Raw genomic sequence first — 72089 nt, 5'->3', positions numbered from 1 at the left:
GGAGGCTCGCCCAGTCAAGCAGAAGTTAAGAAGGATGCGGCCGGAATGGAGTGAGAAGATCAGGGAAGAAGTAATCAAACAATGGAATGCAGGGTTTCTTCAAGTAACCCAGTACCCTCAATGGTTGTCCAATATTGTCCCAGTCCCTAAGAAAGATGGGAAGGTCAGAATGTGTGTGGATTTTCGTGATCTAAACAGGGTCAGCCGGAAGGATGATTTTTCGTTACCCCACATTGACATTTTGGTAGACAACACTGCAGGCCATGCTCTACTATCCTTCATGGATGGTTTCTCAGGATATAACCAAATTAGTATGTGCCCGGAGGACAGGGAGAAAATCGTCTTCACCATACCCTGGGGCACGTTTTGTTACAAAGTAATGCCTTTTGGGTTGAAAAATGCTGGGGCAACATATCAAAGAGCGGCCACGGCTATCCTACACGACATGATACACAAAGAAGTAGAGGTATATGTCGATGATATGATAGTTAAATCTATTGATCGACAAGGCCATTTTGCAGCTCTCAGGAAGTTTTTTGAAAGAATCAAAGAATACAAGCTAAGGCTGAACCCTCAGAAATGTGTGTTTGGGGCCAAAGCAGGAAAATTACTGGGTTTTCTTGTCAGCGAAAGAGGGATAGAAGTGGACCCTGACAAGATAAAAGCCATCACGGAAATGCCACCACCCCGGACAAAAAAAGAGGTACGAGGGTTTTTGGGCTGCATCCAGTACATCAGCAGATTCATATCTCGATTGACATCCACTTGTGAACCTATCTTCAAACTCCTAAGGAAGAAAAAGCCAAAATAATGGAACGAGAAATGTCAAGATGCCTTTATGAAAATCAAAGAGTATCTACTTTCTCCTCCTATACTTGTCCCTCCAGTGTTCGGTGAACCTTTGCTCCTATATTTGTCAGTAGGAGAAACAACGGTCGGATCAATGATGGCCCAAGTTGGCAAGGCGGATAGAGAAGAGCATGCAATCTACTATGTGAGCAGGAAATTCATCGAGTATGAAACTCGATATGCCCCAGTAGAAAAGACATGTACATCTCTGGTTTGGGTAACTAAGCGCCTGAGGCACTACATGGTGTCACATCCCGTCAGGTTGATCTCTCGTATGGATCCAATTAAGTACCTCTTTAAAAAACCAGCATTGACAGGGAGGATGGCTAGGTGGTTGTTGCTATTATCAGAATTCGACATAACTTATGTCAGTCAAAAGTCTGTGAAAGGGCGAGCAATCTCTGACATCTAGCAGCATTTCCCTCAGAGGATGACTCCCGAGTAACAGAGGACCTCTTCCCAGATGAAGATTTACACTCCATAGAAGCCAGACCAACTAGGGGGTGGCAACTGTACTTTGATGGAGCCGCCAATGAAAAAGGATTTGGCGCAGGGGTGTTATTGCTAACCCCAGAGGACTTTTACTTGCCAATGGCCTTTAGATTGGAATTTAATTGTACCAATAACATAGCAGAGTATGAAGCTTGTGCTATTGGGTTAGAAATGGCTCTGTCTGTAGGAGTTGACAAAATTAAAGTTTACGGAGATTCCTCTGTGGTGATCTGTCAAACACAAGGAAAGTGGAAGACTAAGGATGAGAAGTTGAAGCCCTACCAAGTCTATCTGGAACAACTGACGCAATGCTTCAAGGAAGTTTCTTTTGAGTATCTGCCCAGGGATAGCAATCGATTCGTCGATGCTCTAGCCACTTTGGCATCCATGGTAGAATGTGACACTCGAGACAAGATCCAGCCCTTCCTAATAGAAAGAAGGACCTGCCCAGCATATGGAGAACTAGTCAATATGCTCACCGAGGATGGAAGACCTTGGTATGCTCCAGTGGTCGACTACATCAAGGAAAGGAGATATCCTGAAGAGTTTTCAGAAAGAGAGAAGAGGCATTTACGAAAATACGCCACTCAATTCATCCTCCAATAAAACTTGTTGTATGAGAGGTCTTATGATGGTATCCAACTATTATGTGTAGATGAGGATCACGCTCAAATCATTATGGAAGAAATCCATCAAGGAATATGTAGACCACACATGAATGCAAGGATGCTGGCCAAGAAAATTCTCAGGATGGGATACTATTGGGTCACTATGGAAGCTGAGTGTGCTGCCTTCATAAGGCGATGTCATAAATGCCAGATATTTGCCAACATCATTCATATTCCTCCGACAGAGTTGCACTCATTAAATGCCCCTTGGCCATTTTCTACCTGGGGAATTGATGTAGTTGGAAAAATAACTCCAAAGGCTTCAAATGGACATCAATTCGTATTAGTCACCATCGACTATTTCACAAAATGGGTAGAGGCTCAATCTTATGCAGTTCTAACTTCTGCCAAGGCGGCAAAGTTCATAAAAGAGAATCTCATCTGCAGATACGTGGTATCGCAACAGTTGATTTCAGATCAAGGCCTGCATTTCAGGGAAAAAGTGGAAGAACTCTGTAACCAATTTGGCATTAAGAGGCATAAGTCTACTACTTACCAGCCACAGACTAATGGAGCAGTAGAAGCAGCCAACAAGAATATGAAGGTCATATTGCAAAAGATGGCAGATACATACAACGACTGGGCGGAGAAACTTCCACTAGCCTTATGGGCGTATCGGACATCCATCCGAACCTCTACCGGAGCTACCCCGTATTCCCTGGTATATGGGATGGAAGCCGTATTGCCGGTAGAAATTCAGGTCCCTTCTCTTCGAGTCTTACGCGATAGTCAATTGCCAGAAGGGGAATGGGTAAGGGCCAGGTACGAAGAGCTCAATCTCCTGGATGAGAACAGGATGAAGGCCATGGACAATCTCAAGAAATATCAGCAAAGAATGGCTAGGGCATTCAATAAGGGTGTCCGCACTCGGAGCATTGAAGAAGGAGATTTGATCCTTAGAGAGCAACGAGCTCCAATCCATGACCCAAGAGGAAAATTCTGACCCAATTGGAGTGGACCCTACAAAGTCAAGACCATATTGCCAGGACAGGCGGTCCAACTCTTTGATCTTGACGGAGAAGATCTTCGGGGTCTGGTCAATATGGACCAACTAAAGAAGTATTTTGTCTGAGATATGTGAAGCAATTTGAACTATGTTCGACCTGATTCCTCCGAAGGGATACGTAGGCAACTCGATGTATTCAGGTACGGTCTCAAAAAAAAAAAAAAAAAAAAAAGAGAAAAAGAAAGAAAAGATAGAAGAAAAAAAAGAAGGCATTGTATTGGTTTCCTCCCATAAATTCCACCAGCCGGCGTCCCTTGCACATATGGGTAAATCTCGCCATTTGGCCTCCCATTCCTTGACCTAGCTTAGGAGTAAAGTCATCTAGAGCTGGTTATTAACAAAAGATTTATTCATTCTGTGTCGCAAAATGCTAACCCAATCCTTGATACAGGTAGCATGAGAGGACCAAAAAAAGAAGGACTCGACGAACAGTTGCGTCAGTGGACTCTCCGGATGAATGTGGACGAACCTACACTCCTAGAGGATCACCATCTGATAGTATTGGGAAGGATCAGTTGCTTCAAGCCCCATCATGATTTACTAAGGGAAGTGTCGAAGTGCTGGAACCCCCAATTGCACGCGTTTCGCTTCGAAAAAGTCTGGCTGGCTCCGACCATTGAAGAATTCCGAGCTTGCATGATGTCACCCCCTCGAGGAAAGCTGTTCCTCCCAACTATGAAGAAAGAACAGCTCTTCAAAACTTTGGGAGATTTCTTTGCCATGAATAAGAAGGAGTTAAAGCAAGTTCTCAATTATGACAAGGTGGATGCGTTGAAAGTTGTGAAGATCTTCAACAACAATGGGTTTGAAGAAGAAAGACAGATCCGACGCGGAAAGTGGGCGTACTTATTCTGTATGATTGGGAGGTACTTGTTAGCATCTCCAGGAAAAGGCATGTCGCCAATAATTGCAGAAGTGGTGAGGCAAATTGAAGAAGGATGCGACATCACTCCTACCATTTTAGCAGAAACATTCAAAGGGTTTGATACCATGAGTCAGTCTCAGAAATACGGTACAGACTTCTTTCATGGATCTCCGGCGGTATTCCAAATGTGGTTGATGGAAAAACTAAAATTGGTCACACCAATTTCGTGTCCTCACCTCCGGCCTATGCATTATCAAATACAAAGGGAAAAGTCAGAATTCCACAAGGTCCAAGACTGGAAGAAATATTTGGAGGAGAGAGATGTCCAAGAAATCCAATGGAGCTGCCCTTGGATGAAGGCCGAGAGAGAAAAATCAGAAACATCAGGGAACAATTATGTGAGATTCATGGGTTTAACTCACATCAATTTTTATATCACTTCCTTAGTATCTCCGAGGCAGGAACAACCTAAGATGGAAAATTTCAGAACCCCAGAGATGTGATACAAGAAGTGGTGATGCTGTTATCCGAAAAATGTGACAAATAAGTGATATCAATTGGATGTTCCTATCTTTACTTGTTTGTCTGTCTTTTCTCAATTTCTCTGTCCTTGCTCATGTAATGGAACCATTTACCAATGGAATTTGTGCTTCTAAGGAAAGGGATGGAGTCTCATGTGCATTTCAAAGAAAGAAATATCCAATGAATTCATAGACAATTCGTTTATGTGTACAAAAAAAAAGAAGAAGAAAAGTGTACATAAAAATTGCACCAGTATCCATACCAAAATGTATAACCAAAAAAAGAGAAGGGAGGGAAAATAAATGTACATAGTTGTAACAATATTTCCAAATAATAAAAAAAAAAAAAAAAAAGAGGAGCGGTCATGACTCAGGGGAGTAATTGTCAATATCCAAGCCTCCCCCCTCTCCGCTTTGGGACGCTATCAGGGCATCCCTCTCGACCTCAACCCGCGTAAGGTTGAACTGCAGCTGATCATTTGCAAGCCTGAGTCTCTCAATCTCTCTCCGATAATGGTCCAGCTCAACCCTCTAAAAAAGGAGAGAGAAAGAGAGAGAGAGAGGAAAATCAAAAGATAAGCAAGAAAAAAAAATAATAAATAATAATAATAATAAAAAATTGAAATAAAAAAAGAAAAAAAAAAGAAAGAAGAGAAGGGGGGGAAAGAGACGAAGCATTACCATACTATGGCCCGCGTCCACACGCGAGATGATCATCTCATCCATGCTCGCCATCATGCGCCTCATATCGGCGTATCGGCTCGCATCCACCTAAACATGGTGATCACCCAAAATGTCAAGAATTTGAAAAATAATGGATGAAGTTAGGAAAGTCGGATGTGCTTACCCCATCATAAGGAAGAGGGAGGCCTAGGTCCGTATCTGTAGCCCGAGGGGGTGGTAAGATGACCTCAACCATCCCAGGCTCGTGGTGGTGAATGAACCATGAACGATACCTTGGAATGTGGTCATCTGGACCAGCAATCCGCAGGGCTAGAACCTCTCCAGAAGGCCCAACACCTGACTCCACCTCCCCTACTCGGGAGGCGAGAGAAGAACTCCCACCACCATAGACCCCTGGAATCATGGGGAGACCTGGAAACTGTCAAGAAGAGAAACACATCAGAATAAAAGCTAGATTAACAATTTAAGGAGAAGAGGGGAAAATAGAGAAGATCTTACCTGAGGTCCCTCACAAGTGAGGGGGACACAGACTGTCTCTCGGAGAAGGAAGTCGGTATAGTCCGTCTCGGCTAGCACCAACCCAATCGCAGGCTTACCAACCCTCCAGTGCCTGATCTCATCCCGATCCATCAAGGCTGGCTGATGAACCCGAGCAGGAGGAGGGCAGGGCACCAAGCGAGCCTCAGACCACTGTAGGGACACTCGCTCTCCCAAGTAAAAAGCAAACCCCCATGGGCCCTAAAAAAGGACCCTGCTAGTGGAGAGAGCTGATGCCCTGTTAAACATGTCCGGCTCTAAAATCACCTCCCCCAAATTAGGACGGAGAGAAGCCTGTCAAGTAAGAGTCAAGATCAATGCAAAAAAAAAAAAAAAAAAGAAAAGAAGAAAAGAAAAAATAAGATAAACAACCACTTTAAATTTACCTCGGTAGGCTGCAGCTCGTTCAAGAGGCCGCGAATGGACCCAAGGTCCTTATGGCGACCGCTCCTGAGCAAGTGGGACTTACGCCATCGCATAGTCCGAGGAAAGGTGGTTCTGGGGTCATCCTCAGGTCTAAAAGTAGGGACCCAGAACCGAAGGATCTCATAGCTCCACGTCTGCAATAGGCAATCATAAATGAGCTCAAAAAAGTAAGAATAAAATAAAAATAAAAAAGGAAAGAGAAAAAGGCAAAGTTGAGAGAACTAACCCATAAGACATAGCAGCATCCGATCAGGTTCGGCGACCCCACAACCAGATAGTCTAACATATCCAGGAAGTAGGCGTACGCCGAGCCCCCCCAATCGTAGCTCGTGGCCACGTCAAAATGCTCAAAGAAGCGAACATATGCGGCATCGGCTGTCATCGTACCCCTCATATCGCTGAAGATCACCTCCGCCAGCAAGAATAGGAGGAAGCATCTAGCCTGCTGATCCTGAAGGACGGACGGCGACTGGTCTGTAATGACCCTCTCATCCCAGCTACCCCTCAGGACCGACGCCGGGATATCTCTCCCTGTAACGGCAATCCCCAACTACTGCCTGTAGTACTCCAGGCGCTCTGATGGCTCCGCTGAGGCTATAATCCTCTCCTCCGGAGTCAGTGTCATGGGTAACCCACAAAAGGGTAGTCCCGTGATCATGTAGAAATCTAGGGGGTGACCGTCGCCTCACCAAAGGGAAGGTGAAATGTATGGGTGCTCGGCCACCACCTCTCTATCAGAGCCCTCGTAGTCGGACTATCCAACTCGCGAGCTAGGGACGAGGCGATGTGCCCCAGCCCGGTCCAAACTACCCACGATCGTACCGCTGAGCAAAGTGTGCGGTACCACTCTGAAACAACCTCCAGCCCACAATACTTCTTGGGCGAAGGAAGGGAGCTACCCTGCAAAGAAAAATAAGGCAAATGGTTAGCCGAAATAATGAGGACAACAATTAAATAATTAAAAAAAAAAAGAGAAAGAGGGAGAGGCTGTAAAAGGGGGCGTTACCTAGATTTGCATGCCAAAAGACACTTAGGATAGTGTTGATGGCATCGCTTTGATTTGCGTGCCACTAGGTGCCTAGGATGGTATCTAGAGGCGTTACCTAGACTTACCTGCCAAAGGACACTTAGGGAGTGCCTGATGGCCTCGCTTTGAGTTGCATGCCACTAGGTGCCTAGGAGGGTATCTAGAGGCGTTACCTAGATTTGTGTGCCAAAGGACACTTAAGGTGGTGTCTGATGGCCTCGCTTTGATTTGCGTGCCATTGGGTGCCTAGGAGGGTATCTAGAGGCATTACCTAGATTTACGTGCCAAAAGATACTTAAGGTGGTGTCTGATGGCCTCGCTTTGATTTACGTGCCACTAGGTGCCTAGGAGGGTATCTAGAGGTGTTACCTTGATTTGCATGCCAAAAGACACTTAGGGAAGTATCTGATGGCCTCGCTTTGATTTACGTGCCACTAGGTGCCTAGGAGGGTATCTAGAGGCGTTACCTAGATTTGCATGCCAAAAGACACTTAAGGTGGTGTCTGATGGCCTCGCTTTGATTTACGTGCCACCAGGTGCCTAGGAGGGTATCTAGAGGTATTACCTAGACTTGCGTGCCAAAGGACACTTAGGGTAGTGTCTGATGGTCTCGCTTTGATTTACATGCCACTAGGTGCCTAGGAGGATATCTAGAGGCGTTACCTTGATTTACGTGCCAAAAGACTCTTAAGGTGGTGTCTGATGGCCTCGCTTTGATTTACGTGCCACTAGGTACCTAGGATGGTATCTAGAGGCGTTACCTAGATTTGCATGCCAAATGACACTTAGGGTAGTGTCTGATGGCCTCGCTTTGATTTGCATGCCACTAGGTGCCTAGGAGGGTATCTAGAGGCGTTACCTAAATTTACGTGCCAAAAGATACTTAGGGAAGTGTCTGATGGCCTCGCTTTGTGTCACGCCCCTATTCCAGACAAGGAATATAATATCATATAAAGGGTGACTAGGACGACGCGTGTCATCCTACTAAACCGCCTGGATCACCGACACGTTGTCCCAACGCACGACCATAACCAATATTAACACAATATAATATTAGAATGCAGAAAAGAGGAATATTACATTCCAAGGATCAGTAGTATTGCGGAAGCGTATAAATCGAATAGTTACAAGATGTTCAAAGGCTTGATGTTAAATACAGTAATTAGTTACATTTCCAATGACCATCTAATAACTATCAAAAATGGTATAACAGTAAGTATTTCAACATAGGCCTTAGCCTCAAAAGTAAATCAAAAGGGATCGAGTCCCGAATATCCTCACGGCCCGTAGGCACAATCATCGCAAGGACACCGTCGCCATGTTCCTCAAACACGGCCTCTGGTTCCTCCTCACCGATCGCATCGTATCCCGAGGGCTGAACTCCAAGTCCCGCGAGATATCCGTCACCGCATCATAATCTAAAAAGTGTGCGCACGAGGGGTTAGCTCCACGAGCCAGTGAGGGGATGGGGATGCACAAACACGCAATTCACATAGTCCAATGATGCATGCACATGTTAAGTCCATTTTTCCACCTAACAAACAACTAAGTCAATGGCATATGCTATCGTGACAACTCGGGAGACACGTGGGTCACTTAACTTATCGCCACAATGAAACCTCAATTGTCACGTGGGACCTACGCCGATCGAAGCCTCCAAGACCACTCAGCACCCACTGATAACCAATACTACCATGATCGGCCTCTCCCACCTCCACGTAATCCGTGTGCGATTACCCAACACCTAAACCCCTGTTGGTAAGGGTCGTAGCATAAGGGTGTGAAATCCTAGCCACAATATACTACATGCAAGTACTATCGTCCCGAGAGGTAATCCGGCGCATCAACTTTTCATCCGGTTTAGTGCCCGGTTACCACGCGACGCACGGCGCTGATTCGACATGACATTCAACAAAATTTCTTCATAAATGTATATAGTGTTCGGGTTCCGCACCGGTACCCACCGGCACCGAGACCCATCAAGGTACCACATTACCAATCAACATTATAACAATTGTATATAAGAGTATGCAATATGCGCAAACATGCTTATTAATTATAATGATTACATAATATATAATGCAATAATAATAACAAGCCCAAACGACCAAACCCACTCACTACGTATACGCCAAGCACCAAGATTATCAGTTGTCGCCTCGATCAAGCAATAAGCCACAAAATGAATATATTAACCTATACAAAGAGTGAAACAAGGTTAAACGAGCGAAAGGAAAGGATCCCCAAAAGGTCTCCCATAAACACTTAAGTATAAGGTTTCAGAAACAAAGTGGTTGCAGGAGTGGTTTCATGCCAAAATCCTGCAACCACATGTAAATCCTAGGAAACCGGGGGTTCGGGACAGTTTTAGTCAAGGTCGAATGCAGATGTGGTTTCAGAAAACTGAAACCGAGTGTAAATCCGACCTTCACAGGGGCTCAGGACAATTTTGGTCAAGGTCGGATATAGATGTGGTTTCTAAAATCGAAACCGAGTGTAAATCCGACCTTCACAGGGGCTCAGGACAATTTTGGTCAAGGTCGGATGCGATGTGGTTTCTAAAACTCAAATCGAGTGTAAATCCGACCTTCACAGGGGCCTTCACGGGAAGGTAATTTCAGGGTGGTTTCTTGCAGTCTGAACCCACAAGTAAACCCTCACACCTTCGGTCCAAAATCCGAAGGATTCCCTCCAAGGACCCCATTTCAAGTGGTTTTAAAGCACAAGGACTTCTAGGAAACTCCATCCTAAGCTCATTAGGGTCCAACCTTAAATCTCTCAAATGGCAATGAGAACCCTTACATTAGAGCTCATAATGGAGTGAAATAACTCCACCATAGCTTGGCTTTAATGCTCCATCGACTCCCTAGGTTCCAAGAGAGATCTAGGTCAATCTCTCCCATTACCCAACCCCCTTTTAAAATCCAAAATAGAAGAAGGAAGAAGGTTCAATAGCTTACCTACCCCCAAGATGAGAGAGCTCCACGATTTATGGCCCAAGAGATGGGGTCTCCACCTTCCTCCAAGCCTCTCTCTCCTTCCTCTTTCTCTTTCTCTCCTCTTTCTCTCCTCCACGATTTAGGGTAGAAGAGAATGATGAAGGAGAAGTAATGTTCTCTCTCTCCCTCTTGGACTCATTTATAATAAATGGGTATTTGGGGTACCTCTAGTCAAATGGGTCATGAGGCCTAATGGGTCAACCCATTAGTCCTATGTGGGTAAGTGGATGGAATAACCCATCATTGGGTCAATAGGTTAAATGGGCCTGCCCACAACCTCAATTAGGGAAAAGCCCATTCTTAGATGGGTTCATAAGAGATGGGTATAAGTCCCCAATGTACTCCCTAAAGGTACGTGGGACCCGAACTTAAATTATTCCCTTCTCTCATGAAATAGCTCGAGAGGTTCAAGCCCGGACCCACACTTCGAGGTTACCAAGGGAAGAATAATTAATAAGACTTGAGGCTAGAACTTACCTTTCCCGGCCATGGTTTATCACCCGTGACCCGAATAGCTTCGCCACGGCAATGCTAAGCTCATCACCGAACGAATTATCCAACCGAGGTGACGGTCTAGGATGCTCTCTCCTGAACTCCTCGCTTCCCGGGCTGGTACTTGGAGGGTAGTCGGCCTAAGTCGCTGCAACGAACTTTCCCCACTCGGCGGTTGAGGAATCTTTCCTCCACAGGCAAACCCGTCTTGTGGTCAACGATTTTGTAGCTAGGTTTGACCATCATGGAGAACAGGTCACCAAGATACATGGCAGCGTATCTACACGTCACGAGAAGAAATAATATTTAATTATATCCCGTGCAGGTATAACATCCCCTCCACCTTATAAGAAATTTCGTCCTCGAAATTTGACGTACCTTGTAGATAGGCAACAAAAGGGTATTTCGCCCGCATCTCTACCTCTCGCCTCCCAAGAAGCTTCCTCTTCCTGGATGATTGCACCATTTTATCTTCACATAATGAATGGGCCGGTTGCGAAGATGAACAACCTTGTCTGTCCAAAATCTTTTTCAGCAGCTCTTTTATAGGACATGTCGGCCGCAAGTTCTCGTGGTTCATGCGTCAATACATGGCTTGGATCATGGACATACTTCCTCAACATGGACACGTGGAAGACGTCGTGCACACCTTCTAAAGATGGAGGGAGTGCTAACCGATATGCCACCGGTCCAATCCGTGCAAGGATCTCAAAAGGTCCTATAAATCTCGGACTCGGCTTGCCCTTCTTGTGAAACGCATCACCCCTTTGGAGGGTGATACCTTAAGGAACGCTTTATCGCCGATAGTGAACTCAAGGTCTTTCCGCCTCAAGTCCGTATAACCCTTCTCTGCTCGGGTCGAGCCGCCTTGATCCGCTCACGAATCAAGTCCACCTTCTCGCATGTTGCCGAATCAACTCGGGTCCAAGAATACGCCGTTCACCTACTTCGTCCCAATATAGCGGTGTCCGACACTTCTTCCCATACCGAGCCTCAAACGGTGCCATGCCTATAGTAGCCTGGTAATCGTTATTATAAGCAAACTCAATAAGTGAGAGATGCTCGTCCCAGCTGCCCCTGCATATCAATGGCACAAGCTCAAGCATATCTTCCAATGTCGAATAGTCCTCTCCGATGTCCGTCGGTTTGAGGGTGGAAGGCTGTCTTGAAACTCAACAAAGTACCCATTGCCTTCAAAACCACCCTAACTTAGATGTAAATCGGGATCCCGATCGGAGATGATGCTCACAGAACTCCATGCGGATTTAACTACATTATCAATGTACAAGCGAGCCAGCTTGTCCATCGAATAGGTAATCTTAGTGGGGATGAAGTGAGCCGTCTTTGTCAATCTGTCGACGACAACCCATATGGTATCGACACCTCTAGGCGTGCAAGGGCAACCCGATGACAAAATCCATGGTAACATGCTCCCACTTCCACTCGGAACAGGCAATGACGTAAGAGGCCATGAGGTCGCTGTCTGTCCGCCTTCACTGCGACAAGTAAGACATTTTGCCACATACTCAGCCACATCCTCTTCATTCCACTCCACCAGTAATATTCCTTCGAGATCTCTATACATCTTCGTACTACCTGGATGAATAGAATAGGGAGAGTCATGGGCCTCGCTAACACTTCCTTCCTCAACTCGAGGTTACTAGGAACACATAGCCGTTGTCCGAACATGAGAACACCACTCTCGTTAAAGAAAAATCCGGTTCCTGCGTGTCCCCCTTGATAGCCTCAATAACCTTTTGAATCTCCTCATCGAAGCCTGGGCTGATTGAATTCGCCCTACCAGGTGTGGATTGTATTGATAAAGCTGATAGAGATAAGGTAACACCATCAACCAAGAATTCCGTGTCCATCCTTCTAGCTTCCTCAATGAGTTTCTCACTCGATCGCTAGTGATGCCGAGTGACAAGGACTGAGATTTTCGGCTCAGCGCATCCGCTACTACATTTGCCTTGCCTGGGTGGTAATGGATAGTACAATCATAATCTTTCAACAACTCCAACCACCGGCCATGCCTCATATTGAGCTCCTTTTGTGTAAAGAAGTATTTGAGGCTCTTGTGATCATCGTATATTTCGCTCTTCTCACCATATAAATAATGTCTCCGGATCTTCGGAGCGAAAACCACAATGCAAGCTCCAAATCATGGGTCGGGTAATTCTTCTCATAGTCCTTCAATTGCCGAGAAGCATAGGCCACTACCTTCCCATCTTGCATTAGAACACAACCCAAGCCCAATTTAGATGCATCATTTGAGACTACCATCCCTCCAGTACCATTAGGAATGGTAAATCATTGGAGCGGAAACTAGCCTCTGCTTGAGCTCTTGGAAGCTCTTTTCACATCTATCAAACCACTCGAACTTCACCCCCTTTCGGGTCGGTCGTGTCATAGGAGCAGAGAGCCTTGAGAAGTTCTCAATAAATCTCCTGTAATAGCCACTAGTCCCAGGAAACTACGAATGTCCGCCACATTCTTGGGTATCGCCCGATCAACTATCGACTTCACCTTGCCGTGGTCAACCTCTATACCCTTACCGAAACAAGGTGTCCCAAATGCCACTGTTGTAGCCAAAACTCACACTTACTTGAATTTGGCGTCAAATGCTTTCTCCCTTAGGCGTTGCAATACTAGGCGGAGATGGTGCGCATGCTCCTCGTCGCTCTTGGAATAGACCAAGATGTCATCAATGAAGACAATGACATACTTGTCTAGAACATCGTGGAACACCCGGTTCATCAACTCCATAAAGGCGGCCGGGGCATTGGTCAGCCCAGGACATGACCAAGAACTCATAATGACCATAGCGAGATCTGAATGTTGTCTTGCTGATATCACTATTTCGATCTTCAACTCGATGGTACCACTGACCAGGAGATCAATTTTCGAGAACACCTTCGCACCCGTAGTTGATCGAATAGGTCATCGATCCTAGGCAAAGGATACCGGTTCTTGATTGTCAATTTGTTGAGCTCACGGTAGTCAATGCACGACGCATACTACCGTCCTTCTTTTTCACAAACAACACAGTGCTCCCCAAGGAGATACACTGGGTCTAATGAAACCCTTCTTCAACGGTCCTTCAACTGCTCTTGTAGCTCCTTTAACTCGTTGGGGCCACATCCTGTAAGGTGCCTTGAATCTTGGGGCTGCACCAGGAATCGATCTATCATGAACTCGTCTCGCGATCGTGGCAACGCGTTAGATCCTCGGGAAAGACATCCGGAAAGTCTTTCACCACGTACAACTCTTCCAAAGGCACTGCTTTGGCTTCATGTCTATCACGGATGCTAGATAACACCGACATCCCTCGCCAACAACTTCGTACTTGGAGGCGGAGATGATAACTTTCTTGGGTCTCTCCCGCTTAGTACCCATAAACACAAACTCTTCACCTTCAATTGGTTTGAATAGAACCTTCCTCTCTGAAACAGTTAGACGGCTTTGTGAGTTGATAGCCAATCCATTCCCAAAATCACATCAAAGTCTTTCATATCCAGCGAACTAAGCTTGCATCGAGTCCGTGACCACCCACACATACCGGGCAAGGATCATAAACCGAGTCAAGTTCAACCTTGCTACCCGTTGGTGTCTTGACTATCAATTTCTGGGCCATTAGCTTTGGTTCAATGGACATCTTCTTAGCAAAACTAGGGGACACAAAAGAGTGTGATGCCCCGAATCAAATAAAGCATAAGCGGTGAGAGCAAACAAGAACGACACACGACAAGCAAGACAACCAATCATAGAAACAAAAGCTATAATATGCACATCTTAAGAGTAGAGTGCATTACCGTAATAACACCGGGATCGGCCTGGCCTCTTCATTTGTCACGAATACACCGACCTTGAGATCTATGGGCCGGAGCGAGGAAGAAGAGAACGCACAATTGCCTTGGCTTGGGGTGCCTTCGTGTAGCTGCACTGGAGGACCTATCATCCGCGGATGAGGACAGCTCGAACCATATGCCCGGACTCCTTGCAATTGTAACATATAAGAGTCCGGGAACCATAGTGAGGAGTTGATGTAGGCTGGTGCTTGCACCGCATCGACCTCCGGGATCTGGACCGGAAAAGTAGTAGTGTAAGATCCTCTCCTTTGGAATTTTGTGGATCCCCTAGGTTCGTGAGAGGTCATGGGCCTTTTACCCTGAATGGCCCTGTAATTCTCTCTCTGTTGGTCCTCAATCACCTTAGCGGCCTGGACCGTCTCGGCGTAAGTAGGGTACTTGTGTAGCACCACGAAGTACTAATGCTAGGTCTAAGCCCCTTCTCAAACTTCCTAGCCTTCACATTCTCGGCCTTCATGTGTACCGGCGAAGTAAAACAGCTCCTCAAAAGCTTGTGGTACTCAAGGACCGATTTGGATCCTTGAAAGAAGCTCATAAACTCGGACTCCTTCCTATCACTAAGTTTTGAGGGAAGAAATTTTTGAAGAAGACTTCCTTGAATTGAGCCCAAGTTGCCTCTGGGTGAGTTGCCCAAAAATGGTCTTTAGAGGAGAGCCACCACGCATCGAATCACCCTGGAGCGGTAGGTAGCACACCGGATCTTGTCCGTGTCATTGCAGCTCGTATCACTTCAAAGATTCTCTCAAGATCCCTTATAAATGTTGCCGGGAAAAAAAGAATCATGGGCCATCTTGTAGAAGGTTGGAGGACGATGTTTCGAAATCTTTCCGATAGCCTAGCAAAGATCCACCCAAGCCGGAGCCACCGCTTGGACTAGAGGAGTCACCAAGTGGGAGGTAGAGTAGGTGCTGGCACCTCTTGTGTCAAAGGAATTCCGGCGGTGGCTTGAGCCAGGAACACTAGGTACAGCGGAACCCACGAGGGCAGGTGGGGGAGGATTGACTTGCACGGGAGGAGGCACTTGCCTTTCCCTAACAAAGGCTTGGAACATAGCCATCATGTTTTGCATAAATTGGCGCTCTTGTTGCGCCTCCCTATGCTCTCGTTCCATGGATTGCAACCTATTGCTCAACAACGCGGCGACATCCGCATTATTACTAATTGGCGGTGCTACCGGTAGAACCGTATTCAAGCCTCACCGGCCTCTTCCCTAGCGGAGAACGGTTGGCATTTGACCGTGTATTAACCATGGTTCACACCGTTACGATCAACACCTGATTATAGGCACAATTGCAATATTAAGCAAACCAATCAAAAAATCGATTTGCAAAGGTAAACATAGGTTACACGAGGGGTAAGGGAAGCAATTATGAGGGTAATAAACATTAGAAACAAGTTGGTTAAGCAAAACAGGGCCAAAAACCTTTTCGGTGGTCGGATTTACATGCGGTTTCACTAGGCTGCATCCGAGTGTAAATCCGACCTTCACAGACCAAAGGATGGTCTCGGGAATCCGCGGATTCACAATCGGATTCAAAATCTTGCATCCGAGTGTAAAACCGCATGGCCTAAAAACAGAATTTCTAACTCGAAACTCTTTTTCAAAATCCAAATTCCTATTTCTAAACACACCCTACGCTCTGGAGAAACCAAAACCGCACTCGTTCTTGCTCCATTTCCCTTCTAGGTGGATTTTTGGCACTCCAACCCACTCTTCAACAGATCCGATCGAGTTCAGGTATGACCTCTTCCTCTCTATCGATCTATCTCTTTCTCCCTTCGACTTCTCTTATGGAGAAACCCCAAAATCCATTTCGGGTTTACTAGGTTTGAGTTTTTTTTTGTTTTCTCCTAGCTATATAGATGGATTTTTGTCCATCCTACCTTCGTTTCCCATCATATGCAACCTAGTTGAGGCATTTCCCCCAATTTTGCACCATCACCATGGGTTTGGGTTGGATTTTGGAGAAATCCCAAAACCCCAACCGAAAATTCTATTTCCATTTTTTTTTTTTTTTTTTTTTTTTTTTGCCCAAATTAAGTTCGGTTTTGGTAGGTAGGCTTGGTGTATGTAATTTGGGGTTGTCTCAAGCCATTACCTATTTACTTCTTGCAATTTGAACTCCAAGAACCACATCTGAATTTTTTTTTCTTTTAGAGTTTCAAACATGCCTCATGATCGAATGCACCCCTTGTTTGCTTGCATTTATCATTTCATAAGAGGGCTTAATCCCAAGCATAACATGGCTATGAATAATTGTCCCTATGATGTAAAATCCTTGCACCATATCTGAATTTTCCTTTCTTATGATGTTCTAAGCATGATTTACCACAAGTTAGCTCCATATATATTGCTTGAACTAAGTATTTGGTAAAAACTTCATGTTCTAGGTATACTATGGCCATGTATGTATATTGTTTACTATGTCATTCAACTTCCAACCAAATTCTGAAAATTTCCTCTTTGGATTTCTTAGTATATTTCTTATCAATTCAGTCCAATTTTGTTTGAACTAATTGCTTGTATAATATAATGCTCTCCAAGCATAATGTGGCCATGTACATTTATCCTCTATGATTGCATCTACATGTTGGCCATGCATTCCCCTTTTCCTTAACTCCTTAGACCATTCACAACAAAATTTTCCTAGTACATTCCCTGCTGTAATTTGGTTAATCTGTTGTAGGAATCAAGGTCTAGGTTCTAATTCCTTGTCTCTTTTCATTGTATATCTTCTTAGGCCTTAATATCCAAGCATTGACTTAATATGTTTCTATATTCTCGGCCTTCTTTGGTTGCAGGTTAGGGAATCTAAATGGCTCCTAGAACAAGGCGTGCACGGGCCGAACAAGCTGCCCACTGCTTTAGATGCACTATGGTTCCAAGACCTAGAGAAACAGGAGATGTACCAAGACCACTTTCGCTTTAAGAGTATCTTGGAGGGGAGAGATGTGGTCTGGAAGACCTCAAGGCCTACAAAGTAGGGCCGAGATTTGAAGCACTGGGGTGGTCCAACCTCCTCAACCTTCCGAGCCATTCTATCCCAAGCTCATTCGTCACTTCTATGCCAACCTCGCGCACCGAGAACCTAGGCACGCGAGATTACCGGATCATCTCTTATGTCAAGGAGTCACCATTTCCTTCACGGGGCACAGTTGGCGGGCATCCTCAATGTAGCTATTTGGGGAGAGAAGACCTCTGCGCACCATGGAAGAATCCCTACTCCTTTCTCGGGAGAGAGGCATACGGGAATTATACAGGAGCTTACACGTGGGGCATTCGAGAAGAAAGTGCCTGAGACTTCTTTTGCTAATTCTCCCGGGATATTGAGCCGGATTGTGCGGCACAACATCGTGCCTATAGCAGGTCACCGCACCATGCCTTCCATCTTCGTAGGCTATGTGGCCTATCACCTCTACAAAGGCATTCCCATTTGCTTGCCCTACATTATCATGCGGACCATGGATCATGCGGGGCGAAATCCCAGGAAGAACTTAGATTTACCCTATGGGAGGTTGCTCACCACTATTTTCCAGCATTTTGGAGTTGACTTGAGTGAGGAGGATCAAGACTTAACCGAAGATCCACCTCTAGATCGTAATGCGATGGCGAGGATGCGAGTGCGATGGATGCATATAGTGATGGGGAGCCATTGGTCCCGGCAGAGGGTCACGGGCCTCGAGCCTCGTGCAGGAGCCTCCTCCTCAGGCCGTTGTGCATGCGGCCTCTTCATCCCAGCCTTGCTCCTAGTGGGTCGACATCGATAGGATTCTTGCGGCTTTGGGCCGGATGAGCACCAGGCGTGGCTCGGGGTTTGAAGGAGTGAACACTAGGCTCGATGCATCGAGACGCAGACGCATGGAGAGCTTCGGCGGCGAGATGGAGGACTGCACTCCTACCTCCATGATGAGGGCAAAGAGGATGAGCCTAGCGTGATGATGAGATGGAGCAAGAGACCTCCTATCCATTCCCACCATGCTCTCTATGGACTCCTAGCTATTTGTCTTACCATGCGGCAAATTTTTTTCTTTTTTCCTGGTTGTAAGAATTTGAAGTTTGATTCAGCTGAATTTTTGTAATCACTCATTTGGCTTATGGAAAAATGTATTCACACAATGAAACGAAGGAATATATCTATAAATATATACACATGTCTTTCCTTCCATGTTGCCTATTATTTGCTATTGTCTTCGGCTTTCTCCCTAAACTAGTCTTCTCCCTAGCATTCGCACACATTCCAATTATGCATTGTTAGAAGCTTTTAATTTAGCAACCTATTGTGTAGAGTAAATCACAATTCCGCTAGATGTGGTGCAGTGCGAGCATCTCGCTCGATACCACGTGTCACGCCCTATTCCAGACAAGGAATATAATATCATATAAAGGGTGACTAGGACGACGCGTGTCATCCTACTAAACCGCCGGATCACGACACGGTGTCCCAACGCCATCATAACCAATATTAACACAATATAATATTAGAATGCGAAAAGAGGAATATTACATTCCAAGGATCGGTAGTATTGCGGAGCGTATAAATCGAATAGTTACAAGATGTTCAAAGGCTTGATGTTAAATACATAATTAGTTACATTTCCAATGACCATCTAATAACTATCAAAAATGGTATAACAGTAAGTATTTCAACATAGGCCTTAGCCTCAAAAGTAAATCAAAAAGGGATCGAGTCCCGAATATCCTCACGGCCCGTAGGCACAATCATCGCAAGGACACCCGTCGCCATGTTCCTCAAACACGGCCTCTGGTTCCTCCTCACCGATCGCATCGTATCCCGAGGGCTGAACTCCAAGTCCCGCGAGATATCCGTCACCTGCATCATAATCTAAAAAGTGTGCGCACGAGGGGTTAGCTCCACTGAGCCGGTGAGGGGATGGGGATGCACAAACACGCAATTCACATAGTCCATGATGCATGCACATGTTAAGTCCATTTTCCACCTAACAAACAACTAAGTCAATGGCATATGCTCTTGTGACAACTCGGGAGACACGTGGGTCACTTAACTTATCGCCACAATGAAACCTCAATTGTCACGTGGGACCTACGCCAATCGAAGCCTCCAAGACCACTCGGTGGCGGACCCGATAACCAATACTACCATGATGGCCTCTCCCACCTCCACAGAATCCGGTGTGCTGATTACCCAACACCTAAACCCCTGTTGGTAAGGGTCGTAGCATAAGGGTGTGAAATCCTAGCCACAATATACTACATGCAAGTACTATCGTCCCGAGAGGTAATCCGGGCGCATCAACTTTTCATCCGGTTTAGTGCCCGGTTACCGACGCAGACACGGCGCATCTGATTCGACATGACATTCAACAAAATTTCTTCATAAATGTATATAGTGTTCGGGGTTAAACCATAGTACCCACCGCACGAGACCCATCAAGGTACCACATTACCAATCAACATTATAACAATTGTATATAAGAGTATGCAATATGCGCAAACATGCTTATTAATTATAATGATTACATAATATATAATGCAATAATAATAACAAGCCCAAACGACCAAACCCACTCACTACGTATACGCCAAGCACCAAGATTATCGATTGTCGCCTCGATCAAGCAATAAGCCACAAAATGAATATATTAACCTATACAAAGAGTGAAACAAGGTTAAACGAGCGAAAGGAAAGGATCCCCAAAGGTCTCCCATAAACACTTAAGTATAAGGTTTCGAAACAAAGTGGTTGCGGAGTGGTTTCATGCCAAAATCTGCAACCACATGTAAATCCTAGGAAACCGGGGTTCGGGACAGTTTTAGTCAAGGTCGAATGCGGATGTGGTTTGAAAAACTGAAACCGTGTAAATCCGACCTTCACGGGGGCTCGGGACAATTTTGGTCAAGGTCGGATATAGATGTGGTTTCGAATGAAACCGAGTGTAAATCCGACCTTCACGGGGGCTCAGGACAATTTTGGTCAAGGTCGGATGCGGATGTGGTTTGAAAACTGGCGAGTGTAAATCCGACCTTCACGGGGGCCTTCACGGGAAGGTAATTTCAGGGTGGTTTCTTGCGGTCCGAACCCACAAGTAAACCCTCACACCTTCGGTCCAAAATCCAAGGATTCCCCTCCAGGACCCCATTTCAAGTGGTTTTAAAGCACAAGGACTTCTAGGAAACTCCATCCTAAGCTCATTAGGGTCCAACCTTAAATCTCTCAAATGGCAATGAGAACCCTTACATTAGAGCTCATAATGGAGTGAAATAACTCCACCATAGCTTGGCTTTAATGCTCCATCGACTCCTAGGTTCCAAGAGAGATCTAGGTCAATCTCTCCCATTACCCAACCCCCTTTTAAAATCCAAAATAGAAGAAGGAAGAAGGTTCAATAGCTTACCTACCCCCAAGATGAGAGAGCTCCACGATTTATGGCCCAAGAGATGGGGTCTCCACCTTCCTCCAAGCCTCTCTCTCCTTCCTCTTTCTCTTTCTCTCCTCTTTCTCTCCTCCACGATTTAGGGTAGAAGAGAATGATGAAGGAGAAGTAATGTTCTCTCTCTCCCTCTTGGACTCATTTATAATAAATGGGTATTTGGGGTACCTCTAGTCAAATGGGTCATGAGGCCTAATGGGTCAACCCATTAGTCCTATGTGGGTAAGTGGATGGAATAACCCATCATTGGGTCAATAGGTTAAATGGGCCTGCCCACAACCTCAATTAGGGAAAAGCCCATTCTTAGATGGGTTCATAAGAGATGGGTATAAGTCCCCAATGTACTCCCTAAAGGTACGTGGGACCCGAACTTAAATTATTCCCTTCTCTCATGAAATAGCTCGAGAGGTTCAAGCCCGGACCCACACTTCGAGGTTACCAAGGGAAGAATAATTAATAAGACTTGAGGCTAGAACTTACCTTTCCCCGGTCATGGTTTATCACCCGTGACCCCGAATAGCTTCGCCACGGCAATGCTAAGCTCATCACTGAACGAATTATCCAACTGAGGTGACGGTCTAGGATGCTCTCTCCTGAACTCCTCGCTTCCCGGGCTGGTACTTGGAGGGTAGTCGACGAAGTCGCTGTCAACGAACTTTCCCCACTGGCGGTTGAGGAATCTTTCCTCCACAGGCAAACCCGTGCTGTGGTCAACGATTTTGTAGCTAGGTTTGACCATCATGGAGAACAGGTCACCAGCATACATGGCAGCGGTATCTACACGTCACGAGAAGAAATAATATTTAATTATATCCCGGGGTACGGGTATAACACTTTGATTTACGTGCCACTAGGTACCTAGGAGGGTATCTAGAGGCATTACCTTGATTTACGTGCCAAAAGACTCTTAAGGTGGTGTATGATGGCCTCGCTTTGATTTACGTGCCACTGGGTACCAAGGAGGGTATCTAGAGGCGTTACCTAGATTTGCATGCCAAAGGACACTTAGGGTAGTGTCTGATGGCCTCGCTTGAATTTGTGTGCCACTAGGTGCCTAGGATGGTATCTAGGGGCATTACCTGGATTTGCGTGCCATTAGGAGCTTGGGGGCAGAATCTAGGGACGTTACCTCTAATCTATGTGGTGAGGTATGAAGCTAATATAAATAAATGCATAAATTGAAAGGGAAAGAGTAAGAATACTGACCTGTCCCCTTATGAAGCGGCAACCATGGCGGGCAGTGTCGGCCAGGGTGACCCCTGAAAGATACCATGCAGCCCGTGCATCGCGAGCAGTAGTACCAAGTAGTGGCTCCCTGTGAGACTGGCGTCCTCGTCGGTGGAAAGACATGGTGTGAGCAGATAAAAAGGGGTTGAAGTCAAAAATCAAAAACAGCAGAGCTTCGCAGCAGAAATGAGAGTGAAGAAATGAGGGAGGGAGCCCTCTATTTATAAATTCTCTATCGCGCCCACGGCGCCGTGGAATTCTCCACGGTCCCGTGGAACAGCAGCCCACGGCGCCGTGGAGGTTTGCCCACGGAGCCGTGAAGTCTGGCACGAAGTCTTGCACACTGGGCCGTGCAAGCACGGTGCCGCCCATACACGGGGCCGTGCAGACCCCCACACGGCCCCGTGGACCAAAAAAAAAAAAAAAACCCAGTGAAGTCCCTCAATACTAACTTTTGGTTGAGTGGTGCCTTATCACCCTCCAAACTTGATGGTTTCGGTCGAGTGGCACCTTATAACCATCCAAGTTTGGCTTTTGGTTGAGTGGTGCCTTATCACCCTCAAATTGGATCTTCGGGCCGAGTGGTGCCTTATCACCCTCTAAACTTGATGGTTTCGGTCGAGTGGAACCTTATAACCATCCAAGTTTGACTTTTGGTCGAGTGGTGCCTTATCACCCTCAAATTTGATCTTCGGGCCGAGTGGTACCTTATTTAGATCTTCGATTGAGTGGTGCCTTATCACCCTCAAAATTCTATCCCAGTGGAGTCTCTCATATTGGATCTTGTGGGCCGAGTGGTGCCTTATCTAGGTCTTTGGTCGAGCGATGCCTTATCACCCTCAAAAATTGTTTGAGTAATGGAAGATAAAGATTTGGTTCTTTCGAGTTTTTCTTTTGAGGATTATCGAAAGATTTCAACCCGATTAACCGCCTATTTTTAGCAACTCTACCGCCTTTGAGCAAAGCGTCAGCAGTACGTGCTCTTGGTGACAAAATTAGTTGGTCTTTTATCTTTACCCTTCGGCTGTTGGCACAGGCCTCGGCCAAAGAGGGGCAAACTGTAGACGCTGATTTTTTGTCACCCCCTAATTGGCGATGATGACAACGGGACATGGACGATAGACGACGCACTCTCCCTCTTTTCAAACCCAAAGATACCTGACCCATAAAACCAAGAACCATACTGAGCACAAAATGGCCCATTTTAGGCCCAAAAACAAGGAAAAATGGCACTGCGCTCCCACGGCGCCGTGGACTCTTCCCACGGCGTCGTGGACTCTTCCCACGGCGCCGTGGATGCCTTCCCACGGCACCGTGGGGATGTGTACCGGATTTCCACGGTGCCATGAGGGGGTGTGACATCAGCCTGCTGACGTCACCCACGGCGCCGTGGAAAAGTCCCCCACGGCACCGTAGACATCTCCACGGCGCCGTGGAGGACTTATCCGGCCAGGAGAGAGAAAGGGTCCCTCCCTATAAATAGGAGGGTCTCCTCCCACATTTCCCAAGGAATTTTGGGTGGAGAGACCCTCCCCAAGTGATTCCTAGCCTCTTTCCCCTCCCCCTTTTCACCCTCATTTCCCTTCCTTCTCTCATGAGTGTGTGAGTGCTTGAAGTTTTCTTGTGGTGGTCAGATCCTTCGATTATCCCTCTGAGTATAGAGCGCTTTAGCTCCTTGGCTTTGGTATCCCGTCTGTGCACGGATAACCATCGAAACTCCTTTGTTACAGACGTTATTCTGTCTGTTTACTCTTTTCCAAATCACTCGAAAGAGCCGTTACTCTGCCGAGAAAGAAGCAGCGTCGATCCATTCGTCCATCTCCCCTGAGCCAGGGGCATACAACCATACAGGTATAATTATTGCATTTTTGTTGATCCAATGTAGTCCTTTCATATTTTACAGTTTTAGTCCGCATTTTCACATATATAATGTAGTTTATTATGCTTTAGTTCAATTCATAGCATCTGAATGTAGTTCATAATATCCCCCATCCCCGTAATAAGAGAGAGACAACATTCGTCCTTATGTAGCATCTAACACAGAGAGACCGGCTTCGGCCGGGCGAGGTGGGTGCCTAACACCTTCCCACACTCGTAACTTGACCCTTTACCCGAACCTTTGGTCGGACCATATGGAGTCACGTAGCCCGATTCCGCTCACCACGGGTAGGGCTACACTTAATGGGTCCTAGGCCCTAACCCTAGGTGGCGACTTCTCATTATATTAGCATATTTTAATGCATGATCCCAATCCCCCATTTATCGATATCATATATTGACAATGTTATCCACATCCATACATACACGCATGTATCTCCCAAAACCCTATGTTGCCATATACCACAAAGGGCAAGGGCTGAGGAAACCTTCGTCCCGAAGGACCACGGTACTTACAATAGGAAAAGAAGAAAACCCTAGCGAGGTTGATTAGACCATGAAACGATAGAAAAGCCTTAATTACATAACCTAACACAAATAAAATATGCATACAAATTCGAACATGATAAACAATAAAATTACCAAAATACCCATAAAGGGTCCTTCCATGAAACGATCACTCATTTTCTCTCAAATAAATTTCCTATTCCTTTTTTTTTTGTTCAAACTAAATTTCCTATTCAATAAATCTTAATAGGAGAAGGAAAGAAAACAAGCAATAGAGAATAGAGAATTGAAGAAGAAAAAGCAATGGCAGCCTTAAACTGCCCAATGAATTTCTTAGTCCTCCCTGCTTTATTTCTTGTCCTTCTCCTGTGCTTCTCTACCTTGATCAACAATTCTTTTGAGTATTCTTCTCTTCTTCTTCTTCTTTCAGTTTCACAAAAACAAACAAGTAAGCCCCAGAAATCTCTTTCTATTCAACGCCAGCTCCCTCACCTTCTACCTTACTTGGTTGAAACCAGAAAAACAATAGGAGAGATTTTCTCTCCATGATTGTTAACCGATTTACTTTTTATAAATCTAAATGGGTAACCTATCCAACCAGCATTTCAATAAGATTAAAATATTATTAAATTAAATCAAGTATTTTGTAATACTTAAAATGCATCAATGGTCATTAATGCATGATTCTAATCCGATGAACATGAGGTTAGCTGTGTGGAATATACACTACCTACAAGACCGAGATTAGTTACGTTCTTTCTTCCTTAATATATTTTTGCACAGTTCCCCGTGTATGTATGTGTATTTAGGATCCATTTTGCATAAATAGTGATTTTGCCTTAAAAGGGCATTTTGATCTTTTTATCATGTTTAGGGTAAATTTTATTTTTAACTTTAAAATTTTGCATGTTTTAGTACTTTAGGATGTTTAAAACCATATGTGACTGTTTTCAAGTCTCCTTTGATAAAAGAAAACGCATGTTTAGCCAATTTTACCATTTTACTCCTTAAGAGTAATTTGGTCTTTTCCACCATGTTAGGTCTTTAGGGCACTAAACAGGCGTATAAATTTGCTGTCCTTTCTACATTGATAGGCTAGTATTATTATACACTTAAGTACATTTGCATTCATTCTTGAAAAATTAACTTATTTTCATGCATTTTTACATTTTTGGGCATGAAGGGCATTTTGATAATAGGGAAAAGGCTCTCTATGCCTAAGATGTACATTACGTCTCCTCACATCTTATTTCTTCTCTCTCTCATCCAATAAATAAATAAACAATAATTATGTGAGAGGGTGGAGAGTACCCTGCTTGCTCAGAGAACCCTCTCACTTGATAATATTACCATTATTTCATATTTCAAATTTTGTGAACACTTTTCTCAGGTTATTTTCATGATTTTAATATTAGTAAAGCATGTCTTGGCAAGTTTTGCATTTAAATGTGGTTCCATGCGCTTGTGTTTGACACTTTGGCCCATAGGGGAAATTTCATTATTTTGAGTATTTTAATGCTTAATTTTGCCATAAGCTAGATGTTACTATATTTTTCAGTATATTAAACCCAGCTTAGGTGTTTTGATTAATTAGATTTATAAATCTTAACAAAATAAGTTAAGCCTCTCAAATTAAATTTTTTTTTTTTTTTTTTTTTTGTCCAAAAGGAAATTACCTCTCAAATTAGATTAATTAGGTGTGTAATGTGTATAAACAACAATATACAACAAGAGTCTGGTTTAAGAAGACCGGTTCCGATTGGGTGTTCTGGGGGGTGCCTAACACCTTCCCTAAGCGTATCCTGACACTTAACCAATAATCTGGGCAGACCCACCATCAAGTTGGAGTTAATTTAGTCTCTCTCCTACAAAGAAGGAATATCATTTGTGAGTCCTAGACCCTAATCTAAGTGGCGACTCCCTTACACCCATGCTTTCCTGTAAGATGAAGGGGTATCATAGTCCAGTGCGAATCCTGAGAGTCTCACTTCGCGTCTGCCCCCTGGTTGTATTGAATATACCTACAATTCTAGAAATGGTATTTTCATAATTTTGGATTTTAAAAGTAAGAAGTCATATAATTGGATCTTAGTAATTATTGAATGTAGTTTCTACCCAAAAAAATTTATTTTGTAGTGACAATAATGAATTTGTAAAAGGCCTTTCAATTCATGTTCCTGATCATTTTCTGTTTTGGATTCGTTCCCAGAGCAGATATATACCAAATTAATGTCATTTTACTCCCGTATCTCATCCTAGCAGAACGGAATCATGGGAATTCAATTCCACCTAAATGGACTCTTGCAAAGCAGGATTGCAACTAAGCGTAACCTAGGGTTTTTGGAGCTGATTTTGTTTGATTCCAACCCTAATCGGAATCAGCTGGGAGCGTTTCAATCTCCAATTCCAAGTTTAAAATTCTTGGTCGAATCGATTGATTTGGATTGGATCGATCGTGACTAATTCCAAGTCCGACCATTCTGGAATGGCCAATTCTAGGGTTTTTCTTGGGGAGTTGGATCACTTGATTTTCAAATTTGAGGGTCGATTCTAGAGTTTCTGGGGTCAATTTCGGAATCGACTGAGAGTCTGGGACCGATTCGATCTCCAATTCTGAGTTTAAAATCTGTAACTGAATTGGTTGATTTGAATTGAAATCGGATGGATGTGTCTGATCCAGATTCCATCCGTTCCAAGACGACCTATTCTACGATTTTTGGGACTGTATCACTTGGTTTTCAGATTTGAGGGCCGATTCTTAGTTGTTTGGGATCGATTTTGGCATGTGGATCTGATTCGGCAGGGACCAATTCAATTTTTGATTCCAACTGTCACAGATAAGATGGAAAAGCACACAGTCTAGTGAACTATTGTTCTAAACACTTACGGTGTAACCAGATTTATGAATGAATGTTGGTTGAGGACCGGATCCATACCACACCCTAACTGGTTTGGTCCATAGTTTGTAAGTTCGAGTACGACAATAATATGAGAACGGATACTTATAGCAATTAATCAGCACTTACGATAATAGTAAGTTTTCAAAAATCCGACGCAATAAAATGCCTACGACAATGATACAGTACATTTTTAATACATGTTTTAATACTATTGTTCTGTCAATGTACATGAGCAAAAATACGGGTTTATCTTCGTAAAAGTCAAGGAGCAAACTTATTTTTTTGCAACTAAATTCTAATCTCTCATACCTTCTTAAACACTTAAAAGTACAATGAGCAGAATGAGTAGATAGGTGAGCATAGTGCCCTGGGCAAGAGATCTCTACTTGGTCGCATGGTCTCTACACAAGCGTCTAGGCCAATAGGTGAGCATGCCTTGGTATCTACCTAGGGGGCAGAGGCGTCATCTCATGGTGCCTTGTGAGAGGGCATAGGAAACACCACCAAGTAGATATATTTTTCCCATATTTTATAGTATAACTTAAAACAGGGTTGGGCTGGGCCAGGTTGGGCTCAGGCCGAAACCTAAACCTTGGCCCGACCCGACCCTGACTCAAGGTCAGAAATTTCCATCCCTGACCCACCCTCAAGGCCAGGTATCTAAGCCTAGGCCCTGTTCGAACTTAGGGTGGGTTCGGGTTGACAGGGCCAAATCTACACCCCTAGGTTTTGGGTGTGAATCTTATTGGATCGATTGGAATCAGGATCAATTATGACTGATTTGGCCGATTCACTGATCCAATTCTTAATTCTTAAAACCTTGATAGTAAATCTTAAGGGTGTTAAATGATTCGATTAGGTTTGGTTTAACATGCTTAGGGGTAGAAATCGAAACCAAACCGTTCAACTAAACGGTTTTAAGAAAAGAAACCTTAATCATTTACTAAAATGGCTTCGGTTTAAATAGTTTTATTAGGCTTTTATAATTTATTCAAACGGTTTTTCAAACGGTTTTAAAAAACGAAACCTGACAAGAGCCTTCGGGTTTTAGGTTTGGGGGTTTTCTCACTGGCTTTTAGGTTTTAGGTTTTAGTTTTTTATTTTGCTTAATTAAAACTCATAAATATGTATTAATCACGATTACTACGACAATTAAAACAGTGTTTCTTTAGAGTCACGTATAAAATTATACTATCTAATAGAATATGGTAAGAATCGGATTATTGGTTCATACAATCGAATATGACAATTAATACACGAACTTACTAACTATGGTTTGGTCCGATATAGAATTGTTCAACACAATAGAAATTTATTTATTCACTGAACCGAACATCTAGACTATTGTTGTAAACACTTACGGTCTAATCAAACAATTCCCAAGTTAAAGAACTTGAAAATCCCAACACAATTTCAAAATGAAAATAAATTTTCTTATATTTTTTTAGCTAAACAAATACATAAATTATAGATTTTATTTTTCAAATTCGTTTTTTCTTTCTTCTATGTAGGAACCATGAGAAAGGAAATTCTTAATTCTCGATAAACAAACATAGGCAAAATCGTTATCCCCTCCAATTCGATGCGTGTTCCAATTCCTTCAATTCCTCATATAGGAGTGGAAATGACCTCCCTACCCCCTGCCTGAACACACTGCCCAAGATGGGGTAGGATGGTCATTTCCACTCCCATGTGAGGAATTGAAAGAAATTGAAGCAGACAACGGATTGAAGGTGGTAATTATTCACATAGGCACCTTAGACAAATATGGTAATGTAGAGGGGAGAGACGTTTTAAAAGGAGGTTCATCCCACAAGAGAAAGAGAAATCACGATATATGAAAAGTCACTTTTGAAAATAGATTCCATGAGTAGGTCCCACCTTATCTACATTGCGTTTCTTCTTTATCCATTTTTTCAAGGATTTGGATCCCCTGCGTCCAAGTTTGAAGCGGCCATCGTGCTGCCAGCCCTTCTTAGCATTCCACGTGTTATTTTGAGGATCTGATGGTTAAGTTGAGTTTAATTCAAATTTGAATTAGGACCGTGAAGTAAAGGCGATAAACTGGGAAACGAACCCACCCAACCCGGTTTTGGTAAACCCAACCCCAACCCAACCCTCGATTTGTAACCTAAATCCCCAAAGACAACCCCACAGACAAAAGCCCTCGATTCTAACCCTAAAGCTTCTTCACCAACTCGCTTCATTGCAAATCGAGGGCTTTAAGCTTCTTCTTCTTCAACTCTTTTAATTCTGTTGGTCTGCCAGTGAAGGTCCAACTTGGAAAGGCAACAGCAAAATCTGTTGGCAAAGCAGAGAGGATGATGGAGAAGGCCATGGAGACGGCAAAGCAGGCAAAGGATGCGGTTTATGAGAAGGCAGAGAAGGCTTTGAGCGGTGGTGGAGCAGCTTAAATGGGCTAAAGAGAAAACAAAGAAGACAATAGAGAGCGCCAACGAAACCATCTCCCCAAAATATGACGCCGCAAAGCAGAAATCACAGCAGGTTAAGGATCCAAATGAGGAACTTTGAAGGAGGAGACTGTTCCTATCTAACTATCACCGTCTCAATGTTGCTGTAAACAAGAATTTCTTTTGTATTCGGATATAAAAGAGTTTCAGATTGTGATTATGGGGGGATTGCAGATCCATGGAGAGGAGAGGAAGAAGACGAAGAGATTCAGTTTCAAAATGCCATATTTTTCAATTAGCCCCCGTTTGTTTGCCGGATTAAAAGGGATGGGAAACTTGTGATGGTGGATTCTACATGTTATGGGTTGGGTTGATAAGAAAAGAAAACGAAATAATGGAATATGTATTTTGTGATGAGATGGGATTTAGTGGGAGAGAGAGAAATAGACATGAGGTGGGATTTTATGAAAAAGAAAGGAAATATGAAGATGAGAGAGATAGATTCAAAAGTAATTTTTTCATGAATAGACTTTGAAAGTGAATGAAATGAAAAAAAAGAGTAGTATTACCTCAGAGAAGAATAAATGTATTTAATGAACTTGTCTGAAAGTTCGTTTTGTTTTGATTCAAGTTGGTTCGGTCTGTTTTGATCTGTTCGGTCCAATCAATATTGGTTGAAGAGGATAACCCAAAAACAAAACTCACATTTGAATTATTTTAACTGTTAGATCGTCATAAAGCCACGTGTCATTCCCAAAGAACATGACAGCGCGATGGTCGCCACAACCTTGGCCGCAGACCATCTGAATCCTTTTTTCCAGTATTGTGGATTTGAGTGTGACAATGAATACAGATCTTCTACAGCCTCCAGAATAGCAGTCATTTTCCGGCCCTGCATTCTGGATATGCCACGTGTAAACTAGAAAATCCAACGATACTGTTTTGAATATTTGAAATGCATTTATTAAAAGCGGATGAAGAGGGGCAACCCAAGCTGGACCGCTCAGAAACCAAACCCGACCAGGTCCAGCTCGGCTTGCACACTAACAAAACCCTTTCCATTTTCAAAGCCCAGCTCTCTTCTTCCTCGAACGAGAAACCTCTCTTCTTCCTCTGCAGAACCTGAAACCCATATCTCTTCTTCCTCTTGTTTTGTGCGTAGCAAAAATCAGGTCTCTTCTTCCACTCATCCAAACCGAGCTTTTTCCTCTGGCGAACCTCGAACCTCTCTTCTTCCTCTCGTTTTCAAAGGTGGGAAAGAAAAACCCAGATCTGGATTTGGGAAAGATTTGAAACAGGGAGCTCCAAATTGTTCTTGGTTCAAGGATCTGGGCAACTGAGCTTCTTCCACTAATGAACAATAAATTAATTAAAATTACTGTAAATGATAACTGTAATGTTACGGAAGGATCCCAACTCCAGTCCAGGACACTCACCCTTTCACGGCTTTGCTCAATGTTCATCAGTCACCACCACCACTTTGTCATAAGTCAATCAAATCAATGCTTCCTTCCTTCATCTTAATTTATATTCAACAACTCTTCTTTCCCTCTCTCTCCCTCCTTTGCATAAAATGGTGGTATAAACCCTAGTTCAAGGTTTCCAAACTATATATAACTTTTCAGCTTCATTTCTTCATCACCTCCCAAGCCTCTCCAATCCTTATTTGTTGCTTTAATTTTAATCTAATATTTTCTAGCAAGGGGATTAACAGCTAATTAAGGGAGTAGTGGGTGATAGAGGATGGCCGGAGGTAGTAGCAGTGGTCGCACTCTCGAAGAAACACCAACATGGGCTGTCGCTGTGGTCTGGTTTCAAAAACCGCATGTTATATAAACCATATTAAAAACATGTTTTTGATTAATGAATGAAAGTTGCAGAAGCAGAGAATAAGATCCAATTAACATGAGTCCCTAATTGCTTGAACGACAAAGGCAAGATGATTTGCAGAGAAGGATGCTTGAAATTCACGGTTCGGAGGCGAGAGGAAGCAGACCCTTTTCACGATTTGCAGAGAACGAAGCCTGAATGTGAGATGAAGAAGACGAGAAGAAGAAGAAGAAAAAGATGGGAGTCGATTGCAGATCCCTTTTCTCCATCGTTAATCTCCACATTTTGAACCTATGGGTTTTGTTTTGTTTTGAATTCTGGTTTGGTCAGTTCGGTCCAACTGAGCGATCGGTCTTGGTTTATCTCTTCAAATCGTATTTTAAAAACATGTTTGTAATATTTTAAGAGCATCCATTAGATCTGTTAAGCCCTCATGAGAGGGCAAGACGATGGCTGCTACCCCTTAGGCCGTAGAAGATCTGAATCAGTGTGACAATAATGTTTTACCAAAAATAAAAGTGTGACAGTAATGGATCCCACATGAATCTAATTTGCCTTTTATAAATAAGTACTTACACAAGTGGTCGACCACTTTGAGAAAGATACAATTATTTTTCTTTTTTTGTCATCTTCTCACTCAATCATTGATTTTCTTTAGTATTCTTGGCTATGTTTCGAAGCCAAGAAAAGAAGAAATTTTTTTTCAAATAAACTCTTAATGTAGTTTACAACACATAAACCCAAAACCATAACTCTATGATGCCTCGTATAATATATATAACTTTACCGAGTTTTACACCAACAACAAGGACCGAGACAACATTGTTACTATCATCTTTTTGCTAAAAACTTTTAAATTTAGAAGAATTGGTAACGGTCAAGACATTGTTTTTTGGATTGATCCTTGGATTCTTTCTATTTCTGATTTTTCCATTCTCTCCTCTGGTTCTCCTAGAGTTTTTTCGAAGAAGGTTTGTTCTTTTTCCAATTCCTCCTGAAATTTTAGATTAATTAATATTAATAAATCCAAATTCACATCAACTAATCAGAGGCCACCAAGTGTCCTGGTCCAAGGAGGTGGGCCATGACAGGACCAGTGAAGGACCAACCACGGGCATGGACCGCATGGCCATCCACGGGCACGGACCGCAAGACCATCCATGGGCGCGGACCACATGACCACCCTCGGGCGCAGATCCGCATGACCACCCTCGGGCGTTGATCCGCATGACCACCCTCGGGCGCCGATCCTCATGACCACCGTTGGGCGCAGACCGACTTGGAGTATAGATCAAACCCCGGGCATAGATCCTAACTTAAGATCAAGCCACCATCGCCGCCATCAACAAGACATGCACCATCTCTAGGACTCTAGACCACCGCCTATCAACTGAACAGTCCCAGACAGACACAGGTACCAGGCACCTTATCTAACAACGTATCAGCGTCTATCCGCTAAATACATCAGCCCTTATAGGGACACTATCTCCCACAGAGGACAACCAATCAAGAAAGAACCCTGCTACCCAGGGACTCTATAAAGTACGAGAACTACTCGCCATCGACTGGGACTCTCCACACTGCCACATTCCACTATAAAAGCAGAGGTATTCCACCCCATCAACCCATCTTGGATTCTAACTATTCGTCTGTTTGCTTAGAGAGATCTAACTTAGGCATTGGAGAATCTTAAGCCGGAACCACACCGGTTCTCCTTTGTCACCCTAGTCCTTTTGCAGGTTACGGCACTCGAGGGACCACCGATCAATTTTCTGACTCAACAAATATAATCGGCTCCTTTATTTTTATCTAACATTGTGAATATTCTTCTTTCTGATTCTAATGATTCTTGGTGGTGTATTTTAACCAAGGATGATAAATTTAGTATTAAGCTGGCAGCTAGTTTTTGTCAATCTTTACCCTTTGATCATGATTTATCTTTCTTCTTGGGGGAAGTTTTTTTGGAATCTTAATTTACATCTTAAATTTAAATTATTTTTTTTGGCGTGTGTTACACATGCAGGACTTTCGGTTAAGGATACAATTTTGAAATAGGCTCAGATCGATTCCACTTGTGCTCTCTGTGACACTTGTGTCGAGACCCACTAACATATCTTTCTCTCCTGTGATTAGGTCAAACATATTTGGGCAACTGGTTCTTTGGGTATGAGAACCGAGTTTATTTCCCACCCTCTCTCTAGCACATTACTGCATTTCCACCTTGATGAGCCACTAGCTTGACAAGTCTTCTCTGATCTGATTTTTTTCTGTTTTTATTTGAACTTGTTATTTTATCTGGGACATCAGGAACTGTATTTCTTTTAATTCCGCTAAGCCTATCTCGTCACTTCGTTTACTCAACTGCTTGTTTTACCTATTTTGGATTTTCCTATGTTGATATGTGCAGGGATTGAACCTAGAGACATAGGACTAGCAGGGTGGGCCTCATGCATTTTGTTAAAGGGCAAATTTGTTTTGATCGTTACAGGAATAATTTCTCCTAAACATGAATTGGAACCAGAATTTTTTGGCCTTCTCACAGATTTAGAGCAAGCCGAAAAACTGGGTTTGAAGATGCAAGAAGTTTGGTGCTCTCATAAGTTGCTGGCCGGTCTTCTTCCATCTCCATCCCAATCTCCTTGGCTTTTGGCAATTCTAACCCTCTTTTTGCAAATTCTGGATATTTCCAGAGAAGCTTTGTTTCGTTGTTATCAGGATGATAATTTATTATCTCTCCTTTGTTTCTGGGTCCTTAAAGCTTGTGTTTTTTACTCTCCTTTTGTTCATATTTTCTATGTAAATTTGCCCTCGGTTCAATTAATATATTTTCATTTCTTATCAAAAAAAAAAACAAAAAGGACCGAGATTTCCCGCACTTACGATCAAGAGGAGAATCCCTTAATCAATGGTAGTGGATAAGGGTGTCAAAACCTAGCCCGAACCATTAAGATCGACTGAAAAAACCCAAGACCGAACCGAACTGATCCTTATTGGATTGGTTTTGGACTGGGGTATGACGGGACTGGTTAAAAACCGAACCGCCCCGAACCAATCGAAAACCGAACCAAATGAAACCGATAAGAAAATAATGAGTATAAGTAAGGGTGTCAATTGGGGCGGTTTTTAACCGGTTCTTAAACGGTTCTAGGCACTATAGAAAAAGGGAGAAAAAGTTTAATTGTTTCTAACAAGGCGGGTTTATTAGCGTTGTGGAATTTTTTCACTATCATGAAATCTAAGTTGTATACTGCTTTTTATAAGGCAACTTAAATCATGAAATCATAGTTTTACTTCTTCAAACTCCCTAAGATCACATGTAATAAGCTTCTCATTTCTTTAAATCTAGAGAAGTCCTACAAAATGGAAGAATCCCGTTGTGTATCCTCTGATTTTTTCAATCAAAACTCTATTTATCACACATGTCACATGGTAGTATGGTACGAAGTACGAAGTGCAAAAAGGAAGAACTTGGTAAATGTAGTTGGTCGAGGGAGGGAAGAGGGAGTAGCACTGTAGCAGGTTCTATGAGGAGAGACTTCAAGCTACGGCTGTTGACATGTTGTTCCTCTTTGTATTCAAAAGGCAATTAGTGAAACCCTAATGAGTCGTAATTCTTATACACTTCCTTTTTTTTTTTATCGTATATACTCTTTCTTTTTAAACTGTACTAGTAGTTTCGGTACCATCCGGTACCTAATTGGTATTTCAATACTGGTACCGTTGGGGATCCCGTCCCAGAACTGTCCCGTCCCATTTATCATTCGGTACCAAAATCAAATACTAGTACCGTCCCATTTACTAATGGATGGTCCGGTACTGGGTTTTAGCGGGACGGTATTGGGACAGTTCCCGGTTTCGGTCTCAAATTGACACCCTTAAGTATAAGGTTATGAATCATTGAATTGATTTCAATATTAGTGAGCAAATTTATGATTGTTAGATAAATTGTTACAAATCAATGAGTATGAGGTTATGAAAATAGGAAAATTGATACGTAACAATGCTTGTTCCATTGATCTCCTTGTTAAGTGTGGGGCTAATGAAATATTTTATGTAGTTGAAAAGAGAAAGAGAACAAAATAGACACAAACCGAACCCAACTTGTTTAAAAAAACCCAGTGCCAAATCGAATCTAAACCGATATCAATCCGTTATCATAAATCGAAACTGGCACGAAACCAAACCGCACTGAAATCAAAACCAAAAAGTTCTTATTGGATTGGTCTCGATTTCTCTAAAACCCACACCGAAATCGAAAAACCCGAATCGAAACCTGACCGAACCGACCCATTGACACCCCTAGTAGTGGATGATGTGGAGAGGGTACACGCAAGGTGTAGGGACATTAGCCACTTCGTCCTAGAAGTTAGACGTTTGTTACCCTAGGATAGTGGCTCTCTTCAGCGTATGATGAAGAAAACTTATTGCGGGCTTTTATTTGTTATGTCTTACATGAGATTAAACGAGTTGGGGTCTTGTTTAAGGGTGTCAATGGGCCGGGCTGGTCGGGTTTGTTAAAATTCAAGCCCGGCCTTGTCAGGGCCTAACAAACCCTTGACCTAGGCCCGGCCCAACCCTGCGAGGGTTTACCCTATCCTAGCTTGGCCTTGCCTTGCCCTGATTGACCTTGATTGGGCCGGGCCTGACCGGTGGGTTGGGCTCAGCCCAAGGCCTTAACCTAGGCCCCGCTAGGCAGGGCAAAAAAAAATTAAATCCAATCTTGCTTTGTGGGTTGCAAAATCGGACCGAGGCCCCAACGGACTCGGGGCAGGTTAGGGGGGGGGGAGGCTCGGGTTTGCCTGGCCAAATTGACACCCCTTAGGCCTGACTTGTTACGACTTCTATTTCAATTTCTTGGGGTAATTTCTATTCCAGAAATTGTTTGATTTGATTTTTGCACCTTATTTCAATGAAATAAAAATCAAATGAAATAGAAATTCTGAAACAACAAATTTCTATTTCTTTTGATTTCACTTTCGATCTTTAACGAACACATGATTAATTTATGGGCAAAGTAGTAATTTCATGTAAAAAATAAAACACCACCATTCTTCTTCTCCTAATGCTCTTACACCACCATCACACCACCACCACTAGCCCGCTGCCACCATTGCCAGCACCACCTTGCCACTGCCACCGCTACCACACATCGCCATCGCCATCGCCATCGCCACCGCCACCGCCACCACCACCACTACCGCCGCTACCAACCTTCCCAAAGAAATATATAGAATCTATTATTAGAAATTGAACTATCAAATGAGATTTTTTTTTTATTCTTAAAATATTTCATATTATACAATCAAAACAATTTTAATTTCTTGATAAAAAATCTAATTTCTTGACCAAAAATTTATTTATTGATTTTTCAAAATAATCAATCTAAAACTAAAACAGAAATCATACCAAATCTGGCTTTTTAGTCATTGTCACTTGTTCCTACGATGCTGTCCCTGCCGTTTTGTTGAAATTTTCTTATGGGATGCAGTTTTCTGTACGAGAGTGTGACCTATGCCATCACTCCCATTTGTCTATCTCTCTCCTCCTTAAAATAAGAGGGCAGAAGTATTTTTCACATGGAGAAAAAAGAGACAGACTCATGGGAGATCTTTTTCCCTTTTCTTACACTAACAACCTCGTAAATTACCAGTAAAAAAAACACAAACACAAATTCCACGAAACCGGATATATGCTGGAAAGCAGGAAAGGAAAGAAAAGTTAAAAAAAAAAAAAAAAGGTTGAAAGAGAAAGGTCGTCGGTGACTACGCGTCTGCTCCTGCATAGAACGCGGGGCTCTCGCTTTAGTGACTAATGAGTTTTGCCTTCACCTTTTGTGCCAACAAGCACACAAGGGCATCACATGGAAGTTTTAAAGAGAGATTACGACTCATTCATCTTCCACCTCATTATTTGCTTCAGTTTCATCTCTCCAACCACCACCACCGCTGTCTCACGTGTCTTATGCTCGCTTCGTATTAAAACACAAGGCTCTCCTTCCCAACTTCCATCTCTCCCATTCCCATTTCCCTCTTTCTCTCTTAGCTTCATATGCAAGGAATCATGACCGGAAAAGATATCCTCCACAAGATGAAGGTAAATTGTTGCTCCTCCTCTTTCTCTCTTCGTTTTCGTTTCCGATTTCTTCCATGTGTTCTCAAATTTACAAATTTTTTAACCAGTTTTAGTTGTCCCTTCTTTCTGATTTAAAGACTAGTCTGGGTTTTGCTCCCAAATGCTGTTTGAACGTAAATTAGCCTTAATTGGGAGACGTATATGCTAGATCTGCTTCCTTTAAGCTCATTTAAGCTGGACCTTAACTTCTAATGCTTTTAGATTTTTTTGATTTACCAGTAGAAATGAGTTGGGCAGAGAGATCCTCTTATAGTTGGAGAATTCGTCATCCATTTTCCTGTCCCTGATATCTAGGTTGAGATAACAACCGGTTTATGGGAAAATTGGATCTCATTCATACTTAAAAGAAGACTGTTTGAGCGTCTGGGGTTTATTTCAATTGGGGTAATTAGTTGATGAATTGGGTCCTATTTTGAAGTCCTTTCTCCTAAGTGACGAACCAAAAGCAGAGATAGGAACAAAGCGTCGCACTTGGTCTTTTCTGTGTCTCTTCATACTTAGTTATGCCATGGTAACTCAGATTAGTGACGGTTTACTCATGTTTAAATGTGTTTCCTCTCGTATGAATTAATGGTAATAGTTGAGCAGGTTTTCATTCGTAATTCCAGGTTGACATCTCAATGCTTTTGTTGGATTACATTGCATGGTTTAATTTTACTCTTTTCTTGAGTTTCTAGATTATTGGTTGTATTCTTGTAATTTTGAAATACTAAACTTCAAAGCCCGTGCATTCATTCAAAGTTTCATACAGTCCCACGAATGTCTATGTACTGAAGATCTTATGTCACTAAGCTTTCTGTCAGTTGCTGGTTTAGTAGCAATGTTGTCATGTTGCTATGGCTTGCTTTCCAATGGGTTTTCTGATACTGGCCTACTTCAGCCCATGAGGTTCACTTGTAAATAGCTATTGGTGACCCGAGTTTATTTGATGCTTAACTTTATTGATTTCATAACATGAATTTACATCTGATAATGAATTGAATATATGCATGAGATGAGCAACCCTAAGAAGAATTCTCAACAACCACTCCTACCATACATAGAATTGTAAACTAAGAAAAATTGGATCTCAAGTTGAGTCCTAAGGTAATACAAATACTTATGGAAGGTTGAGAAAAGGAAACCGGATAGTATATTCGGCTAATACACCCCCTCAAGCTGAGGATTCGACAGATCGGATCTTTACCTTGTCCCAAAAAAACTGACACTGTTGAGATGACAAGCCCTTGGTACAGATATCAGCCAGCTGATCTTCAGTGGAGATGAATTGAATGGACGGTTCCCATTTAGCCATGTTATCCCGAACAAAATGAAAATCAATCTCTACATTTTTTGTATGGGCATGAAACGTTGGAGGACAGGTAAGTGGCCCCAATGTTGTCACACCATAGAGTTGGTGGCCACAGTAGAGGAACACCAAGCTCCCAAAATAGAGAATCGATCCAGGTTAACTCGGCTCCTGCATCAGCCAATGCCTTATACTCTAATTCAATAGAAGATTGGGCAACAATTCTTTATTTGTGCGACGACCAGGAAATTAGATTAGTGCCCAAGAAAATTGTATATCCCCCAATAGACTTGCTTGCAATCGTTGGAGTCTCAGTGTCAGAGAATGCTTGAAGATGAAGTCCAAATGTGTGGTCAATGAGAAAACCATGGGTCGTGTGTGATTAAGATAGCGCAGGATGCGCTCAATTAAGGCCCAATGGTCGTCGGTAGGGGCATGCATGAACTGATAGGCCTGGTTAACAACGAAAGCAACATCTGGACGGGTAAGTGTTATGAATTGGAGGGCGCCCACAATGGACCAATAGAAAGTTACATTATGAAATGGGGTACCCCGCAGAAGCCTTCGATGTGGTAGAAATTGGGGGGAGGACAGTTTTACACTCCGTCATACTTGCCCATTGCAATAGATCTGTAATATAGCGTTGTTAGGATAACAGAAGACCCTTAGAGTGTTTAGTGGCTTCAACACCCAGAAAGAAGTGGAGAGGTCCAAGCTCCTTGATGGAGAACTCACTGGATACCTGCATAAGCAGAGTTGTCACATGTGAAGTGGTGCTTCTAGTGACCAGTATGTTGTCCCTATAGACCAAAACATATGTTGTAGTTGAGCCTTGAATAAAAATGAAGAGTGAAGGGTCTGTTTGGGAGGCACGAAAAAGCGGACTGAATCAGGAATTGCAACAAGCGATGGAAATAGTATATTCGGTCTCGGTTGGCACTAGTATATTTGGCTGATAGCTATGCTCAGAAGGTTTAATATTGTCGAGCTATACATATCTTCTCAATATGACACTTCTTAACTGCCTAACATTCTACCCCATACATCATAGCCGGTTGAACAACCATCCTATAGAACTTTCCTTCAAGCTTTAAAGGAATGCGACGGTCACACAACACTCCGAGTGCACCTCTCCACTTCATCCATCCCACTATAATTTTATGTGATACATCATCGTCTATATCACCGTCTTTATTTATGATTGACCCCAGATATCTAAAATAGTCGCTTTGCGGTATCTCCCTTTCCTCAATTCGCACTATGTCAGTGTCCATCGTAGTATGACTAAAATTACACATCATAAACTCCGTCTTCTTCCCCTCCCACCTAACGTTATCAAAAATTCAAAATAATGCATTAAAAAACAAAAGAAAAGAAGAAGTAAATGAGAAGTAGACAAAAAGGGGGCTTTTGCATATCAAATGATAATAATAACAGCACTTAATTATAAACTACAGTTAAATTAATTTAATTTTATTGGGTTTGATGGACATACAACAAATGTCAAAATGTCCCAACAGTTCAGGTTTAAAGTCCCACCCCCACCCCCCCACCCCCCTCTTTTTTTTTCTTCTTTCCAGTGGTGGGTGCAATACGTTCTAATCTCCACCACAAGAAAGGCAAACAGAATATGCTAGACATTTATACTTGAACGGCAGTAACTCAAAAGAAGTAATGTTGCCGTTGTGGAACTAAACTATAGTATGCTCATGACCCCTTAATTGTGAGGGTTGGTCCTTGCCAACTGACTACTCCCTTGGGGTAAATGCAAGGGGGTTACTGTGAACCTAATTTTGGTACCACTAACAGATATACTGAGATAGTTTGCTATGGACCTCGTAATGAGAACTTGTATCTGAGTTCTTAGGAATAATGGTTGTTACTAATTTATCAAGGTAAGCTAAATTACAACCATGTAGAGATGATTAAGAACAAGAATGTTGTCAGATAGTTTGACAGCAACAGAATATAAGCAATTAATAACATAAGAATTGATATGAGGATGTTTTCAGAATTGTTGACCAAGAGGTGCCTTAAGTTAATAATCATTTTCAATCAAGTCAATCTATGAGGAGGGGAAGATTGTTTTCTTTTTTTGGTGAGGAGGGGGGGGGGGGGGAAGATTGAAGAGGATGAATTGTAAGGCAAGGTGGAGGTGGGTAAATGGTAATAGAATGTGGTGTGATCAGTGCCACTAGGAAACAAAATGAGAGAACGTTGACTGAGAAGGGTATGCCAATCACAAGGAAGACCTGTGAGTGCACTAGTGAGAAAGAGTGAGTGAGTGATTGGGTGAAAATTAGAGGAGGAAACAAGACGACAAGAGGAAGGCTGGAAATAAAATGGTAGAGATGGTAGAAAAATGCATGACAACTTTTGATTTAGCAGAAGTTATGGGCCATATGACCCTAGATAATAGCGGAATTTTGAACATGGTTCATGTAGCTTATACCTTAGCCTCATTTGTTTGTCAGAGAATCTGGGTGAGAAAGTTTGAGGGTGGGTCCCATATGTAGTGAGGTGAGATAACAAGAAAGTACTGTGGAGGGAGAGTTGTTGCTTTCCCACCCCCCATGCGTTTGGTTGTCTGGGAATGGTCAGAGAGAGGGAGAGTGATGGGGGGTAGGTAGGATGAACCCTAGGTACACTTCTGACAAGATCCCATGTCACCCAAAACAGAAAAGTCAACAAAACTCAACCTTCTCAGATGAAAATCAAACTTTAACAATCACTCACAAACATTTAGAACAGATGATCACCAGAATACAACAATGATTTAAGGGTTGTATTAATCACAATCAAAGAATGATTAAATCTGAAACACAAAGCTCAAGAACAGGAGAAAATTTAATTACTGAAATCAGAGAATCAGATCAACCACTAATGCTGATCGAGTGTCAACCTTGGATGGCCAATTCAATTCCCAAAATCTGAATCAAATCTAATAATTTGATGTAAAGTAATCAGATAAACTTCAGATCTGAATTTAAAACAGGACAGAATCAGGAAAAATCTTATAAAATCGGATCAGAAGCTCTGATTAACAAAGTATCCTGGTCGAAGGCCCCTTTTGGAAAGGCCTTAAATGCCCCGAAAGCTGGTCTAGATCTGATGGTCAGATCTATCTCAGATGGGATATCAAATCAGGCAGAAAACAGGCTCTAAAAGTATCCGCAAGTTGGATCAGTTCCTTCTTAGATATAGATCAGTTCAATCAGAATACTAACGATAACCGTAGGCTAATGAAGAGTAATTTAACTCAAATCAGAGACCCAAACATAGAACAGCAAGGTCGATTGATGGAGGATGTAAAACAATAATGTAATTGCAGGAAAACAGAGTATAAGAAGGATAGGTAACTAATGGCTACCCACCAAACCTGGACCAGAATCTCACTGTCCCCTAGGGTTTTCACCCTCTACTGAATCACAGCACTATTGAAGCCAAAGCTCAATTCCTTTAATCATCAAAATTGTATGGAGCCAAAGGCTCTTACAAGTTATTTATAGAGAAACTGAATGACAATCCTAATCTGACTAGGAATGTAAAATCCTATTGCTAATTGCAAACATAACTAAAATAGGAAACATAATCCTTAAACACCCCACACATAGGTGAGATAGTAATTATACAACTTCAAATAAATAAAAACAACTAAGCCCATGACTGAGCTGGACTAAGCCCACGAGCTGCCTGGACTTAGCCAAGCTAGTTCTTCGTCTTCTTCTTAGGGGGGTATGTAATATACTCCTTGCCTGCATTAGAGAGTGAGGGGGGGGGGGGGAGGGGAGAGGGTGGATTGGATTGATGGAAGTGCTCTTCTAGTATTCTTTCTCACTCAGTTTCTCTCGTTCTCTTTCCTCTGTTCCCTCCTGGTTGGCACAAAGACGGATTCCTCCACCGAATTACACCTGCATGGATGGAGCTTGAATGATCTAAGCAACGGTGATGCTTCTTCCTCGGCTTTCAATGATTTCAACAGCAACAGATTGGGTGAATTCTTGGCCTCTTGACAGAGCTTATGCCTGTTGGTGGTTTGCGCTTCTGAAATTACGGCCATCTGATCCACTAGCTCACTTTGAGTCATGCTCAATCAACTGGAAGAGGCGAGCCACCATGGAGATCAAACTTCTCGCGAAAAACAAACAAGAAAATCACCTTGGGATCACTTTGCGGCACCATTAGTGCACTCATCTCTTTCATATCCTCTCAGGACTCCTAGCTTCAAGATTAAGATTATTGCTTGTCCACTCATCTCTTTTGCATCCTCAGGATTCCTACGTTTGCAAGCAAGTTTTCTTTTTCTCACTAGATGCTGAGTCCCTAGAAATTCTAGCAGCAGCTTCTTCCCTACCCTTCCCATCTTCTAAATTCCCATCCCACCCAACCGAAGGAAGCAAGTAGAGGTTTATGTGGGTCGCTGGTTTGGGGGGGGGGGAGGGGAGTACAATGGAGACTATTCAAACATGGGGTCAAGGGTCAAGGATGGATGCTCTGCCAGTTCTCGGTGATGGAGCTTTGCCGGTGACCTTCTTCTCTTCCTCTTTAAGTCTTCGGCAGATAGTAGCAAAGACTGTAAACAGAATAGGATTAGAGAATGAATGCTTGGATAATTTAGTCATCCCAAACACATCTTTATTTATAATCATAATGAAGAATGAAACAATTGTACATTAGCAATGTGGGACTAAACCACATGTATGAAATAAATAAAATAACAAAAAAAAGAGAACCAGAATACCCCCACGGTATTTTGGCCATATAGCTAACACTCCCCCTCAAGTTGGTGCATATATATCATGCATGCCTAACTTGACTAAGATAGGATGAAACAGCTTGCTACTCAGCCCCTTAGTGACCACATCAGCCAGTTGATCAGTGGACTTCACAAAGGGAACACAAATGAGGCCGGCTTCAAGTTTCTCCTTGATGAAATGACGGTCAACCTCCACGTGTTTAGTACGATCATGCTGGACAGGGTTATGAGCAATGCTAATGGCGGCTTTATCATAGGAAGATGGACAACAACACCAATATCCTGCAATAATCCTCTAAGCCACAGAAGTTCACAAATTCCTTGTGCCATTGCGCGGAACTCGGCTTCAGCACTAAACCTTGCCACAACATTCTGCTTTTTGCTACTCCATGTGACAAGGTTCCCACCCACAAAGGAACAGTAGCCAGAGATAGATTTCCTGTCAGGAGAACCAGCCCAATCGGCATCAGTATAGGCTTCAATCTTCAAGTGACCATTGGGAGATAGAAGGATTCCCTTTCCCGGAGCAGACTTCAAATACCTCAAAATACGAGGGACTACATCCATATGAGAGGAATAGGGATCATGCATGAACTGACTCACCAAACTTACAGCAACTGCAATGTCAGGGCGTGTGTGAGAAAGGTAGATTAGTTTGCCCATTAACCGCTGATAAGCACCCTTGTCAACAGGCTCACCCTCTTTCTCCCAAAGTTTTGTAGTAGCTTCCATAGGAGTATCTGAAGGATGACAGCCAAGTAGCCCTGTCTCAGTCAATAGATCAAGGACATATTTTCTTTGAGAAAGAAAGATGCCCTTTGAAGATCGAGCAACTTCTATCCCTAGAAAATATTTTAGGGGATCAAGATCTTTGACCTCAAACTCAAGGCCAAGAAGAATTTTCAAATCCTTGATTGCAGCATCATCATTACCCGTGACCACAATATCATCCACATAGACTATGAGAAGAGTAACCTTGTTACCAAGCCGTCTGATAAACAAAGTGTGATCAACATTGCTCTGCTTGTAACCTGCTGAAATCGTAGCCTTATGAAATCTGCCAAACCAGGCCCTAGGTGACTGTTTCAAACCATAAAGGGCACGCTTCAATTTACAAACCCTGCCCTTAGTCCTGTCATCTTGGATGGGAAGCATCCAAAAAGCGCTGGGCAGCAGCCGTGGGTGGTAAAGGGGGCTGGACAGCAGCCGAGGGTGGTAAAGATGGCTGGGTAGCAGCCAGAGGCAATCAGGTAAAGGAATTTCGAAAGCCACATCTTCACCAGCACTCTCCCCCTGAAGAGGTGGCGAAGAATAATAAGAAATGGACTCATGGAAAATAACATCCATATTAACCACGGTACGGCGGGAAGGGGGGTGGTAGCATTTATAGCCTTTCTGGGTTGGAGAATAACCCAAGAAAATACAACGGAGCCCCCGAGGTTCAAGTTTGCCTAGAGATTTGGTATCTCTAGCATAACATACATAACCAAACAACTTAGGAGGCACAATAAAGGAGGAATTACCAATCAAAATATCAGAGGGGCTACGGGAGTTAAGTACCCTAGAGGGCAGCCTATTAATGAGATAGGCCGCCGTAAGAACCGCATCCCCCCAATATTGAGATGAGACATTTTTCGCAAACATCAAAGCTCTGGCCATTTCTAACAAGTGGCGGTTTTTCCTTTCTGCCACACCATTCTGGGCAGGGGTATCAACACAACTAGTTTGATGAATGATTCCATGGTTAGCCAAATATTTTTGAAATTGTGATTCTTTATACTCTGTCCCATTATCACTTCTCAATATTTTGAGAGTAGCCTGGAACTGAATTTGGACCATTTTATGAAAGTGCTGAAAACATGAAAAAACCTGATTTTTTGTGTGCAAAAGATACACCCATGTGTTCCTAGAATGACAATCAATGAAAGAGACAAACCACCGATGACCAGAAATAGAGGGTTTACGATTAGGGCCCCAAACATCAAAGTGCACTAATTGAAAGCAAGAAGAACTCCTTCTATTTAAAATAGGATAATTTGAACGTGTCTGTTTGGCCAGAGCACACGCCTCACAAAAAAAGTCTTCCTTAGTACGAAGGGTGACCAACCTAGGAAATAAATGTGCTAAAATTCCTAAAGGGGGGTGACCTAACCTAGAGTGCCACTGGTAGAGTTCAGAAGAGACCATGGAGTTCTGGTGTAGTGGAGAAGGCAATGGTGGTGGAGAGAAGCGACCATCATCAAGCAGGTACAGACCATCGTGCACTTTACCCAATCCAATCGTCCTTCCAAAGTCCAGATCCTGAAACACACAATGAGAAGGAAAGAAAGTGACTTTGCAGTTAAGATCACGAGTAATACTACTAATGGAAAGAAGGTTAGTAGTAAAATTAGGAATATGCAAAACAGAAGTTAATGGAAGAGAGGAAGTGCAGTTGATGATTCCTTTTCCAGATATAGAAGAAAGGGAACCATCAGCTACCTTGACCTTGTCTTTCCTAGAAGTGGGAGAATATCTATGAAACAAACCAGAGGAACCGGTCATATGATCTGTAGCCCCAGAATCTATGATCCAAGGATGTGAAGCTACAGAAGCACAATGACCCCCAAATGGAATACCTGACCGGGCAAAGTGGGAACCTGAAGTAGCAGAAGAATTGGTAGTAGCTGATGTAGTAGAGGCAGCAGCAGCGGAAGACCTCAGCATACGAAGAAGTGCCTGTAGATCATCCTGGGATAGACCAGGGTCGAGAGCAGGGGCTGCAGAATGCCTCGACCGATGGGCCTTGGTCTTAGTCTTTGTCTTGGTCTTGGCAGCCCTTTTAGCTTCAAAGTCAGCCGGTTTCCCATGAAGTTTTCAGCACTTCTCCTTGGTGTGGTAAGGTTTGTGACAGTACTCACAAACAACAGACCCAGTAGTAGAATCACCAAGAGAAGCAGTGCCACTAGGTGCAGGAGTAGCAGGGCCAGCAGCCTGGAGTGCCGATCTGTCAGTAATAGGAGGGTGCAACATGGCAGCCCTACGGTTTTCTTCAGAGGAGACCAGGGCATAGGACTGTTCAAGTATGGGAAATGGCTTATGACCCAACACCTGAACCCGAATCTGATCATACTCGACATTCAAACCTGCCCAAAAATCATAGACTCTGATCTTGTCCATATGTTGTTTGTAAGAAGTAATATCAGCAGCTGTACTTGGGTGAAAGTCAGAAAAGTGGTCCAGTTGCTACCAAAGGCTGCGTAAAGTAGCATAGTACTTGGAGACTGTCAACTCTCCCTGAGTTGTGTGAAGGACCTTCTTCCTGAGTTCATAAACCTGGGCATCATTGCCAAGCTATTCGTAAGTTTCCTTGCAAGCAGCCCAAATTTTCGAGGCTGTGTCAAGGAGAAGAAAATTGTGCTGCAGATCTGTAGTCATAGAACCAATTAGGTAGGACATAAGAACTCCATCGTTGGCAAGCCACTTGTCTTGAGCAGCTCCAACCTCAGTGGGCATAACAGTAGTGCCCCTAATATGACCCGTAAGGCCACGGGCCAACAATGGCAAAGGATGCAGACCTAGACCAAAGCAAATAATTACTGCCATCCAACTTGATTGGATTTGGAGAAAAAGTGTGATAATCTGGCTTGCTGGTTCCATCACCAACAGAAGGAGCAGTCGAATCTACAGAGTCACCCATGAAGACAGTAGAGAAGCCCAAATCGCAAAAGGGGGCTGTTGTGAAGAAAAACCCAAGAAATCCTCCAAGTTAAGGGCTGGAAATTGGAGGAAAGCCTGCTGGTAGTGGTAGAACAATGGTCTCCAAAAATCAGCAACAGTAGCCAAGTAAATCCCTTAGATCGATTTTTACAGGGTTTTGGAAAAAAACCCTGAAATTGATGAGATCGATGTAGGGAAGAAGAAGAGCAAAATCTCAGCAGATGGAGCTGAAACTAGGATCGAGTGGTGCTCTAGTAATGCTGAATCACTCTGTCAAATATCAGCCGCAACAAGAACCTGCAAACCCTAGATCGATAATGCTCAGGGTTTTGAAAAAACCCTGATTTGGTGGAAGAATAATCGATCTAGGATCTCTTCAAACTTGGTGGAGATAGGAACTAATCTAGAATAGTAAATACTGCTGCAGTTCTTGAGTCTTCAATGATGTAAATTGCTTCCTTGGAAGGGAGTGAGAGCAGTCCACAAAAAAACAGAATCTTCAAATATCACAGGCAGCAACTGGAGCTGAAATTGTCCCTATCGATCAAACAACTTGATCATAGAATGAGGTAATGGAGGGCAGCTACTGGATCTATTGATCACCTCATCAGTGCTGCCCTAATAGGGGTGAATGAAGAACAAGGGGAAAGGAGAAGAAAAAAAACTTGCGAATGAGAGGGGAGGAGGCTGAAATCGAGAAAGGAAGAGAAGGGGGGGGTCCCTAATTCGAATTCTGCTTTGATACCATGTAAACAGAATAAGTTTAGAGAATGAATGCTTGGATAATTTAGTCATCCCAAGCACATCTTTATTTATAATCATAATGAAGAATGAAACAATTGTACATTAGCAATGTGGGACTAAACCACATGTACGAAATAAATAAAATAACAAAAGAAAGAGGACCAGAATACCCCCACGGTATTCTGGCCATATAGCTAACAAAGACCTTCCTCTCTTCCTCTTTACAGTCTTTGGTGGACAGTAGTTGAGGCCTCCTTCTCTGTTGGTGAACCATCTTTCTCTTCCCTCTCTCTTTGCTCCTTGGCTGCATATGACTGTTGGGCACTTTCCCTCGTCTTCCCTTCAAGAGTCCCACCAAAATCGGTGGGAATTTGAAAGGGTGGGGTGGAGAAGACAAGGTACCGACATCACCCTATAGGGATCGTCTCGTAAAGCGAAAATCCCACTCCATTGCCATTTGCCACCAAGCAGCTTGAATTTGGAAAATCCCAGGAAAGTCTGATAACTTTCCCTCATTGTACATTCCCGCCCCACTTACTCCCCGCAAAACAAATGGGCCCAAGTAGAATTGGAGTAACGCAGAGTTGATTCAAACGGAGTTGAGTTGACTAAGTCAGTTACTTTCTTGACTTTTTCAACATTTCTTAAATGTAGCATTTTTACATTTGCATAATGGCTGTACTTTTCCTTTTGGCATTTTTCCCATGTTTGCGTATTTTTGTGATGTCATGGCAGTTTGCTGCACATATGGTGACAGAGTGATAACATGCCTTCTCAATGCATGTGTTTGACAACTTTGTTTTACTTGCATTCATCAGTAGCTATTATGGAAGTCTTGACTTAATGCTTGATGTAGGCCAAAGCTGGTTTTGGTTCATCATCAGCTGATACAGGGAAAGGCAAGAGCAAATTGTCAAAGCACATTACACATGGTTACCACTTGGTGAAGGGAAAATCAAATCATGGCATGGAAGATTATGTTGTTGCGCAGTTCAAGAAAGTAAATGACAACGAATTGGGTTTATTTGCCATATTTGATGGCCATTCAGGTCATGATGTTGCAGACTATCTGCAGTCCCATCTTTTTGATAATATTCTGAAAGAGGTAACAGATGTATACTCCATTGTATGTTCTTTTTTATGAATGAAAATACCATCTTACCAATTGCACTTGTTCTTTATCATGAGTAGACATTGTGGATTGATCTCACTATCCCTTATCTTGCTTATCTTGCTGCAAGCAGCCTGACTTCTGGACAGAACCAGAGTGTGCGATCACGAGGGCATACTTTGTAACCGATACAACAATTCTAGAGAATGCAGTTGATTTGGGAAGAGGAGGTTCAACTGCAGTCACGGTAATATTGATCAATGGTCAGAAGCTGTTAGTAGCAAATGTTGGAGATTCTCGAGCTGTTATATGCAAGAACGGTGAGGCCATACAGCTATCAGTTGATCATGAACCAAGCAAGGAGAAGAAGAGCATTGAAAAAAGGGGTGGTTTTGTATCCAACCTTCCAGGTAAGCAGAATTAGGTTTATTACCCTACCATGAGCCAAACCTAGTCATTTCAGTCTCTCTCCCCCATGTGTGATTTAAGCATTATCTTGTTTAGTGTTGTACAATGGATTCCTGGAAAATAAGATAGGACTTCCTGTACCATCTCCATGGTTGGAGGTTCGAAATGGCATTCATTGTTACCTGTTACCCATCCAAGCGCAATAATGGCCATCGGTGAAGAAATTCCTTGAGGAAAACTCGGTCCAAAAAAATATATATAAATGGGGGAAAGTTTATTTGAAGAACATGAAGCATTGAAGCCTAACAAAATTGAGATGTACATCCCGAGTGTAATTGGGCTTTCGTGCTTGATCTTTTTTATAGTTAATCTTGGGATTAAATTTACAGTCTGTGATGGTTCCAGGGGATGTGCCACGAGTTGATGGACAGTTGGCGGTGGCAAGAGCATTTGGTGATAAAAGCTTGAAGCGACACCTCAGCTCTGAACCTCATGTGGCAACGCAGATGGTCGATGATGATACAGAGTTTGCCATATTGGCAAGTGATGGATTATGGAAGGTTTGTTCTCATTTCAATGCTGTCTGTGCCATTAGTTGCACATCATTTTGCTGTGTAGATGGATACTTTAGTCATAAAGAGTAACAAAACTAGCAGAGGTCAAGCCTTGAATCTTGTCGTCTTCGTCTTGCTCCTGGCTTTTCATTTGTAGCTTGTCACAGGTATAGGCCATGGGGTGGTTTGATTGTTTATGTGGTTTTTTCTTTGGTCTTTCCCCAGGTGATGTCGAATCAAGAAGCGGTGGACTCCATCAAACACATAAAGGATGCTCTGCCAGCAGCCAAGCACCTGACGGAGGAGGCTCTTAATAGGAGAAGCACAGATGACATTTCCTGCATAGTTGTGAGATTCCACTGATCCATTTTTTTGGATGTGTTTTCTTCCCCTAGTCAGCTGACCCCATTTAGTTGGGAAAAGGCTGAGTTATTGTTGTTTGTTGTTGTTTTCGTCCCTTAGTCCAAAAATTTTAATAGGGGAAAACATATATAAAACTGTTGTGTTTGTACTTAAACATATATTAATATGGATCCAAATAGTCTCCCGTATCCTTGTAAGGGAATGCTTTTTTTTCTTTTTTGTGCGTTGGGGGTGGGGGTGTGGTTGTGTTACAAAAGGGAATGCAGTTTATCTGTTTGTAGTAGTAGTAGAGTTTGGACAGAGGTTGCAACATTAGTAGTAAATATAGATTTGCATTTCAGCTAATTCAGATGATTGCATGAGTAACCATTAATATATTTCCAATCAGTAACTACTGTTGCTTTGTTGAATTCATTTAAGCTGGGTTTGTGTCTGGTCACATGTAGTCGTGAGATCGATCAAGGAGTCGTCGAAAATCTGATGCATCTGAGGATTTGGAATCTGCTGTTATTGACCGTTCTGAAGCTCTTGAAGGGATTTGAGATGGGTTCAAGCATGCCGTTATGGAAGTCATCCCTTACATTTCTCTGTTGCAAGGCCGCATGGATTTTTTTCTTCTGCAGCTTCAACAAACTCTGACCAAGTAAATTCAGGGAGACCCAGATCTGCTGATCTGCTGGTCCGATATATCTTTGACTTCACTTTGTACGAGTTAGGGAAATACTTGCCTTTTAAGTACACGGACTCAAAGGGCATCGATCTGGTGAAGCATTCGCCATCCTTGTCTAGCGAGAAGAGCAAGATTAAAACATTCCAGATTTTTGAAACCCTAGTCCACCCAAGACTTTCTTAGAACACAACTTTTCACTTGCGCCAATACACTCCTCTGTCATATCTATCTTTCCACTAAAAATGACCGATAATCTTATTAAGCTCAGCAATGGTTACTTGCAAGAAAGGTAAACATTGACATCCCATAGGATGGGATACATATATGGCTAACGATTTGATGAGCACCTTCTTACAGGAAACTCCTTCCACCTGGATAATTTGGCCTGAACCCTCCTCTCAACAATGTTAGAAAAACCGAGTTTTTTTTGCATTTATCAAAGTCAGTAGGCAGTCCTAAATATTTCCCATGGTATTCTACTAGAGGGAAACATGTGGGTTAAGAAATTTTTTCGTCTTTGATCGAATTGGGAGTATTAGGGCTGACTGATATGCTAGATTTATGAAAGTTAATTTCCTGCCCAGAGACAACGGTATTCTAACAAAAGGGAAAGAAAAATCTCACTCTTTTGGCGACCATCTTTTGAGAAGAGCATGCAATCGTCCACAAACAAAAGATGTGAGATATGGGGATGTGAGACTTGGGGACTTGCTCTACTAGTCTTAACTCCCTGAATAAGCTTTAAGGTCTCAGATTACAAAATATAGGAAGAGAGGGCCTCTTGACAAAGGATGAGAAAATATGGATTTAATAGGCATCCTTGTCGAAGGGCTCTTCTGTGGAGAGATAGGATATTGTTGTAACACAACCGAGGAGACCCATTGATCAGCGAACCCAAAACGAGAAAGTAAGAGTCTCAAAAACTCCCACTCAACCATGTCATAAGCTTTACATAAATCAAGCTTATAGTCATTATCCTGGATTTTCCTTTTTTTAAGATCGCATCTAGCAGATTATCTCATGGGCAACGTAGATGTTGTCTGAGATAGCTTTTGAAGGAATAACGACGTTTTGGAAATGACTAATTAAAGAATTTAGAATGGGCTTGAGCCAATCGACGAGGCACTTGGCAATAATCTTGTGGATTATTGAGCACAAGCTGATGGGGGTAGAATTGAGTAATATCCCCTGAATAAACTTTAAGGTCTCAGCACACAAAATATAGGAAGAGGGGGCTTTTTTGACAAAGGATGAGAATAGATTCTATTTGAACGGATGTGAGTTGATAAGGTACCGCCCTCTGTACATATCCTACCATAGTATGTTGATGAACTTCTAAATTGGTAAGGTACCGCAAATACCGATCCCGATCTGCCAAGATACCCGATACCTAAAACCATGAGAGATAGAGGACACAATCCCTTTTTAATTAACACTGAAAGGGTATTGAAGGCATTTGAGGAAGAAAGAGATTAGGAATTGGATAAGAGACACGTGCCTACGAACAGTGCAAACCAAACAGCGCCCTTTCGGACCATCAGATATAGCCGTTAGAACTGCGCTCCCTTTTCCGGAGAGTTGCTTCTCCAAATAAGTACAGTTGTTTACTCGCTATTGTTTCTTAATTCTCTTATTTCAAAATTTTGACCGTTGGGGATCGCAACGTTAATGCCACCGCTATCTCTCGCGCAACCTAAGTCAGACCTCTCTCTTAGAAAACCGACCGTTTATCTCCCACTCTGTTTCGCTCTCCTTCGCCCGTTGTGGAACTCAACAATTGTGTTACCCTCTTTCCTTCACTGTAAATCGTTCAAAGTACTTCTAGGGTTTAAGAACTACTGAGCCATCCATCATCTGTGGCAATGGAAGATTCTAACACAATGATTGACGAGGTGTACGAGTTTTCTGCGCCTAGGTATTTCGATTTCATCAAAGGCGAATCCGTTGAAGAGAGGGGAAGAGCGGAGCTCTGGTTCGATACCGCTCTGAGCTATGCACCATCACGTACGTTTCCATTCTTTTTCTTCTTGTATTTATCTTGTTTGATTTCTTCACATAGTGGATCGAACAATTGTTTTATCTCGAGTTCTTTTCTAGTATACTCCAATTTGTGATGAGATACGGGATTTTCTTGTTCTTCAATTTCAACACCGAAACGTTTGATCTGTTTTCAATTTCTTTCTAGTTTCAATAATTGGTATAGATTTTACTTTGATGCAGCTTTCATGCCGAGAATCAAGACTGGTAGATCTGTTCACATTGAAACCCTCTGCAACTTCGGCGATGCAGAACAACCGCAGAAGGTAAATTCACGAATTCATAAAAGTTTCCGATTTCCTTGTAATAATAAGTTCTTTCGATGTGAAAGTTTCCAAAGACACACTCGTAGGAAGAACAACGACTGAGTAAACATATTTAATCTCCCTTTCACGGTTTCAGGCTTCAGGATCATCGGAAACCTCAACTGCCTCCCATACAACGGAAGCTGCTAGTTTGGCACCAGTAGAAAATACTAACAGGTGACATTACTAAATTTATATTCATTTATAACGTATTCCGTCCCTAGTCTGTTCTTTGCTGATTCAAAAAATAATAATAATTTGTGATCTATCAAGGCTTGAATCCGAGTTGGTCTCTTTGGAATCGACAAAGGAAGAGGAAAACAGAACAAATCCCATTGATGAGGTATGTTCAGTCATTCACCTCTGTTCGCCCAAAGGTCACTTTTTCTTTACCACTTGGATTGGATTGAAATATACTCCCCTATTTTTGGATTCTTTTACTAAGCGACTTCCGTCAATCAGGTCTCTCTTTCTAAGCAGCCCTCTGAAGACCCATGCATTCAACAGAAAGAAAGGTTTGTTCATTGTTCTAGCTCGACCTTGCTCAACAAATATCTCATGGTGGTTCCTAATATTTCGATAATGTAATCTTCTGTTTGGTACAGTGTTTTGGCCGCTAGTGTTGAGTCTTCAATTGTGGAGACTGTGAAAGCTACTGTGGAGGCTACTTCCTCTGAGGTCTCTGTCATTCCAAGTAGATGCCACAATTCAGGTTCATCTTTTGCAACCCCCAATTTTAGTTCTCCGTTCTGTAATCTGTTGATCAAAGCTCATGTACCAAGCACCTTGTTCTACAACAGGTACAGGAACTTGTACACCCAAACCGCAGATAATCTCCAGGAAGGAAGAAACAGCAACTACCAATTCAATGAAGAACCAAAAAGCTAAGAAGATAGCTAGTCTAGTAAAAAACCCATCTGCTCTAAAGCCCAAAAATCGTTCTGAATTGTCCAAAGCTAAGAGTGGAAAACCAACGAGTGGTGAAAGGTTAGTCTTCTTACCTTGCTTTTTGGTAGTAGTATAACCCTATTCTTGATATTCTTTATTTTTGTTCCTTCTACTTCCAATTGCTGCACAAACCATCTGATCTATTGCCTCCAACTTTGTAGTATGAAAACTGCAAAGAATGCAGTTGCAGCTCCAGACTTTGCCCAAGAAAACCAAGCAATTAAGAAACAGAAGCTTGACGGTGGAAGAACAAGACAGGTTATTATTGTCACTGCTTCTCTTTAGTCTCCCTAGAATTTCTTTGGTTTGCTGTGTCTGATATGGATTCTTTTTTAACAATTCGCAAAACCTAGATTCTGAATATCAAAACCCATAATTTGCCCCACAAGTCAAGACCTGCTCCAAATGGTGGTGGTTTCAATTTATTCTCTTCAACTACGAAGACTTGCAAAGAGGATAGAAAGGTTTGCGTCCGAGCCAAATTCTTATAGCTGACTGGGAAATCAAATTCATGTGAGATCAATCTTACTGACTTGATTAAACACTTTTTTTTTATATGAAGGTTTATGTTCGAGAACCAGCTGTTCCATTTGTTTCAATGGCAGAAATGGTTAAGAAGTTCCAGTCCAAGACTAGAGAGATTGAGCTGACACATGGCAACAACTTGCTTTCACATGTAAAGATCTATAATTTCATTGCTTTTACTTATGCCTGTGGATCTGTTCCTTATGAATGTGGGATCTGAGGGTTGCTGCTGTTTCAGGATTCCGCTGCTTCAATTGCACAAAGGAAGCCAAGGCTTACTCTGACTAGGCCCAAGGAACCTGAATTCGAAACAGCAAATCGCCTTCGTCCTCTCAGGGTGAAGAGCACTGCTGAGCTTGAAGAGGAGATGATGGCAAAAATCCCAAAGTTTAAGGCCCGGCCATTAAACAAGAAGGTCTGCTGCTTACTGAAAATAATGTATTAATAAAATTATGACTGTTACCTGCTCGTTTTTTTTTTTTCTTCTATTGTTATGTATTGCAATCAAATAGTTCCTTTTCTGTACATTTAAGATGTTTGAAGCTCCAACGCTGCCTGGATTGCCAAGAAGAGTCCCCCAGCAACCAGAATTTCAGGTGATTTCTTTCAGACAGTTAGAATGTATGATGGTAAGAAGACAGAATTGTTACCTTTACTGAAAGGAGTTTCAACTTTTTTTTTTTAGGAATTTCATTTGAAGACAATGGAGAGGGCAAACCAGCATGCTGAAACATCATCAGTTGTTTCCACGACTGAATCCTCTTGTCAGGTGAAAATCTTCTTTCTTCTTTATCCTTCTTGTCTTTCAATCATCTAGCTTCTTGTCAGTTTGTTTTATTTACTGGGATTAATGCTCATTCAACAGAATCAAGGGAAACCATATAATAAGCTAACCGAACCTAGAACGCCTCGTCTTGAGACATTACTCCGAGCTCGTCCGCCCAAGTACATATCCTTATCCTAATTTATACTATATACTATTTAAAGGAGAAATATTGATTACAGAGTAATTGTTCTTATTTTACAGGGTTAAGAGTTCACAGGAATTAGAGCAAGAGGAGCTTGACAAGATGCCTAAATTTAAGGCTCGGCCACTCAACAAGAAGGTTAGTTTATTTTTTAATCTCTTAACACAATCTTCTTTTTGGGCACCATTACTTCTATGTAACACTTAATATTTGCTTCAGATATTTGAGAGCAAAGGGGAACTAGGAATGTTCTGCAATACAAAGCGCAATGTCACAAAGCCTCAAGAGTTCCATTTTGCCACAGATGAAAGGATTCCACCTCAAACTTCAGTTGCTGATCTGTTTGACAAGGTTAGTCACTCACATGAAATTAAAAGATATCTTCTACTGCACTTACTTAATTGTTCCTTGTTATGTTCTTTCAGCTTTGCACTTGCTACTATGAATTGTAAATTTCATTTAATTGTTCTTTGTTATGTTCTTTCAGCTTTCTTTGAATTCAGACCCTCGTCATGATTATCAAATTCCAAGGGTCACCACACCAAATCCTTTCCATCTCCACACAGAGGTATATCACTTCTCTCTCTCTCTATTGAACTTTCATGCTCTGACTTCTTGAATTTGACTTACATTGCTTATCTGTTTCTCTTCTGCACTCTAGGAACGGGGTGAAGAGAAAGAGAAGAAATTTTTACTGGAAGTGTTACAGAAACAGTGGGAGGAGGAGAAAGCAAGGGTTCCAAAGGCTACACCATATCCTTATACAACTGACTACCCAGTGGTAAGGGAGTAGCATTTTTGTGTCCTTCCAATTTTCGCCATCGCAGTAAGAAAGTAGTTTGAGCAGCCTGTTGCTTCTTTTGCAGGTGCCACCAAAGCCTGAGCCTAAAAAATGCACAGAGCCAGAACCTTTCCAATTGGAGAGTGTTGTGAGGCATGAAGATGAAGTGCAGAGGGAATTGGAAGAAAGGCGGAGAAAGGAGAAGGAAGAGGCTCAAATGAGAATCTTCAAGGCACAACCAATCTTGAAAGAGTAAGATTGGTGATAACTATTCTAGCATTTAATTCATAAGCTGCTGCTTCCCTATCACTAGTAATAACATTCCAACAAAATCGTTAATGATTCTACTGGCTTTGTGTGCAGGGACCCAATTCCAGTTCCTGAGAAGGCAAGGAAACCCCTCACACAGGTTCAGGAGTTTGAACTCCAAGTTGATCACCGGGCTATAGAAAGATCAGAGTTTGATAAAAAGGTCTCTTCTCTTGTTTCTTTTAAGAATCCAAGTTATGCAAATAAGCACCTAAAGCATTTTTGTGAACCATGGGCTCATCAAAAATTGATTTTTAGATTAAGGAGAAGGAAATGAAGTACAAGAGGTACAGGGAAGAGCATGAAGCTGCTACGATGGTAATACTTTTGTGGTCCTTGCTTTTCAAATACAGTTTCTTTGAACTTGACAGTGTGTGTTTTCCTTTCCAACATTCATATATGCTTGTTTTTGTAGATGGAGGAAGAGAAGGCACTGAAGCAGTTGAGGAGGACAATGGTTCCTCATGCAAGGCCGCTACCCAATTTTAACAACCCCTTCCTTCCACAGAGGTAAGCAACCTATTTATATATCTACGTTACTATCATCCATTATGCCAATTTGGTTTCATCGAATGAGGATTTTTGATTGACCAACAGGTCAGGTAAGGAGACAACAATAGCCAAGTCCCCTAACCTCCGAGTTCTCCAGAGAAAAGAGAGGAAGAAGATGGTGTTGAGTGCAGCTGTGTCAAGTGCAGCTTCAAACATGAGATGATGTTGATTAAAAAAAACTGTATAAAAACTAGCTGTTCAAAGTCTCTTGAACCCCCAATTGGTGTTGTAATACCATAGTGATTCATATTATTAGTCATTAATAAATGTGTGTTTAGATTCTTTGCTTTTGGATAGATGAAATAATGTGAGTCCACTGGAGTGGAACAATGGGCATCCAATGACACTGATGAGACACAGTGTGCTTATTTACCAGGAACCAACCCACCCCACCCAATCTTGCACTAGATAGCAACCTGAGAAGCACTGGTCCTGGGTATATTAAAAAAATAAAGATGGTCCTTTCTCATTCCAGCATGTTTCAGACCAAATATCCTCTTTAATCTTGAGAAAGTGATATGGATAAGGAGTTAACCCTGACTTTGTCACTGATGATCAGAAGTTGCGATATTGCTTTCTTGCGATTTTTAAAAAAAAATTCTACTTTATTTTGTTGGGGAGATGGAATTTGAGGTGAACAAATTTTTTTTTCGAGTTTATTATTAGGTACTTTAAAATATGATGGGAGGATGAATGTTCTGAACTTATGGAATGAAATCTCAAATGTGGACAAAATCTAGGGGCTTAGATGCTCTGAAATAGTGTAATTTGATTCATGTGAATTAAAACTTCAAATATAGAGAGATGAATTAGAATTATTTCCCCTTAAAAATTACTCTGTATCTCACAATGTAGGGATTTGTTTAAAATTGATGTCAATCTTATTATAATATGCTTTGGAGAGAAAGGATATTGAAATTATCTCTCTTATATTACTAACTTCCAGCCCCAAACACAAGGATAAGAAATGCCTCAAAAGTGTATGCAACTTGCCCTACATAGAAATGTTAATTAGAATTATAAAAAGTAAGAAAAGAAATGGTAGTTGCATAATTTTATGAAAACTTTAACCACCTTTTGAGTTTTTTTCCTGTATTCATTTGGAGTTGTGGGAAATGCTTGTCCAAGTCCAACTGTGGGGAATTCCTAGGGCTGAATTAGTAAAGGAGAATGAAATTTATGAAATTTCTAATGAGGAGTTTTAATGTTTTTTATATGGATGGGTCCACATTACCATGTCTCATCTCAACTTTTGACTTTGCTGCACTCATGGTTGGAATCCTTTCACACACATCCAACCCTAAATGTTTGTAACTGGTTAAAATTTTATGGATACGTGGATCCTACACCATCTTCTCATATGTCAAGAGCTTCAATATTTTTGGAGTTTGTCGCATGGTAAAATAGAGTTTGGAAAATTCAAATGTTGCGTTGCAGTGATTGGAGTACCATAGATGTGCATGAATAAACGGTGATTAGAATTAAATTAAATTCTAAAATTTAAGACGTAACTAATCAAAATCACAATCTCCCTAGTTTCTATCCAACAATTGATTCTACCCAAAAAAAAAAAAAAAAATCTAACAATGGAAATAACCATATCAGTTTTCTACATGGCAAAAGAATACTGAAAGAGTGCAGAGTGGGCCTCAATATAACGATAAGGTGGCTGTGGGTTAAAAATAGCTTCTTCGTAAAATAGGATTAAAACTGCATACATTATAACCTTCCTCAGACCCCGTAGTGACAATTGCCTCGAATAACCATTTTCCCTATACACAATAATAAGTGCTACACATAATGCAGTTGTGAACCGACCTAATCTACCCTTGAATTAGGATATTTTTTGATGTGGGTAGTGGATGTTTTCGATCTGTTTCGACCTTCATTTACAGTGGATGCTTCTAGAGAGAAGAGCCCATTCTAAGGGTCTCTCAGTCTCACAATTATAGCCCATCCAGAAATATTTCATCAAGAAATAAATAAATAAATAATAGAACAAAACAAATAGTCTAGAAATAAAGAATAAAAAAGAAGGGGGTTATTGTCGCCATCAGTAAAGAGTGTAGGACTTAAAAGCACTTGTCACGCAGGTCCTATAGGACAAAAGGTATTATTTGAGGGAGGGAGGGACCCCATAATTCTTATCCGCCACATCCAGCTTAAACAATTTATTAAAAAATTCATGATTTCCTTAGATTTATGGAGTGAAGTTGTTATTTTAAGCACCAAGCTTCACTATTTATAGCAGAAGAAGAGCTTGAAGCCAAATCACACCCACACGATCATACACTTCGAGAGAAGAAAGAGTGTGTCTGTGTTTGTGTGAGTGTCAATTGTGAGAAAATATGGTTTTACTAGAAAATTTCTGGGATGAGGTTTTGGCTGGGCCTCGTCCTGATCAGGGGCTGAGGAGAGTCACCACCAAGCCCTTGAACCTTAAAAGAGGTACTCTCACCCAGATCAGTTTTTTTATATCTATATCTTTCTCTCTCTGTTTTATTATTATTGTTGTTGTTTGTTATTTGTTTGATAAGGCCGGCTTGTTCTAGTGAATGAGCATTAGATTGCATCAATCTAAGTATGAGATAGTTTAATAAGTTTGATTTAATGTGTTCCATCAGCTCTGAAGCTTTTGACATATCAATCAAATACCTAACATTATTTTAATTCTTAATGGCTACTGGAATATATATGTATGTAATAGATGATGAGGAATTAGGAGAGGGAAAGAAATGGATGCCAGGGAGTCCAACGACACCAGCAACGCCGGCGACACCGTTTTCTGCTAGAAAAGAAAATGTGTGGAGGAGTGTGTTCAACCCGGGGAGCAACCTTGCCACCAAAGGCATCGGAGCTGAGCTCTTCGACAAGCCCCAACCCAACACCCCTACTGTTTACGACTGGTACCTACTATTAACTTAAAATATATATATATATGTTTTGATTGGATGAGTTATTGGGGTTAAATTCCATTTTAATGGATCTCGGATGGGTTGTTGCAGGCTTTACAGCGATGACACCCGGAGCAAGCACCGTTGATCTTCAGGACTCAAGAAACTGTGAAGATCGAAGTGCATGCGTGAGGAGTGTTTGGACTATTTAATAAATAAACGCACAAATATAAGTAGTAGCCGGCCATGTTAGTGTTGGGAGTATATAATACGGTACCCTGTCCTTGTACATAGTTTCTTGGAAGCGTACGTTTATGTGTGTTTTTAAGTCACAGGGTATAAGAAGGTGTGCGTTTGGATGTTTTGCGTAGTAGATGATGGGTTGTTGATCTACTGCTTTGTTTATTGTGATATGTCGATAATATGACAATTAATTAAGCAAACAGCTCTTAAATTTATCTCCTATTGTTATGGTTTCATGGATGATCTGACTCCCCCTTAATTTGATTTGTGATCTAACCTTTTTTTTATGGGTGTGTGTGTGTGTGTGTGTGCAAGAGTAATAAAAAATAGGGAGAATGTTCTCTGTGCTACAGCGCAGCCTATGCAAGGGGTAGGGTGGTCATTGCTCCCACCACCATGTGCCTGGGCACAGCCTGCGCTACAGCACAGAGAACAGCGCCCCTAAGAAATAATAGAAAAAGAATTATATTTGGGAGAGTGGTCTATCTCTTTCTCATAGACCGCCAATGCATCGCCGGATTGTGCACTGCGGAGGATTTTTATCCGTGGAATAGCCATTGCATTAATCCATCAAGGATCCATCCTCTAAACATATGAAATCCTAAAAGTTTAAAGGAGAAAAGTACTCTGTGGAGAGTATGCCGCCAAAACAGTGTGGCCTGAAATGACCGCCCCACCCTCTGAAAGGCGGAATGACCACAGTGCCTTCTGTGAAATGCGGATATCTATCCGCCCCCAAGATGCTACAGGACTCCTCTCGCTTGCAGGGACCACGCTCCCTCACAGAGAATAGTCTTCATAAATAAACCCCCATGTAAGATTGAAATCCCACCCTTATTGATGCTTATCTACATGCTCTTATTAGGCCTCCATACTTAAGTAGGGGCCATGCTCATGCCAAAAAACTCTCCCTCCTAAAAATAATAATAATATTTTGTCCAATCCACTATAGGAGGTTTAAAAGAGACTTCTTAGTCCTTAAATTTTCATTACTCTGTTTTATCATTTCGCAAAATCCAAATAAGATTGAAATTTGGCATGTGATTAAGGAGCTTGGGGTCTATCAATTCACAAAATTTTAGCTCCATCCTGTCACATGAGAGGATTATTCACAAACCAGATCAAATCATAGCATCTGCGTTGACCATGAAAGCTATACCTTTAATTTGTAACAAAGATTTTAGAAAATTGCATATTGGATTCAACTTGGATTCCTAAGATCTTGATGCGACTTAATGGATCTCAAACCATCTTAGCCGAGTTTGGGGAGAAGAAATGGAGTTCGGCTCAGGTTTACATACGAGAACCATCTCGTATGCCTCTTAGCTGACCTGATGGAATCCACTTTGTGAACCCCACTTGTGGATGTCATTAGGTGGGCTCAGGAATGTACAAGAATGTTCTTATACATGAACTTGAGCCGGCCTCGAAGAAATGGGGTAGGTATCTGATCATGATTAGTGGATTTCACGTATGTTAAAGTATCATATTTCTTGAATAGTTTAGTTTAGTTTTTTTTTGTCAAATGTCCAATTTTTCGCATATTTTAATGGAATATTAAAATTTTTTTTTTGGTAAAATTTTCTTAAATTATTTTACTTGCATACCTAAAGTATAAAAATATAGGGCATGAGAACTCCACCCGATCGCACACATGGTTTGAGGAATTGGATACTGATTTCTGACCAATCCTATACCGGTGGATTGGTACGGTGGGGGTAAAATGTAAAAAAAAAAAAAGTAAAGTCTTTTTTGAAGTAAACAGGACCCATCCACACCAATTAGAATCGGTATCAATAGAGACCGATATCGATATCGCTTACTAAAATCCTAGTTGCGCAGCGCACGCCACCTCTGCTCCTAGACATAGGGGTGTGAAAAATGACCAACACACCCCTAGTCATTTCCATCTTTTCAGGGGATGCGACGGTCATTACGTGTGGCCCTGTGTCTGGGTACAGGGCAACGTGCGCTGCACGACTGGGTGGCGTTCTTTCTCCCAAAAGTAAATTTTTACTTTTTCAATGCTGTATATTACAACATATCCCACGTCTCTTTTTCTGTATATTAATTTACTAGTTATACTCTCTATATAGGTCATGTATATCCAACCCTAGGCTCCGCCGTAGTGTGTGTAGGGTTTTTCGGCCGTAGTGCGTATAGGGTTTTTCCGCCATAGTGCGTGAGATAATTCTTCTTTTTGTTAACCTGTCTTCATCGTCCAAACCCTACTGCAAGCAACATGGAACCGAACCAAAACCTACTCCCTTCTTCTTCCATATCCCCACATGCAAGTAGCACTCTGCCTGCATCATCATCCACTGGCCACCACTCCCAACCCCACCTACAGGATGATGAAGACAATGACTCATTTGAATTGGATGCAACCCTGGAAGAATGTTTGTTTCAACATCGAGAGAATAGCCTGGTGGGACAGATCGCAACGTGCCGTCGTTACCGCAAGCAGGCCTTTACTGATGCATTACCAAGTGCGTGGAACTTGCGCTTCCCTATTGAAGTTACCCCCCTTCATGGTGATCGATATCTATTTCAATTTCGTCATCCCCTCGATCTGGCGAATGTCATTGATGAAGGTCCTTGGTCAGTGGGAGGTAATTTGGTGGTACTAGAACCATGGAATCCAGAGGAGGACTGGTCCTTCCAAGAAGTTGAATTTTGGGTGCAACTGCACCATATCCCTCAGGAGTTATGCTGTATTGAGGTAGCTTCCTAGTTGGCAGCAAAGATTGGTAAGCCTAGTCAGATAATCTTCTTTGATGGGATTCAGTTTGGCGTGAGGATGAAGTATATCTAGTGCAGGGTGTCGATCAATATCACAAAACCCCTACGACAAACCATCAACATCAAAAGGAAGATGGGTAAGGATTATAAGATGGAGATCAAGTACGAACGCTTACCTAACTTCCGCTATTTCTGTGGCATGGTCGATCACGAAGTTAAGTGATGTGTTGCTAAGTTTGAGGAGAAGGCGAAGCACGGCGAGGCTCACGGCTATGGTAAGGGGTCGAATTGCCCAGAGTTTCTGGCATGTCGTTTTGCTTCGACTCTTCGTGGTTCTGTTCCCTTACCAAGGCAACTGGAGAAACTAGAGATTTTGAAGTTTGTGGATGGCGCTTGGAGTCCCGGTGTTGCAGTACCGGTGAGACGTCACACAGTCGCTGGAGGGGTTGACGATGGCCACATAGGCAAGGCGACTCCATCGACGGTTACTCAAACCTCTTTGACACGTGGCAAACTTCCCTTAAATCCAGGAAACCCTACCCCCTGCCCACTACCCGTAATTAATTCAAACTCCACCCCACCTACCCACGTACCACAATCCACTACGCCTCTCACTCACCCTTCAGTGGATTTCTCAACTCTCCTTCAGAGTCCTGAACTTTCTAATCTCCTCCATAATCTCCTCCCCCACTTATCCGGCTTTTCCATTACACCTAATAACCTATCTGTTTCAAGTGATGCGACAATCACGCCCCCCTTATTCCCTCTCTCTACCACCCTTAACTGCCACACACCTCCAATTGGAATCCACCACTCTCACCCACCAAAACCCGAACCCGAAGCCAACCTTCAAAACCAGTACCCATATCCATGGCCAAACCTTATTACCTCCACTTGACCTGACCCACCCGATGGTGCTGGATACTCTAGAGCCCAAGTTTGGCGACTCTCCATCCCTTCACACTCTGTATACAAACCTAGTCTTTGAAGGAAAGAAGGAAACGCAAAAACGCCCTCACTGTGCTATGGAAGAATCCTTTATGGTAGAAACTGATATTGACATTCAGGAGCATATCTTGTGTTCCATACCCATGGAAGCTGGGGAGGCATAGCTCCACGGGGAGCCATAAAAATACTATCTTGGAACTGTCGGGGTTTGGGGAGGTCCCCGACAGTTCGGTCCTTGTTGCACCTCTCACGCATGGAAAAACCTGATTTTATTTTCCTGATAGAGACAAAGAGTCAGGCTAATAAAATAAAGTGTATCCAGCATAGGCTACGTATGCACCATACCTACTGTATTGATTCAAATGGTGCTTTTGGCAGCTTGGCTTTATTTTGGCATGAGAATTTCAATGTACAAATTCTATCAACTAGTCAGCATTTTATTGATTGTGTAGTGACCAGGGAGAATGGGGTTGTTTTCTACATGATTGGGGTGTATAGGCAACCAATAAAGGAACACAAACAGGAGGTGTGGAACGAGCTTATTGCGCTCAGTGCTGGGAGATTCAGAATGGATCTGCTTTGGAGACTTTAATTCCTTCCTTTCTTGGCATAAGAAGGAAGGAGGGAATAAATCTGGTCCAAGGGATATGAGGAACTTCAGACAGATGTTCGATACTTGTGAGCTACTAGATCTGGGTTCGCATGGTCCAACTTTTACATGGAACAACTATAGGAAAGGTCCATCCAATATTCGCATTAAATTGGATAGGGCATTTTCTAATCAAGCTTGGAAAGGCACATATGCAGATACAACTGTTGCAGTTAAACCTTGTTTGAACTCAGATCATGCACCCCTAGTTATCGACTCTAAAGGTGGAAAATTCAAAGGGGTAAGGCCTTTCAGATTTGAGTCTATGTGGTTCCGACACCCGGAGTGTAAGGCAACTGCAATTTCGGCTTGGACAACACCTGCCAGGAATGACAACATCACACCTCTATTTCAGAAAATGCAGAATTGTAAAAAGGTGTACAAGAAATGGAATAGAGAGGTCTTTGGCCATGTACAGACAACAATCAAATCCTTACAGGACGAGATTGAACAGATACAGGGGGGACCAATCACAGACGATAGCCAGACGATGGAGGTGTCCCTCAAGGACCGGTTGAATAAAGAACTGGCAAAGGAGGAAGAGATGTGGCTTCAAAAGAGCAGGATAACCTGGCTGCGAGAAGGAGATAGGAACACTCGTTTCTTTCATATGACCACTCTCCAGAGGAGAAGCCATAACAGAATCTTACGCTTGAAGCTCTCTAATGGCAACTGGACACAATCCGAGTAAGAGGTGTTTAAGGAGATGGAAGACTACTATACTGGTATTTTCTCTTCGGAAGGTATAGATACTGACTCCCTCCAAATTATTCTTGAGTCTATTACTCCTTCTATTTCTGATGATGTAAATGCTAGACTCGGTGCGTTACCTACTATTCAAGAAATGCATAATGCTTTGTTTGCTATGGCACCCCTGAAGGCACCAGGCCCTGACGGTATGCCGCCAGGGTTTTTTTAGAAATACTGGGACTTTACTCATAGGGATCTTTTTTCATTTGTGTCCAATTTTTTTGAAACGAGTATCCTACCAAGCCACTATAATGAAACTTTGCTTTGTTTAGTCCCAAAATGTACTAACCCTGAAGGTGCGGAGCAGTATAGACCTATCAGTCTCTGTACTGTAGCGGTCAAGGTGATTACGAAGATCATGGCGAACAGGTTGAAAGAAGCCTTGGAACTAATAATATCACTTGCACAGTCATCTTTCATCCCGGAGAGATCAATTTTCGACAATATATACATGGCACATGAGCTCTTCCATTACATAAATAGGAAGAAGAAGGGTAAACAGAGGTTCTTGGCATTGAAGCTAGACATGCGTAAGACATATGATAGGGTAGAGTGGGAATTCTTACACAAGATTCTGCAACATTTTGGCTTCTCAGAGCATTGGATCAAAATGGTGATGTCTTGCTTGACATCGGTGTCTTATCATTTGCTGATCAATGGTGCGGTTAGAGGCACAGTGGTACCCACCCGGGGAATTAGGCAAGGAGATCCCTTGTCACCAGCTCTCTTCATCCTTTGCTCACAGGCATTGAGTAGTGTTATAGCTAAAGCTGAAGTTGGTAACCTAATCAAAGGAATTCGGGTTAGGAACAGGTCAGCCCCTATCACGCACTTACTCTTCGCTGATGACTGCTTGCTTTTCTCTGAAATGAAGCTTGCAGAAGTTGGCCATTTGTGTGATTGCCTGGAAATCTACTGTAAAGCGAGTGGTCAGGCGGTAAATTTGTAGAAATACAGTCTCTCCTTCAGCCCCAATGTTCCTATTAAATTCCGCAGATGGTTTTCGCGCGTGTTAAAGATGAAATAAGGAAAAGACCCTAACAAATACTTGCGACTGCCAACAAACTTTGGAACATCCAAGGCAAAGCTCTTCTAGGAACTCACTGATAAAGTTGGGAAACGATTTGAGGGGGGGAAAATCGTTTACTATCCCACGCGGGAAAGGAGATAATGTTGAGATCTGTTGGCTTTTCCCTCTCCAACTATGCAGCCTCACACTTTAAGCTACCTACCTCACACCATTCACTCTTGAGGAAGGCAGCCTCAAAGTTCTTTTGGGGAGATGGGACTGATAAGCAAAAAATACATTGGATCTCATGAAAAAGGATGTGTCAATCAAAAGAGAAAGGTGGTTTGGGGTTTAGGGAGCCTCTTCTATAGAACAAAGCTTTGTTATCAAAAGTTGCTTGGAAATTATGGAAGGAACCGGATACAGCCTGGGCGAAATTCATGAAGAGCATTTATTTTCCAAGGTGCAACTTTCTTGAAGCAAAGTTGGGGTCTAATTCCAGCTGGGCATGGAGAAGTATCATGATGGGAAGAGAGGTCCTTAAATCTGGCTTGATCTAGCAGGTCAGATTGGGTGAACACATCCATATTTGGAGGGATAGCTGGATTCCACACTTACCAGGTTTAAAACTGCAACACCCTCCATTGGATACTTGTCCTCTCCAATCTGTAGGTGATTTGATTGACCAAGAGAATAGAACCTGGAGGAAGGAACTTGTGGAACAGCACTTCTATGCACATGATAGGGAGGCAATCTATAAGGTGCATCTCAGCCTATTCAATCAGATGGATAGACAAATCTAGGGGGCCTCCCCACAAGATCGCTTCTTTGTTAAAAGCACCTATCATCACCTGTGTAATATGCAATGGCAAGGGGAGAGAGGGAGTGCTACCACATCTGCAAATCATGTGTGGGAGGAGGTTCCAAATTCAGTTTGGAAGGTGATTTGGAGTTGTGATATGCTACCTAAAATTCGAAGCTTTCTATGGAGAGCTTGTGCGGATGGGATAGCTTCAGCAAAGGCCCTACATCAGTGAAGAATTCCGATGGAGATAGTATGCCAACGATGTGGCTCGGCAAAGGAGAGCACTGCCCATCTTTTGCTTACTTGCTCTTTCGCAAGGAAAGTCTGGTTTGGTAGCAGTTTAACACATAGAGTTCCTGATGAGGAGGGCCTTAAGCTTCATACATGGTTACAGAGCTGGTCGACATTAAATCAGCATCATGGGAGGAAAATAGCAAAGGTAGCTAGCACACTGGGGTCTTTTATTCTCTGGTTTCTGTGGATAGCACGAAATGACCTGCTGTTTGATAAGAGAACATGGTTGGCTGAAGAAGTCATTGCTGCAGCAAAAAAGGCATCTAAGGAGTTCTTGGAAGCCTCCATGAATAAGTCCCTCAATTTGTTGCAAATGCCCCGGCGACTCAGGTTTGGAGCCCACCGCCTTCTGGTGTGTTTAGCCTTTGCTATGATCCTTCTTATCACGTCGAGGTTAATCGTAGTGGCGTGGGTTATATTCTTAGAGACCACTTGGGCCGATGTCTTGTAGCTGTGTCAAACCCAGTGCAGTTCTCGGCAGTTAGAGTGGGGGAGGCCCTAGCCATTCATCATGGCTTGTTGGAGGCTATCTCAGAGGGACTGCTAAACCTGAAGGGGGAGAGCGATAACATTGAGGTGGTGGAAGCTATAGGCAAACCAACCGGGACTTCAACCTTATCCCTTCGGTCAATCATTGAAGATATCCAGTATTTGAGGAAGTTTTTTGAAGAATGTCAATTTAGTTATATTTCCAAGGCTACAAATGTGGTTGCAGATACCCTTGCCAGGAGGGCCCAATCCGTGACAAATAGGATTGTTTGGCCCAATTCCGATCCATGTTTAGTTACCCCTTATGTGGTACATGGCAGGAGTGTAATCCGCATTCCTGAATGAAATTCATCGTTTCTCGACCAAAAACAAAATTTACTAGTTATTATCATAGTTGGAAAATTGGGTTTTGACTGGGCCGAGTCGTCCGAGTCTAGTCAAAATTTTGGAAAACCTAGTCAAGATTCGTGTAGACTAGGTTAGGGTAAAAATCGACGAGACTCGGTCATAAATTGTCCGAGTCAAATAAGACTCAATATTTTTACCCAAGTAATCACAGACTTGGCGAGTTTAGTCATTTTAAAAAAAAATCATGAAGTAGAGTTAGTCAAAGAAACTGAGTTAAGTAAAATAGTAAATCTGTATTCTAAAATAGTAAGAAACCCAAACTCCTTGTCTCCCTTATCTTGTTCAATGGTAAAAACTCAAATGCATTTATATGTGATTCCTTTGTTTTTTTTTTTCTTCTTCTAGTTCTCCCATGTTTTTTTCTGTATTTTCTTGGTTTTTTACTAATTTATACATATTATTGCACTAAAAAATAAGAAAAAATGTGACTGGCCTTGCTCGGGTTTGACAAGGCCGAGACACCAAGTAATTCTGGAAGACGAGTCGAGTCAGAAAACCTGGTTTTCCAACTATATTATGCTAACCTGGTCAATGAATTATTTTCAATTTGGGTTGGGGGATGGTTTGGCATTGGTATTGCATCAATGCATCACCTTGGTTGTAGTGTTATTGTTTGTTATGATGTATGCTCCTCTCTTTTCTTTTTAATTACTATTTTTTTTCCTTTCCATTTGAAAAAAAGGGAAAATTATGCAAATCCATTAGATAAAAAAGGGAAAATTATGCAAATCCATTAGATACGAAAATTAGTTACAAGTATGGTTCTAAATCTCGGTTTTGCAAGAAATTGAGATAAGAGAGAGTTAGATTTTATAAATTCCTATGTTTTGACTGGTTTCGACCTGTTTAGATCGAGATGTTGGTAATTTCGCAAGTTTCGACAATTATGTCCATCGAAACTTGAGGAAACCTGGCTTGAAACTAGGACAAACTGGTTTCGACCTGTTTCGACCAAGCTGAGCTCTTCGACAAGTAATTGTTTTTATATTTGTTATTTCATTTACTTAAGATATTATTCATAAATAAGCAAATACCCTCTATTTGGATCCAATAAAAATAGTTAAAAAATAAAATTCCCAAAAGATAAAAAGTCAATGCTCTAGTTCAAGAACAAAAATTGGATTTTCAGGATAAGTGCAATTTTCAACTTTTAAATGTTAGGGGTTTTCTTAAATTTATAAATTCTATAAATCTTAATATGATAAAAAATTGCTAAAAATCAAAAGTGTGATAAAATGTTCATTTGTTTTGATATCTAAACAAATATTTTCATTTTGAGTGATTTTTGACAGCATTTACACACACCAAATTAAGTTTGACCGAAACATAATTCTCTCAACATTACTCCCTCCTTCATGTAATTCTCTTTTTGGTGTTTTGGTATAAAGGTAAAATAGTCTTTTTCAAACTATAAGTAACAACAGGCTAACTAACACTGTCAGCCAAAGGGGGCTCAAATATAATTAGCGAAAGTCGAAGAAGGAAAGTTTTATTAGGGCAAAGTATAAGGGAGAAAACAGTAAATATTTCAAATAGTAATAATACTTTGTACGTCCATTTCATTATAAGCACATAAGAGACTTGTTCCACGGTGTACTGTAATAAATGATCTCAGTAATCCTGAATTTTTCACTATTTCGTTTGTCATTTGACAAAATTCAATGAAGATTGAAATTCGACATTCGATTAGGGAGCTTAGGGTCTACCAATTCACAAAAATTTTAGCTCTACATTGACAAAGAAACCTATACCTTTGATTTTTTGACAAGGATTTTAGAATATTGCATATTGTATTCAACTTGGATTCCTAAGATCTTGATGCAACTTAATGGATCCTAAACCATCTTAACCGAGTTTGGTTGGGAGGGGCGGGGCGGGGCTGGGGGGGCGGGGGGGGCAAGAAATGGGGGTAGGTATCTGATCATGATTAGTGAATTTCATGTATGTTAAAATATAAAAATATTTCTTGAATAATTTAGGGGGTTTTTTTTTTTTTTTTCAAATGTCCAATTTTTGCATATTTTAATAGATTATTTAAATTTTTTTGGGTAAAATTTTCTTAAATTATTTTAATTGCATAGCTAATGTATAAAATTATAGGGAAAGAGAATGCCACTCGATCACGCAACATACGCTGCCCCTATGCGCGAAATGACTGCCACACTAGGAATAAACATCTTACCTCTTGTTGGGACCTCTCACTCATTTTTTCCCCATTCCCGACTTTTTGATGTATCATCCTTTGATTAGTATTTCTCCCCCACCCTAGCTTTTGGTATAACATCCTTTTAATAATTGTAAGTACCATGGTCCTCAGGACGAGGGTTCCTCAGCCTCTATGGCTACAAGGATTGGCTTCGATGAATAACGGCGTATCGTTCCAATATATCATCATGGGGATTGAGATCATGCTTTATAAAGGAATGGAGTCGCCACCTAGGATTAGGGCCTAGGACCTAATGGGTGTATCCCCATCCGGGGTTAGCAGAAAGGGCTACGTGATTCCGTATGGTCTGGTCAGAGATTCAGGGTAAGTAGTCAGGTTACGAGAGTGGGAAGGTGTTAGGCACCCACCTCGCCCGGATAAACCGGTCTTTCTACTAGATGCTGGTTTTTGAATATTCTCCCTTAATAATATATCCTATACTAACATGTAAGGTTAAGTTATGATGCACTAATCATGACAAAGAAAGAAAAATCATTTACTATGTACACTAAAACGAGTTACTTTAATTGTCTACATTATGCCAAAAATAATGAGAGGGAAAGAGACAGATAACTGTCTAGAAATACAAGAAATAAATGAAAGCGCACTGAGGGTGAAATATGTGATGTTCCACGGCTCAGGTGGAGACGGACGATCAGCTTGTCTCTCTCTTGTCGGACAGGATGAGGCTATACGAGATGAGTTTTGTCCCTCAGACTTCGAGCAGAGTAACGGTTATATAAGAGATTCTCGTTATCTATATACAGACAAAATAACGGATGTGAAGGGGGTTTTTCGTTATCCGTACACTGATGGGATAATAATACCCAAGAGCAGAATTGCTCTATGCTTGGATGGGTAACCAAAGGATCTACCCACGTCGAAGAACTCCACTCACTCACA

General features: G+C 42.2%; 3 protein-coding genes across 3 annotated transcripts; all 3 read left to right on the top strand.

Moving 5' to 3' along the window:
* Window positions 1-37522: 37522 nt before the first annotated feature.
* LOC122640672 (probable protein phosphatase 2C 39) lies at window positions 37523-50680 on the top strand. Its single transcript, XM_043833900.1, has 5 exons — window positions 37523-37692; window positions 49075-49323; window positions 49463-49739; window positions 50143-50297; window positions 50517-50680. The coding sequence occupies exons 1-5, from the start codon at window positions 37648-37650 to the stop codon at window positions 50652-50654; spliced, it is 864 nt and encodes a 287-aa protein (XP_043689835.1). The 5' UTR covers window positions 37523-37647; the 3' UTR covers window positions 50655-50680.
* Window positions 50681-53114: 2434 nt separating this feature from the next.
* LOC122638676 (protein TPX2) lies at window positions 53115-58035 on the top strand. Its single transcript, XM_043831530.1, has 23 exons — window positions 53115-53328; window positions 53545-53627; window positions 53764-53843; window positions 53940-54009; window positions 54129-54181; window positions 54272-54378; window positions 54467-54653; window positions 54776-54872; window positions 54968-55078; window positions 55177-55290; window positions 55378-55554; window positions 55673-55735; window positions 55825-55908; window positions 56005-56084; window positions 56167-56245; window positions 56327-56458; window positions 56595-56675; window positions 56769-56888; window positions 56974-57140; window positions 57252-57360; window positions 57456-57515; window positions 57613-57707; window positions 57795-58035. The coding sequence occupies exons 1-23, from the start codon at window positions 53187-53189 to the stop codon at window positions 57910-57912; spliced, it is 2409 nt and encodes an 802-aa protein (XP_043687465.1). The 5' UTR covers window positions 53115-53186; the 3' UTR covers window positions 57913-58035.
* Window positions 58036-60077: 2042 nt separating this feature from the next.
* LOC122640317 (auxin-repressed 12.5 kDa protein-like) lies at window positions 60078-60811 on the top strand. The gene is made up of 3 exons (XM_043833476.1): window positions 60078-60197; window positions 60475-60655; window positions 60755-60811. Exons 1-3 carry the CDS (start codon window positions 60098-60100, stop codon window positions 60789-60791), a joined length of 318 nt encoding a protein of 105 aa, XP_043689411.1. The 5' UTR covers window positions 60078-60097; the 3' UTR covers window positions 60792-60811.
* The last annotated feature ends 11278 nt before the right edge of the window (window positions 60812-72089 follow it).

This window comes from Telopea speciosissima, chromosome 9, assembly GCF_018873765.1.
Source record: "Telopea speciosissima isolate NSW1024214 ecotype Mountain lineage chromosome 9, Tspe_v1, whole genome shotgun sequence".
In the NCBI taxonomy this organism is placed as follows: domain Eukaryota; kingdom Viridiplantae; phylum Streptophyta; class Magnoliopsida; order Proteales; family Proteaceae; genus Telopea; species Telopea speciosissima.
The sequence above is the reverse complement of the archived record's forward strand: the minus strand, read 5'-3'. Positions and strand labels throughout refer to the sequence as shown.

Excerpts from the sequence above, each read along its gene's own strand:
- LOC122640672 (XM_043833900.1), top strand. The coding sequence starts at position 37,648 with ATGCAAGGAATCATGACCGGAAAAGATATCCTCCACAAGATGAAG. Across the intron at positions 49,324-49,462 it reads TTGATAATATTCTGAAAGAG|CCTGACTTCTGGACAGAACC; the intron begins GTAACAGATGTA and ends TGCTGCAAGCAG. Across the intron at positions 50,298-50,516 it reads CAAGTGATGGATTATGGAAG|GTGATGTCGAATCAAGAAGC; the intron begins GTTTGTTCTCAT and ends GTCTTTCCCCAG.
- LOC122638676 (XM_043831530.1), top strand. The coding sequence starts at position 53,187 with ATGGAAGATTCTAACACAATGATTGACGAGGTGTACGAGTTTTCTGCG. Across the intron at positions 53,844-53,939 it reads CCAGTAGAAAATACTAACAG|GCTTGAATCCGAGTTGGTCT; the intron begins GTGACATTACTA and ends TGATCTATCAAG. Across the intron at positions 55,555-55,672 it reads CCCGGCCATTAAACAAGAAG|ATGTTTGAAGCTCCAACGCT; the intron begins GTCTGCTGCTTA and ends TGTACATTTAAG.
- LOC122640317 (XM_043833476.1), top strand. The coding sequence starts at position 60,098 with ATGGTTTTACTAGAAAATTTCTGGGATGAGGTTTTGGCTGGGCCTCGT. Across the intron at positions 60,198-60,474 it reads GCCCTTGAACCTTAAAAGAG|AGGGAAAGAAATGGATGCCA; the intron begins GTACTCTCACCC and ends AGGAATTAGGAG. Across the intron at positions 60,656-60,754 it reads ACCCCTACTGTTTACGACTG|GCTTTACAGCGATGACACCC; the intron begins GTACCTACTATT and ends GGGTTGTTGCAG.